This window comes from Pseudopodoces humilis, chromosome 6 (genome assembly GCF_049639895.1).
Source record: "Pseudopodoces humilis isolate 2021_Gansu_Grassland_sample_001 chromosome 6, ASM4963989v1, whole genome shotgun sequence".
In the NCBI taxonomy this organism is placed as follows: domain Eukaryota; kingdom Metazoa; phylum Chordata; class Aves; order Passeriformes; family Paridae; genus Pseudopodoces; species Pseudopodoces humilis.
The window spans coordinates 10,348,120-10,420,208 of NC_142205.1; the positions used below are offsets into that span (position 1 = coordinate 10,348,120).

Consider the following 72,089-nt stretch of genomic DNA (forward strand, 5'->3'; position numbering starts at 1 on the left):
TTTAGACCTTCTGAAATGACAGATTCATAAGTGCCCAAAGGCCTTTATACATTAACCAGTTAATATGAGATGTCATCATGATTAATGAATGAGGGTTCTTTATAAAAAGCAATACTTTCAGTACTGGTTTTAATGGTATGAGCATGAAATGACTGCATTTTGTTGCATAAGTGGAAGAAAAAAGCTTCAAAATTTTTCAGGTAAACCTGAAAAAAACCAACAAGGATAAAAATGCCAACTTAAGTGGATGAGAGTGAGATATGCTTGGGTTTATGCTAAAGAGTAATAATTTGTATTAGATAAAAAAAATTATGGAGAAAGTTGATGGGTATTTTGTGAACAGGTGAACTGAGTACAAGGCAAAAATGCACTTTTAGTTATAATTATCAGCCATTCATATTTAAAGATGAATAGAGAGAACAAGAAAGCAAGTGTCCATGGAGGATGCTGTACTGGAAGGTATTAATGGCTGACATCAGAAGGGACTAAAATCTTTGTCTCAGATGAAAAAACAGGCTACAGGCTAACTGTTTCTAAGCTCAGAACGAGCATTCAGCCCACTCTGCTGTTAGAAGCAGATGTGGACAGGAGAGCTGGCTGAGGAAGAAAACATAGCTGCAAAAAGAGGAAGTTAATTCAGGGCTAGTAATAAGGACTTCAGTTTGGAGAACAGGAGCAGGGGATTTTATCATTTGAGGCAGTAGGTGGGTAAAAGGAGAGCTATCACTGTGGGCAGAGGTGGATTTAATGGAGGAGAACAGTCAGACATGCCTGGTGTCCCCCCACACCCAGAGAGGTTGTGCAGCAGCTCTGCTTTGCATGACAGGTGGAAGCTGAGCTGCTGTACAGTTTCTTCCATTCACCTGCCACAATCCTTTTTACACACACAGCCCACATCAAATATAGAGACAACACAAAGGAAATGCCAAATTCTAATTTCTGCCTTCTCAACATCCATCTTAAATTGCTTAACAGAACCTTTTTGTTTCAGTGCAACCACTGGGGCTGTATAGGGGGACAGAGGATGGGACTGTCTGACAGTCTTTTCTTGTACTGTTCACCGAAAGACTCTTTGCCCTGCATGGCTTTGTATCATTCTGAAGCAAAGGTAATGTGCAAAGCCATCCTGCTGACGAAGAACAAGACAAGAGAATGAGGAGTTACATGAGAATTTATAGGAGTAAACTCGACCCTATTACCCCAGTTCTCTCCCCTCTGGCTACTCACTTCTACAAAAGTTGCTGGAATTCTGTTTCATTTCAGATACCAAATCAGGATGAAATCAGCCACTGGTTTTAACATGTTCTTGAGAAGAGGACAGATTGTTTCTGTAGAAGACTACAAGAGCAAGCTCAACGGTGGTCACTTTTGGGTGTGAAAATAATTCTGTATAATTCAGCTTCTTCCCCCACAGTAACAGAAAAATGGAAATGTTCAGGTTCCCTAAAAGGAAGGAAACTATTACTTCTAAGAAATGTCCTCAAACTAACATCAACCAAAACCCTTTTCCCCTTTTCTTTCTTTTTTTTTTATTTTTTATTTTCTTTTTTAATTTTCTTTTCTTTTTTTTTTTTTCTTTTTATTTGTGACAAGATCTTCTTTTTCTTGCTTTCTTTGGGGTGTCATCACTATGTGCTACACTGGTTCTCCATTTCTTACTGTCATCTTCCCTGTTTGGGATCTGTTACCACAGATTGTGCTTTCCCTCCCTCCACAAGTGCCCTCTCCTGCTCCTCAAGACATTTGAACCCATGTGACACCTACTTCAGTGTCACAGCATCACTTTGCTAGTGGCAGAGAATAAAAAAGTGTCCTATTAGCACTCTGTGCTAAAATATTTTGTGGGATGGAAAAGCAGCCATTTCTGCAACGCTCACTTTTCCCTGGACCACCACAGCTCCCCTCTGGTACCACAAGAAAAGAAAGTTAAAGAAAAGACATTCAGCCTGACTGGGACATAGTTGCATAGAAAAAGCATTACCAAAAAGATAATTACACTGATGTCAAAATTACTTTATTTTAACTATGCAATACAAGATTTCCTAGAAATGGGGAATGAGGCTTTTTAAAATGGCCCTGACCTTTTCATGATTTCCAAAGGCATAGCAAATCATTCTGGTCAGAATGAGAACAAGTTTCCAAATGTCAGAACTTCCTACAAAACAGAAATTTGGTTAAATTGAGCTATTATTAACATCCTCACTCGTAACACCTTAGAAAATCTAGTTGTTTTGGTGTCACTGGTCCAGGAAAATGACAAGGAGATTTCCCCATTTGATGGTCTTGTCCACAAAGAATGCCCTAACTTTACAAGGAAAAGTTAAAGTCTTAAAAAGGCTTCCAGAACACTAGTTAATAGCAATATTGTACATGCTGCTTAGTCACCTAAATCAGAAAAAGATCAAAAAGAAATCTGATTATAATGATTACTGAAATTAAAGACCAACAGAGATTGAGGTGAATGAATTGCCACCTTTCTGCAGAAATGACTCCTTGGAAAGCATAATAAGCAATCATGGCTCTGTAAGAGTGCTTATTCATACACCTGCATAATGTATTTATGGCAATTTTTAAAATACAAAGTTCCAGTTTGTACCTATACTGCCTGAGCTGCATGATTAAGTTTTTTCCCTGGATTTCAAAAATGCATGCATGAGTGGGAAGGCAGAAAAGAACTTGTAAAGGCTACTTGCATGCCACTTTCAAATTCAGATATTTGTAGACATGACTCAAAGAAGTCAGCTTAAATCCCACGTGATGTGGGTTTTAACTTGGGCCCTTGAAAGAGGTGCTTTAACTCCTTTTTAGACAGGCAACAGCGGAAGTTATAGTTCAATAGTTCATCCATGCTGCCTGCTGTGATCTCAGGCTCCTGGCCTTGGCCAGGTCAGGTGCTCTTTCTGCTTTTTAATGCCCGTAGGGGTGGGTGCCAGGCCATGGCATGGCTGAGGCAGCAGGAAGAGCCACTTTCCTTCTCTGGGCTCATCAGTAGCCACATGGGCTTGGCTTAGCCCAGCAGGGCAGGGCTGGGCTGTGTGTGCACAGGTAAGGTGACACACCTGCCTCCTGGGGGCACAGCAGGTGTGTCAGATCCAGAGCTCTCCCTAGGGCCTCTCCTCTGGTTAATAGGGAGGACTGGAAAATAAATTGAGAAAATTACTGATTTGTTTTCCTTGATGGTAAATGACTGAAAAAGCAGCTTTATGGAGACACTTGGGGAGACATAGCCTGATTTAATTTTGGACATCAATCACCAAATTCTGTGGTCTGCAAACCAAGATGCTGTGTTGTTGAAGAAATCTCTGCTTGCCAAGAGCTGCACCCCCGGGAACCTGCAGCCATGAGCCCTATTAAGTTTGACTATTTGTCCTTGTGGCCTTGACTTAAAGCAGGAATAGAACTCCTGTTTTAAAGCTGGTTATACTGCCTTGCCATTAGGATGATGGTGTGCCCCTGCATCGTATGGAAAGATGCTGTGGAGGCCCAGAGGGCACCCATCCCTTGCTGGGGTTTGGCTGCTGGGGGCTGGGGCCAGCCTGGGGCCACTGCAGCCTGAAAACAGGGATCTGTGCTGGTTCCCAGCCCAGCCAACCCCTCACAGTGTAAAGAGGGCCTGTACATTTATGTAAATATATATACTTATACTGCTGCCTTGCTCTGCAGCAGAGCAGTAACCACACTGCCCATTACATTGTGTTTACCCTCAGAGAGCTCCAAGGCTTAGACAACACAAAATAACACAAAAGATAATCAAGGCAGGCTCAGAGCAATAGCCAGACTTAAAATGAACAACACAATGCTGCATGACAAAAGAGAATTGTATTTCTACCTTCACCTCTGTGAACAGTCTTGTCCCAGTGAAGGACAAGCCAGGGACCACAGAAATAGCTCTGGCAATTTGCCATGGTCTAGTTCTCAAGAAAACTTGTGTAGAAAATTGTCTCACCTAAGGAGTAGCCTGTGGTGTTGCCTCTACTGCAGATCTATTTTGTTCACTGTTGATATTTTCATACACTGAGAGGAAAAATCCTGACTAAAGTCAATCCTGTTGTGCAGCCATAAGTTCCCTAACACACATGTCCATCCTAATGAGTAGTTTACTGGTAGACATCAATTATTTCTGCTTCTTTCCCATGAGAGAGCACCCAGTGTTTGAAATCATGTTTCTTTTCCCAGTGCTTGTCATTCTCATTTAGTCTAGAGGAGATGAAAAATAAGTAGTCAATTCCCACTTCCTTCCTTTGCAGAATTACAGTAATAACCTAGAATTACTGTTCAACATCCAATCTTTTTCAGCAGATGGCTTTCAGCAAATAAATACACTCAACTTGCCAAGCTTTGTCCTGAAGTACAAAAGCTATCCACATTAAATCAGGATTTTAAGAGTTTTCATTTTCGTATTGTGATCTATATTTTGTTCATGAACTATAATATGAGATAAGAAGTGAACTCATATTTATTGAAATTTACATTATGTATCTCATATCAGGTGCAGATTTTAGGAGGCAAAAGAGAATGAGCGTGAATGGGCTAAACTCAGCCACACGTTTTACAACACCTGCTCTCAATTGTTATAATTAGTTAAGAAACAATAATCAGCTTCCCTTTACCTCAGCCAACTAAAGATCTGTCAACCTTTGAGAAACATAAAAGTGTTTTAGGAGCTTTTCTAGGAGTAAAAGATAATCCAAATGCCTCCCAAAACACAAAGAAATGAACTGAGGAAGGAATTACTTTTTTATGTCCACCACATGAGCCTAATATATCAAAACCAAACACCAACCAAACAAAAAGAATATCACTCAAGACCCATGTAATGGTACTTGTAAGATCTGTAAGGCATCAGATAAAAAGCACAGTACAATTCAGTGGCTGTCAGCTGAAAGTTAAGTTTGGAAAACTCATGGCAGAAATGAGGATTTAAGATTTTTAAGTAAGGTTTAAAAAAAACAAATTAAAAATTTATATTAAATTAATTAAAACAATTAAAAATTAATTCACACAGGACAGGAAATTCTCCATCCCTCAACTGGCTTTCATTTCTGGTCTCTTCACATTGCTAACACATCCAGGTATTTCCTGCCTTACAAATGAATCCCCATAGACTTTTCTATCATGTTGCCTACCACCACAGTAACCCTAAGACTTATCCTTAAGAAGTCTGAGCTGATTCCTGTTCAGATTTCTGCTTTTTTACCCAGACTGCAATAAAGTCTCAAACCTCCTGAACATCCACTCCTCTCACCACCATCCCCAGGCTCTCTTTCATTTCCTAGGACCACCTACAAAATCACTCACACTCTCCTTAGTCTGTTGTGAGCACCCACTCATTTGGCAAGACATCAAAACACCTTGACAGTCCTTTATTTTCTCTTTCATATACTCTTCATTCAACCCTGTGCTTGTCCCAGCTGAGCAGATGTATGGTCTTGCTGGTAAGTTTTCTCCCTCTTCCACTGCACTTTTGCCCTTTCTGTCACACGATCTTCTCTGTGGCTTTTTGTGTTTCCTAAGTTCTGCCTCCAGGGAGCCTCTGCAACTGCTTTGAGAACTACAGATGTCCCTTAATTTCCAGCTAAAGGTATTGCTAGGGGACAAAGAAACTGTGAAGATAGGTAGAAAATCCTATTTTTTGATGGTAATGTGAATAACTCTCCAGGGTTTCTCTTAAAATGTCTACCAACACTTGCTAGAGATAAACAAGAATGTGGATACAACATTAGTACAGAAGAAAATACAGTACGTGAAATTCTGCATTGTGTGGGCAAAATTTTTCCCTTTTAAGAAAGAATGGTAATGAGTATTGAAATTTAGTGACAAAAATAACTGCACTCTGTACCTGATTTGACTTCATTTTCAATTGATTATGGAAGTATTTTGGTCCTTGAATATCCCAATACCACAAGAATTTCTCATGCTGCTGTATCTTATAACAATTATACTTTTATTGGATGTACATTTTCAGCATGCTATACATGAATACATGACATACTGTCACCCCAACACACAGAGCCTATGCTGACTCTGCAGAGGTGTAGGTTTGTTGAGCTGGACACAAGCAGAAGCCAAGTCTCAGGCTCCCACAGGGTTCTGAGCTGCAGATAAGTTCTTTTCTTGCTGAAAAACTCCCAGGGTGTCATATTGGCGATTTTGTGCATGCACAGCTCAGACAGACAAAATCACAAGTTCCTTTATTCAAGTAAGGTTTTCCATTTGTTTTTAGCAAGAGTACATCTTCCTGTCAGAGGGAATATATGTAGCTGAGAGACCTTTTTCAATAAAATGTTTTACATACTGAGGTCATAATTTAGAGGGGAGGGAGTAGATTTAAGGCAGCCAGTAACAAACATTTAAGGATATTACTGAATGAAGTTTACAGAGCAATACATTGGGTTTAAATGGTTCTGTACACAGAAGATCCTGTAACCCCAGTAGGGACATACACTGGGGTGCTTTGTGTTCCTGTCGTGGTTTTAAAGCAGTAACTAAAAAATTACTTATTTCTTGCTGTGAGATATGGATTAGAACAAAAGCAAAACAGGCTTAAAACTTAAAAGGAATAAAGAATGTTTATTAACAAAACTACTAGAATAAAAATACCAGAATAAACTTCCAGAATACTCTTCTATCCTCCACTACCTGACCATTCTTTTGTAGACATGACAACATAGAGACAAAAACTTTAGAACTTTGGTGGTTAAAACAGTCTTAATTTCTGCTACAGTCTTTTCATCAGTCTTTGTAGAGAACCAGAAGTCTTCTTCTGCTAATCTATGGAGTTTCTCACGAGAAAACTATTTCTGTTATCGTTTTCTATTGCCCTGATGTCAGCTACCCAGAACTGCTGTTATCAGAGCCCACTCCTCCCATTTCACATCACTCTGAGGTGTGTATGGGCCATGAGTCTAGGGATGGCATTTTAAGAATGAGTTATTCAAAGGCAAGAGTCTTCTTCATCTGTCTCTGTGAGCTTTCCTGGAAAACGTTTTCTCATTGCCCCCAAGGCTTCACATCTTCGCTCAACTCTGTTCCAGCAACTCACTGTATCACAATTACTCTCTCTTTCGCTCAAAATCCACACTTTGAACACTCCATTCCTCCCAATATACTCTGTCATGAATTAAAGGAGTCTTTTCAAGCTACTATTGTCCATTTCCAAAGCTTTAACAGAAAGATATTTTCAGCTTATAAAGTATCTCCTTATTCTCTCCCTCATCTAAAACTTAACTCTTTTCTCACTGTTTTTGGTGGTTCTATGATGTCTTCTTTATGTTGATTGTCTCTTTCTTTCTCTGTCTCTCTGGGAAAAAGGAGTAATCTGTATATTTTATCCAGGTAGTAAAAGAATTAAAGTCTTAGAAAAGCTGCAAGAGTTCATGGTGTCAGGTTGCAGTCCAGCAGCAGAAACTGAAAACTAAACCAGGCTGGCCGGCTCTGCTTTTCTTCCCCCCCCACCCCCGGCCCTCTGCGGCCTTGTCCGGCCTGGAGCGGGGGGAGGAGGCCAAGACAGAGCCTGTTACCTTGTCAGTAGCCGGAAACACAAAGAGAACAAGAGAGCTCTGACTTGACATCTTAAGGAGGTGTTCACAGGTTGAATTCACTTTTTAATGGTCAAAACTGCTGTCAATTCTTAGAAATGACTGATAATTGGTCAGGAGGAAAGACTCCCATCAGCCACCAGCACCTTCAACTTCCTTAGCTCCTAAAACCACCTTAAAGGTAAAGCCACCCCATGACAGTTCCTTATTAGACCTGCTCTCATTTTCAGCTCAGAGCTCTCAAATGCTGCTTTCACCAGCAAGATCAAAGGGCCAAACTGCAACTGAGGGTCAGAATGGCTCAGGGTGACTCTGGGCATATGTCTCACCCTCTCACCTCTCCTGGCACTGAGACAAGAGGAAAGGAACTCCCTGACCTGTGCAAACATCAGATACCTTCTCTCCAGAGCTGGCTTTCCTAGGTGAGACAGTCATCACACTTAGATCTGGTATTAGTTGGGCGGAAGATATCTGAGATTCAAAAATATTGTTACACACAAAGCAGATTGCATGTGAATGATTAACTCAGATCAGTTCAGGTGTAAAGATGGACAACTTTGATGAGTACAGACATGATACAACTCCCTGTGGTCCGAAGCTCACTGGATGGGACCCAGCCCTACTCTGGAAGTAACTGAACTGAGACAGAGCTGAGCCAGTATTATGGTTCTCAGGACAGCAAACACCCACTGTTCACAAGGTGATAAATCACACAGAAGTTGTGGAAACAGCACTGATGGACTGATGCAGTCTTCTCTCAAATTACCTGGAACAAACTCTCTTCTCTGCTCCATGTTCTTCTTCAGAAGTTCAAACAAGCCTTGAGACTACAGCAGGCATCTCTTGAGGTGCAATATCACAGTGAATTCTCAGGGATACATTTTTAAGAGATGTGTGAACTGTTCTCTGAGGAGCTATTAGTGTACAGAACTTCTGTCAGGGTGATAGTCTTGAGAGCAGAAAAGAGACTGTGGATTAATAGAAAAATAGGTTTTAATAGAAAGAAAGCTCACCAACAGAACTGTGAGGACCTGATGGACTCATCTCCACCTCTTTTTCTTCTTCTGAGAAAATAAAAACAATTCTTAAGAATAAAAGGGGGAGGGAGGACTCCACAACCAAGTCATCAGCAGCCAGTATCCTTTTATTCAATGCTGTAATCTTTCTTCCAAAATCCCAAACACAAGAGCACTTACAGTGGCCAATTCCTTCCATTTAACACTCTTCCAACACAGAAGGCGTGTACAGAACCTGGAGTCAATAGGGAAAGTAATCTAGATCAAGTGACTACTAACAGTGATGGGAATTCCAGTGATTTTCCCCACACCTCACAGTCACAGAATGAGCAGCACAGCAGACAGGCTTTGCAGCAGGAGAGAAACATCCCCATGGGAGAGGGACCTTCTCGGGCCAGGGAGCCAAAGAAAAGCTGTGGTGCTGCACTTTGCATTACAGTGCCCTTACAGCAGTGCTGCAGCTGGATGTTGGAGGGGAGGGAGAGCCTGTTTCCAGCCCATTCATCCCCCTAGTGCATCTCTATCTGCTGTCAGCCAGAATCAATGTCTGCAAACACTAAAATGCTATTTAGACTAAAAATGGCTTATTTAGAAACATATAAGAAAAACTGAGGTGAGGGGATAGGTGTGTCCTGAGATAATCAATGAGCATAAAGGAAAATAAAAGCCCAGAGTATCTGAAAGACTTCTAGCAGGTGTTTTACTGTTCAAAGCAGATAATGAGAATTGCATTCTAGTTGGATGGCTTTAAAGCAAAACCTGTCACTGAAAAGGAACTGATAAATCTAATTGATTTTTTTTTTCATAGCTCTTCCTACTTTTGTCTGAAAAAAATGAAATAACCAGCACTGCTCCTCTTCACCTTCTCTGTTTCTAGAGAAAAGGGTCATGTTTCCCAACTTCAAGTTAAGATATTGTGGCAGGAACTCAATCTGCAGAGTGAGGATGGAGAGAGAGAACATGTCTGGGAGGAGAGACCCAAGACCTTCTATCATTTATTCAGGTTCCAGTTCCTGAATGCTCTGTGATCATTTTCTGAGACAGCAGTTCAGTCTCCAGTGTGCTAACTGTAAAAGTTAGGAAGTCATCCTTATTTTGGAGACCACTAAGTTTTGAATTTCAATGTTACACAAAGCCATATTTCTAGTTTTACTTGCTACAGGTCTGCAGACTGGCTTTACAGAAGTTTGCAGAAACAAACATTGATTAATGAGACAAGGCAATAGTCAATGAAAGCAACAAATGGGTGGACTCAGGAGGACTGACTCTCGAGAACCAATTAATGTGTGGACATGCCATCTGGGCTGGCAGCACGCAGGGTAGTTCACTACCTGCTGCCACTGCTGGCACTGCACCAAGAAGAATCAGAGCATCTGTCAGTCCCCAGGATCTGTAACAGAAAACTGCAGAGCAGAGAGCTTCAAAACGATCCTTGAACATCAAAACTCTCTGGTAAATCCCTAGAAGAAAAAGGCTAGAGGTACTGTGGAAATAACAGCATTAAAAATAGAATATAAAATAAAAATATTTTCTCTGTTCCTCTTTGACTGCAGATGCAACTTTTTCCTCAAAATTTCTTTTCATTACCTTAATTGACATAAAAAACGTAAGTTTTCTCTGTGAACATCTTAAAGTAAAACTTCAGACTTTCAGCTACAGGCTTCATTTTTCTCTCCCATTTCCCCCAGTTCATTTTAATAAGGTCAAGATTCTTTCCAAAGAGGTGCTGAATCAGGAGAAATTATAGTATTACCAAGCCATATCTCACTTAACTGCATATCATTGGCCTTCAGGGACTTCTCCATTGAAAAACAAAATTTCTCTAACTTTGCTGATTATTTAGCCAGAGTTCAGGGAGGGATATTAGTGTTCTGCCTCCCTTTTCCTCCTGAAAGCACAGTCTAGATATGAGCTACTGCCAGGTGTTGACACCATCACTCTTAAAAGTGGAAAATTGATTTTGCAATCTCACAGTGAATCACACAGAAACAGCAATCTAACCAGGGTTACCTTGTGGTCTCGTGCCCAGTAGAAACCATTATTGCTTTCAGTGGACAGGTTTTTGTGGGATGGGAAGCGGAATATCAGGAATCATTGTCAAAAATTAGGATTTTAGTGCTTAATCACTATAATTTTCATTTCAGAAGAGATAATTTGACTTTCACTTGAAGACAGCTGTATTTCAGAAAGGCAGACAATTCAGAACTCTGTGAATAAATTAGAAAATAAATGAACCAAATTACATGTTTACTCTTCTTTCTCCAATGCTTCATCACTTTGACCTTACTTTCTAAAATATCAGACTTAACATCAACATATAAACATAAACTTCAACAGAAATCACCTTGGCGCTGCAAGCTGTGCCTACATCTGAGATTAATGAACTAAGTGTTATGAAGGGGTTTTTTGCAGGTCCTGCATTAGACTTTCTCAGGGCCTGATCCAAATTATTGGATCCTTCAAAATTATTAGAAAACATTCTGTTAGCTATAGTAGGTATTTGACTGGGTTATCAATGAAGAAGGATGGCTATATGTTTGGACTAAAGAGATAATCAATCTCTGCAATATTTGCTTCAGAAAATGAATCATAGAAAACACAGCTTTCAGCAGAGGTGTTTATGTCTGTCTTATGCATCAGCAGGCTTGATCATAGTGGAACTTTAATGAGACATTTGTGCAAAGCAGTTGAAGCTGTCTAATTACAGACTTTTCTAGGAGCATCTTTTGTTCCCAGTGGGATCTGGCCTATTTTCAGAGTAGTCTGGCTGGAAAAAAAGGATTAGTTTACCTGTCTCCACTGCTGAAAGCTAACATGACTGAAGGCAATGCCCCTCTGTGCTTGCCAAGAAAATTCTCTCCTTTTAGACGTTAAACTCTGCTTAATGCTTTAGTTGTTGGACATCTAGAATATGTTTGATTGAAGTTCAGCAATAAGAAGAGATGAACCTGATGAAAGTTTGTGTGCTCACTGAAATTTAGAAAAAAACTTGAAAAATTCTGTTATTTTCAAGGAAGAAAATTGCAAGTTTTATCTGAGTAGATTCTGCCATTCCATGTCTTCACAAATAAAGACATCAAAGGGTGAAGACACCATGGTGATGGAATTATCTTTGTTTTGAACAAACTGTCGACTAACTTACAAGCCACTAATTTTGCTGAGATTACTACCATTAGTCAGGAACCCACAGGGGAAATTCCTGAGACGAGAGCTGAGTGTGGCATCAGGTAGTTGAATTCTGAGTTGTATGTGGAAGACATGAGAGGTCCTAAAACAGTATTCAAAATGTTCATCAACCCAAGATAGGTTTAGAAGATGGAATGGCAGACCAAGAGAGGAATGCAAGTTCAAATTTCAATAAATTCTGCTCTCCAGTCAAAACATTTGCCTTACTCTGGCAAGCCTAGAAGACTCTTTTGTGAAGAGGTAGAAGTGAGCTCTTACTGCTTGGTTTGATCTAGCATCCAGGCTTTTCTATCCTTTTTGCCATTGTGCTGGAGTTCTGGAAACAAGTTCTAAACCTATTGTAAACTCCAGTAATTACCAATATGGGGATGGAGATTTTACAGATGACTAAAACCAATCTTCTGGAGACCCTATAAGCAGCTGTCCTAAGTGAGCCCCTTCGAGCTCTCCTGGACCACAGGCTGCACCAACACCTCCCTCGGGGTGGGACAGCTCCTGGAGCTCACAAAGCTGGCATTATTTGAAAGACCACTGCTGGTGACAGGCCTTAGGCTGATACCCCACAGGACATTCCTCAAGGCACAAGCCATGCCTGATGAGAAACACAAAGGGATCTGATTTATTTCAGCAAACCTGAGGTGAGTTTTTGATGGTATCTTTGTGCACAAATAAAGATATATACATCTCTGACTCTTGCACCCTTATCTTTATGTGTCAGTATCCTTTGCACTCTTACCCTTTACCCTGGTCTCAATGTAAATAATCACAAATTTATTCCAATCTGATTTTCCTATCCATGCTTCATCTATATAGAGTAACAGAGTGAACCTTGTCATCAAAGTTTGTTAAGGTTGTATTTTCATAAATTCCTGTTAAAACCTATTTTTTGTCAATCATCTTGGTGGTGATCCTTTAAGTTGCAAAAGCATTCATTTTCAACACAGGTCAAAATACCTTTTTTTGGTCAGTAAAATTTATGTCCAGTTTTGCCACTGTGAGTTAGAAGAGAATCAGTTAAATCACTGAAAACTTTATTATGATCAGTTAACCATCTACTAATTCTCATAACTCTCATTCATCCAAACCACGTAGAATGGCGTGATGGTAAAAAGACATGATAATCCTTGCATTGGCATAGATTGCACAACCATGATAATAAACCTCTAAGCACCAATAACTATTAGAAAAAAACAAACTGAATAGAAAATTGCATTAATGATAATGAAATCAGAAAGCTCAGAGTCCACTACAGTGTTTCAATCAGTCTGCAAAACAATATAGAATTATATAATCAGTACCTTATTTCTGATCCACTGAATGAAAGCTGATATCTGCCTAATTATTAAATTGACAGGCATGTTTTCATAAACAGCAACATACTCTTACAAAAGGCCCCTAGCTGATGTGCAAAAATAGTAATGGTAAATTACTATAAATGGTAAATTACTAGTAATACCCTATTTTGTAGCCAGAAGCTGTAAGTTTTCCTTTGGTAAGGAAGGAAATTCCTTATGTGTTGGCTTTTAATATTCCTCTGAGAAGACCCTGGAACATCCATCTCTTCTTGACAAGTGATAGTATTATCTCTTGATAATATTAAGGAGAAAAATTATCTCTAAGCACATTTTGATTGCCACAGAAGTCAGAAAACATTCTCTGCTAGACTTGATAGAGAACCAAATCCTAAAAGCAAGAGATTTCATGTGAAAATTCTCTATCCCCAGCAGGACTCTACCATAAAATCAGCAGTTGTAATGCCCCAAGAAGTTATTTTCAGATCATACAGAGTACTAAGTGATCTCAGAGATAACCAGGAACAACATATGCACTGATTTAATATGAAATATTTTAATTGTTCTGAGAAAAGGAGTAGGATGCCGATGTCACAGGCTAATTAAATATAGCCTTTACATTGAACAGGAGCACATTCATGCTTAGATAAAGTAAGAGCTGCGTGGCAGATTACCAAACTGGGGAAAGCAGCTGAGCTCATATCTCCCTCTACATTGCCATGTCCTGCACATTCACATCCAGCTCTCCCTGTAGCCAGCACCTCCTCCAACATTCATTAGGTCTTGTAACGCGTTCGTCACTTGTCTGCTCACTTAGTCAGTCCCAGCAGGGGAAATATTTGCAGTAGGGTGTCTTCTGTAATAATCCAGCTAGTATTTAGAGTCTGCAGACCACTTCTTCCCTCCGCTGCAGAAGTTCACTTGTGTGTGGGTGGAATTCATCTTACCCAAATATAGTCCACAGAAAGAAAAAAGCACTGCTGGGCAAAATTTTCCTGCTCTATTTTAGGCACTGACCTCAGGATGAGATTTCTGTCACCAAGCACCTATTTCTCTTCTCTGACAGTACAGTGAGCCTGTGATGACTCACTGAGATGTAGGAGTCTACAGCTGGTCTGATGAATCCAGCCTGGAGTCCTTTGAAGGTAAGGGCAAGGCCTCGGACTGGAGGTAAACTCTTATGAAAAGCAAATGTAAAAATCAGATGTGAGTATCAGGCCAGGCTGCTGAGGAGATAAACTGCATCAGGACTGAGGCATGCACTTACCTGCTAGTGGTGGATTTTAAAATAGCTCTGGTACAAAATGTTCTGTGATTCAGAAATACCTGAGCTTGCACCTGCTACATTTAAACTTGTTCTGGTGTGCCTTTGTCTGAGTTATTGTTACATCTTAATAAGTGGAAAGTTTGATGTTTCAGTGATTAACAAGGACTTGCTTAAATTTGATAGCTGCAAATAAAGCCGAAATTCATTAATTTAAAAGGCAATAGTTATTCCTAAATAACAACTTACATAGATGAGAGATAGATGGAAGAGCTCATCATTGACCTTCAGCAACACAGGAGATGGACACTTTACCTGCCTGGTAAATTTATCTGATTGGGCCTTCTCCCAGCATCTCATTTGTAATAACCCATATCAATGTACCTAAAAACCCCCTTTTTAAAATGTATATTGTAAAATAAATGACTACATATTTTAGTTTATTTATCAAACTATTATATTAAAATACATTAATGCACTTGTTCCAATATAATTATTTGGGTTTGGGTTGGGTTTTTTTGCAGGGAAGGGCATCTGTTTGTTCATTTTTGTTTTGTTTTGAAATGAAAAGATCTTTTAGCTTCCATTCTATAAAACTACAAAAATGTCTGTCTTCCATGACTGTCAATTTTTCCAAAATGTTTTCATGGAGTCTGTGACATTCTCTGCACTCATCAAGGATGTCACCAGCGCCAGTAACCAGAGCTGACTGTAGACAAGCCATTCAAATGAGAAGTTTCTGCCACAGGTAAATAAAAAGTATCACAACAATCCAACAACAGATTAGAAACTCCAGAAGACTGTTGGCTAGGAAAAGGCTTTAGGACTAATATCCAAATCCAAACAATAATGAAAAGCCTAGTATTCCTGTCATGGAGTTACTTTACCTTTAAGAAAGTTTAAGTTGCTGGGATCTGCCTGGCGTCTTTTCTCCTGACCAATTATCGGTCATTGCTGAGAATTGACAGCAGTTTAGGCCATTGAAAAGTGGGATCAACTTGTGAACCCTACCTTAAAGTGTAAAACCAGAGCTCTCTTGGTTCTCTTTGTTTCCTGGCTGGGAAGGGCGGCAGAGCTTCAGGCTTCCCGCTCCCTGCCCAGGCCATGCGGCCGGGCGGGGACTGGGCTGGGCCCAGCGTCTCCCGGCCGGGGGATGCGGGCCCTGTGGAGGGGGTTTTCTCCGGGCTCCGGCCGGGCCGGGCCGAGCCGATCTCTGGCTCGGCTGCAGGTTTTTTGCTGTGGCTGGATTCACTGGAGACTGCTGAGTGAAGAAAGAGAGGCTCTAGACCTGCAGCGGGCTGGGCGCGGCGACTACACTCTCCAGAGCAGCCATGAGGAGCTTTCCATCGCAGACGGCTCCAGCTCCTGCACCGGCCGAGGCCACAGAACTACCTACAACAGCTTGGGCAAGATTTTAACTCTTTCATTTCCCAGATGAGACTTGCGGATTAATCTTTTTATCCAGACAGAGAAAAGAGAGTGATCAACATGAAAAGAGACTTTATAAACTACTAGTGACAGGAAAGAAAAGAAAAGGTAGAGAATTAAGAAGATGCTTTAATTAAGCTGAAATATCTTTCTGTTAAAACTATGGAAATGGACAATAAGGTCTTGAAAACGCTCCTTTAATTCATGACAGTATATAGGGAGGAATAGAGTGTTCAAAGTGTAAATTTTGAGTAAAAAGTAGAGTAATTATGGTACAGTGAAGTGCTGGAAGATTTGAAGCCTTGAGAGGCAATGAGAAAACTGTTTTCTGGTGAAGCTCACGGAAACAGATGAAGAAGACTTTTTTGCCTTTGAATAACTTATCCTTAAAAATCCCATCCCTAGACTCATGGCCCATATACACTTGAGAGTGATGTGAAAATGGGAGGAGTGGGCTCTAATAACAGCAGCTCTGGGCAGCTAACATTAGAGCAATGGAAAACTATAAGAAAAATAGTTTTTCTTGTGAGAAACTCCATAAATTAACAGGAAGAAACTTCTGTTTCTCTATAAAGACTGGTGAAAAGACTGTAGCAAGAATTGGGACTGTTTTAACCATCAAAGTTCCAAAGGTTTTGTCTCTTTTGTCATGTGAACAAGGGAATAGTGGGTAGACAGGGGATGAAAAGGTTTTTCTGGAAGTTTATTCTGGTGTTCTTATTGTAGTTTGTCAATAAACTTTCTTTCTTTTTCCCTTTTAAGTTTTATGCCTGTTTTGCTCTTGTTCTAATCCATATCTCACAGCAAGAAATAAGTAATTTTCTTAGTTATTGGTTTAAAACCACGACAATTCCCAAGAGGAAAAAGACTCTTGAGCTGTCCATTCTTTCAGAATGAGTGTATACCCAGAATGGTAACACACACAATTACAGCTACATGGAATAAAAAATATTTTACACAAATTCAGAATCATATTCTATCATTAAAACCTCACTTCTGAAAACATGTAAGAGTTTCTTTAGGAAAAAATCGGAAATCTTTGTGTGTGCAGATACTGTGTTCTTTTGCCTTATTCCAAGGCAAAAAACATTTATGTTTTGGAAAGCAGAAGCTGCAATCACAGAGCTGAATTCCTCTTTCTCCAGAACTTCCTTGCACCTCTATGAAACTCGAGGCATGGCACAGCATAAGGTAGAAAGCTGAAGTCTGAAATCAAACACTGTAAAGTATTAAAAGTTATATTGAATAGTCAGCTGAATAGCTTAAAAGTTTGCATCATTGTACACCCACCCATGAGCACACATTGATGTTCCAGTACTATTAGACAAAAAAAAGCCGATCTATTTCTTTTCATTTTGATCATGCCACTTTCTTCTCCAGCTGTACAACATGAGCAGCACTCTAAAATCAGTGAGCATTGCACTTGTTTTGTAGCAGAAGCATTTGGCCTCATTTTTAAAGATCTTTCTAAGGGCTTCTTCAACTGCAGAAATTGACCCCCTTTCCTCATAGTCAAAGGATATGTCATGTCCTCATTTGTCATATGTCTGACAAAGCCATAGCCACAATACAGTTTGTAAGATATTTTTGCAAATACTCAACTTTATTTCTCTAGTTATACATTTGATGGGACCTTGTCACTCCAAATTAATTCCTGAAGCCTTGAGATTTTTACAGCTACAGCTACATTCCAAACTATATTCTCAGAAATTTTGGGGATAACCTACAATCAATTGATATGATTTGCAGAGTTTTGAATCAAACATTGGATTTGTTGGCCTGCACATCTGCATTGAGTGCTCAGTGCACAAGTATGACCATGACAGTGCATTCAGGTGTGTTCACTCAGCTATGGATGTCTGTAACTGAGGTTCCTCCAACACTAATGAATATTGGGGTTTAATGCTTTAAGACTTCTTTCATTCTACTTTATTTGATGCATTTATTAACATTAAAAATTGGAGTAGATGAAGTCCTGTAGTAAAAAAACTTGTCTCTTTTGACTACTAGGAAGCAGTAAGTGAGTAGGGGAAAAAGACAGGTGTGCAGTATAGAGCAAATACATGAAACTTTTACTTGTTTAAATCTGTGCAGTTTTGTGCATTTATTTCACGAAGTGTCATCACTTTAAATCCACGCACTTGCTCTCCTGTCTCTGCATGTGTTTTCCAAAATGAATTGCTCCCTGTTGGTCTTTGACATACATGACCATTTGATAATGACATTTTCTGTGAATTTCCTTCCCTTTACTCCATGTTTTGCTGGCAGTCATAATGTTCATGCTTACATTCTCTTTAAGAAAGAGAGAGGAGAAGGGATAAAAGAGAAGGATGAAGGAAGAAAGAAGAAGGAAAAAGAAGAGAAGAAAAAAGTATTTTCATGGATAATTATTAAGATTTGAACGTAGCTGTATTTTCATCTCTTACAAGAAAAAAATGCAATTCTATACATGACTTGTATAGAATAGCACTTTAAGGATAGCACTCCAAGGCATGGAATTAAATATTGATGTCACAATATTTTCCCCTAGAAAATTGAATTGAATGTATTCGGCACAATGCAATATTGCTACATTCACTTTTAGTCATCTTTCATATTTTTGCTTAGCTGAAAAGAGAAAATTATTCTGTGGAGCTGAATCCAAACAGAAGACAAATGTATTTATTGCACTTGCTTTATAGATGTACAGGTAAATTACTTTGAATGCCCATGTAAGAGAAAGCAATTTCTTTAAATGGAAAAGCTTTTATGTTTATTCTGTGAGACATAAAAATGTATCACTGAACACATGATTATGCTGAAGTAAGAGGTATTTGAAGCACACAAACATGCCACATCCCCTGAACAGCCAGGGTTCTTTCATACGTTTGCAAACACTCAGTATTTTAGAGGTGTGTCGAGTCCTGATTCATGTTCTTTTTTGGTAACATTGCCCAAGAAGCAGCACTTTTAAAAAAGCTTTTAGCTACAAGTGAAGCCTCACTGACAAAAAGCAGAAAGCAACTCTGTGTTTTAATCAAGAGCTATGTTGAAAGTCCCCAGCTTTCATAAACTGAAATATCTGGAATCATGATCTGACCCCACAGACTCCATGAGATCACAGTGGGCAGTAGAGCAGAGCAGGGAGCTCAGCCCTGCTCTCAGCCATCTCCAGCTCCAGCAGCCACAACCCTGTCAGCAAAGACAAGGAAACCTGCCTTGTAGAGAAACAGCATTATTTAGTCCAGTATAGTGCAACTCAAACACAGCTGTATTACTTCACTACTCAAAATCCTATCTTTGCGTGCTAGTTTATTTAAAGCCATTTGCATATCGCAGTGATTAGTCTAGACACTTTCTCTGGGTTTTAGAAACCACAACCAAGAAAATATCAACATTTGCACATACACTTAGACACATAAATGCACTTTAAAATCCATCTCTGAGACTTTTGCCTGTGGCTCATGTCAGCTGGTTCAGCTCCATACCAGCAGAAGTGTTAACCAGCTCCTCTCGGTGTGTGCATCAGCTGCCAACAGGTCAGAGTGGTGCCATTCCCAGGAGACACCCAGAGCAGTGCAGATTGTGTGCCAGCTCCTCTCCCAGGCAGAAATCAATGCGAGTGATAATATGTTCCATTAACAAAGATAATGCCAGAGATTTCATTCAAAACCAAATCGTTAGAAATTATATTGATTTCTTTCTGAAAGGGAATAAACCTGAGAAGGAGGTTCCAAACCCTACACTGTACTCTTTTCCACCATATTCAAAAAGTTAATAAAAATAAGATTTGCTATTATAGTGTCTGTGTCAGAAGGTGATAGATTGGGAAATAACTCTTTTCTGATGAAAGGGAGAAACAGGTTTTTTTTGGTTTTAGTAATTCTGGGAAAATGACCTCTATGTTGTAGATTTAAACAGTTTAAGAGCTAGCAGTGCAGTAAGACCAAATATAGATAAATATTGAAAGGAATTTCTAATTTTAAAGCTACCCCAGTTAAAAATTACTTCAGTTTTATGGCCAGACTTTTTTTGAGATGCATGTTCTTGACACATTTTTGGGGACTGCATTTAGTAACAATGTAGAAAGGGAAAAATTAGCAAGAAGAAGCAGTAAGGTTCCTAATGAAGTATGTAAGGGAAGTGGCAGCTGTCTTTGCTTTGAAGAGAATGTGAATTGTTCAATATTTTTTCCTTCAAGAAATAAATATGGAGTGAAATAGAAATGACCACTATTAAAAATAGTTTAGCTGCATTTCTAAATGCTTTTAATCTGTGAATGTCATAAAAAGATTATTTTGCTAGTTGAAGTGAGGCAGGAGGAAGGTCAGATAGTTACTGGATTATGTAGATGTGTGGTGGGTTAGCCCTGGCTGCATTGGAGTGACACCAAAGTCACTCTGTCCCTCCCCTCTACAACCCTTTGAGGGAGAGAAAATACGATGAAAGGTTCATGGGCTGAGATAAGGACTGGGAGAGATCACTCACCAAATACCATCACAGGCAGAGCAGGCTTGAATTAGTGATATTAATTGAATTTATTACAACAAAATCAGAGCATGATAATGAGAAATAAAACCATAAAAAAACTTCCCCTCAGCCGCCCCTCATTCCCAGCTCTACCTTCTCCCCCCAGAAGTGCATGGAGACAGGGAATGGGGCTTCTGGTCAGTCCATCAGACATTGTTCCTGCTGCTAAGGGAGAGGAGAGCTTCCCCTGCTCCACTGTGGGGAAAGAGTCCTCCATGAACATCTCCAGCATGAGTCCATCACCCAGGAAACAGTTCTCCTCAAACTGTGCCATGTGGCTCACTCTTCCATCTTGGAGCTGGTTGCTGGGCATGGGGCAATCTTCTGGCAGCTTCTCACAAAAGCCACCCCTGTATCTCCCCTGCTACCAAAACCTGGCCATAGAAACCCAAAACAAACCCAAAACCTACTTGATTCCCTTCTTTGATAAACAAGAGACAGAAACAGTTCAATCATTCAATGAACCCAATCTTCAAAAGAAGATGAAAGCACCTGGTTCATCACTCTGAGACTGGAAATCTATTGTACAACTTTCTGGTATTCTGTCTTGCTTAGTCTTCCCTGTAATCAGGTGACTACAACTATTAACCTTAGTAATAGAAAGGAGAATGTGAAGCTTGAGTAAGATACTAAAAAAGAAAAAAGAAACAAAAACCAACCAAAAAAACCAGAAAATACTTAGTTAAGTTCAAGTTGTCCCTGTGAACTGGATTTGCAATAGATGAATTTAAATTATACTACATTTCTCTACACAGAATTGCCTGGCTCAGACTGATCCCGTGGAACTCACTCTGACATGCATCAAGAACTGAGTGGTGCAACCTCAAGCAGCTCACATGTACTGCTTTTGAGAATTATGGGGAACAGGTGAAAACAGAAACCTTGGAAAGAAGATGTTGCATATCCATTTTTTAAAAAAGTGGTTGGAGTACGAAGGCAGAAATGGCAGAACATTAACTTTGTCAGGCTAGCTCTAACACTCGAAATGATGCAACAAAAAACTATTTTACAAGCCCCTAAAAAGCCAGCAACAGCAGCATGAATTTCTCAAGGCCAACTGATGTCAAACAATTCATTTTATGCTAAAATGGATCCAAAACACTCAAAAGAAATAGATGTGATATGATGCATTTTTACCTTAAAGACCAAGAGAACCTATTAATTTGACTTTTTGTTTAAATCACGTTGAGGAGTGTCCTGTAGATGAGGGGTCCCAGGCTCAGTTTCCTAAGCTAGTGCTACTACTAACAGCAAAAGTCCCTGACTGCTCTCCTGAGAAGCTTTTGGGTAAATAAGAAGCATTTTGCTGTCTAAGAGTAAGGGTCTTGAAGTAACTTGAAGTAACTCCTAGAGGTTTTTTTTCCTAAATGACTCCTCTAGCTGAAATTGTTAGAAGCTATATACTATTGCCTGAAAACCTAATGCCAAGAGCTATCAGTGTTCACTTCTATTGTCAAACTAGAAGGATATCCTGTGGCTTCCTGCAAAAATCTGTCCCATTTCTGGAATTTCTCAGTATTTCCATTACTGACTCATACAAGAGCTGGGAGCCCCCCTATGAAATTTGCATACAATCTGAAGTTTAATGTGAGTTTCAAGCCCTAAAGGTGTAGAATTAAAATTCATCAGATGGAGGAGCAGTCTGAAATAAATAGGATGCACTTTGGCAAGGGCAGGTGAAAAGGTAGGAAAAGTCAGCTGCACAAATAGAAGATTGAAAACCACTGGATGAAATTAAGTTTTGAAGAAATGGTTCAGATCTGCAAATTGAAAGGTTTGCAGTGTCACACACCTGCACTGTTTCTGCCAACCTCCTTCTGACATTTAGAAGCAGGTGTATTTTATGCAAGACATGAATCAATCCTCACCTTCACTCCAGCTTCAGCATGGTCTCAGCAGTAATCCTGCCTCTCATGCAGAATATGATAATTAAAGAAAGATGGAAGCACTGGAATACAAATCAGACAGTGACAAGGATAATCAGAGCCCAAGGAAAAATGTCTTGTCAGGGGCAGTTGAAAAAAATGTGGTTGTTAAGGCTAGAGAAGACTGAGAGAAAACAATCTCAGGATGCATAAAAGGCTCTTGCAATTACTTTGAGAGCATTTCCCAGTGAGGGACACATCTTCCAGAACTCTATAACACTTTGTTTCTGGTAAGCAAAGCAAGTATTCACCTAATACAGGCCTAATTTTGGGTACTGAGTGGATCCATTCTCCTCATCTTAAGTGTTTCTCATTATGGGTCACACTGAAAGGTGATGCACAGTCAGTTACAAAATACAAGCGTACATGCCCAAGCAACCAAACAGGCCTGTGAAAAGCAAATTTTTCCAGTGGAATGCTGTATATGGAAAACATCTTTGCCTCAAAACATGATTCACAGATTGTAAGCAAAGAGGACATGTAGTCTGCACACTCTTAAAGAGTGGTGATGTAGCAGTGTAGTCAATTCTTCATAGGCCTCCAATCTATTCAAGCTGTGTACTTATTAAAACATATCAAATGGAAACTGAGAAGGGGAAAAGAAAGAGAATGAAACACATGGCAAAAATTCAGCTGCTAGGTGAAGTGGCTTAGACTGTGACCCCATCAGTCTTTTCATGGCAGAAAAGCTCCAGAGCAAAAGCTTTCCCTCAACACCTATGTCTGTCCAGCTGCACAGCCCTCTCACCTCCATTAACTTGAAAAGGCTTTTAAAAACCTCATTCAGACAGGGACACCAACTGGCCAGTGATTTATTTGGCTGGGGTTCTGAAATTTACCCCCAGTGCTTGCAGTCATTTTCGTGGTCCACCCAGAGATGTTCTTGATATTTTCTTGGTCTTACCTTCTCAGTATTTTCTTTAGATCCATTTGGTTCTCTCCCTCTTTCATGGGTACAAGCTTTCATATGAACAGTCAACAACCACCACCCAGGTACTCCTTGCTGGTGCTTTGTGAGATGCTGGAGTAGAGACCCTTGATATCCTCCAGAAAGGAGCAGAATTACTTAAAAGAGATCATAAATAAATGAACACAAACAGACTTCCTTTGCTGAAGAACTGGTGAGTGTATATATTTTAAGGGCATGTTTTCTGTTGCTGGGGATGAAGGCAGTGAGGATGAAGGTGAGCCTGCCCGACGGCTGCATCTCTGTCTCTTTCCACATCTGTGGAGAGAGAACATCTTGAGACAATTGCAGAATAAAGAGAGTCATGTCTCCATCCTGAGTTGTCTGCACTCTGCTAAGATGTCTCCTGCCTTCACATTCAATTCATTTTGTGTAATTGAGCAGCAATTGTGCTTCCTCTTGCCCAAGCACCAGACAGAATAGCTTTGCTTTCCATCTTTTGTAAAGAAAGCTCTTGTGGTTTTGTAGATGATATAGGCTTCTGGGGGGAAGATTAAAATTTTCCAGCAAAACAAAGACAAATCTCTGACTGAAGCATTTAAATTCTAAGTGTTGAGAGAGAGAACAAAGTGTAAGCAGAAAAGAAAGTGCTTTTCCATTCTGGGTGCATTTTTCTGCAAACACGCCTTATAACCCTGGGCTTGAATGGCAGCTGAGTAGCAGTGCTACTTGCAGCAATGTTTATCACCAGAGGCAAAAGCTTTTGCTATAGCTCTCCTTTTAACTTTTGCAAAAAACATTGTCAGTCACTGTGAAGACATTAACAGAAGCATCAGAGAATGTGTAGAATGTAAATATTTGTGTTGTGGCTATAAAACAGACAAACTAAAAACTTCTCTGAAGTTGTTGGGGAGTGAACATGAGAGCTGTGAACCTGCTCGATGAGCTGCTCCCCCAAATGTCTGTGTGTAGGCAGTCTCTTTCTTTGGCAGAACAGTATCAATCATAATGAAAGGTGATTATATTGCAGGCAATAAGGGGTATACTATCACAAAACTGTACACACACACAAAGATCAGTACTTTACCCCATTTCTTATATCACTTCCTAAGAAATCCACCTGCAGAAAGGCTCTTGTGTGGCAATCTTTCAGATGGGAGTCTGTCCACACAGAGGCTGCTACAAGGAAACGCAAACAGAAATGCTCTTGACAAATGACCTAAAAGAATCTGGCATCTATGCTGTGACCCAGCTAATCCATGCAAAAGCACCTGTCAGACTGTTTGAGGGGAAAGGATTAGCATATCTGATAGACACATGGTAGGAGGGTGGTTTCCTCAAAGGCTGGTTAGCAATTTTTAATAGGCCTATTCTCCTCTACACAAAGCTTGGGCTTGATGATCTTGGAAGTCTTTTCCGACATTAATGAGTCTATGATTCTATGAATATGCATTCAATAATTTGCATTTTAGCAGGAATACTCTGGTTTGATTCAGCCTTGCAAGGTAAATGCCCCTGCCCTCGTGACAGAGCCTAGAAGATGCATTTCACAGGACTGACAGGTTCCCCACCATGCAGACAGATGTCTAACAATCCTGGAAGGCTGGTCTTGAGTGGTATTTACAGAAATTCACCTTCCATAAGTTTGCCTAGCAAGTATTTTGCCTCAGAGTCACTGGGGTACCCTCTTCATATTGCTGTCAAATTCAGGGATTGTGCTTGACATTTGAATCCAGACCCATATATGTTCCAAAAAGAATACTCCAGTGCAGACAAAAACTGTCTTCATGGCAAGAGGAATCACACTGGGGATCCTATGGGTTCAGACCTGTCCAATTTCTCAGGGCTGTTACCTGTCAGAAGGCAACTGAGAACAACAAGTGCACACAAGAGCTGTTTGCTTCAGGAGTTAGAATCTCCCCCTCAGGAGATTTTTTTAAGAATAGGGTAGACTGACATTTGTCAGAAATGTTATTGGAATAGCTGAGCTTTCTGCAAGGCAGGGCAGAGACTACCTGACCTCTGCAAGCTCCTCTGAGCCATGCTGATTTTTTTCCAGGTCACTGGGCAGAGCACTGTCTAGTTCCATTTCTGTCTTAGTTTAGGGCAAATTAGGAAGGAAAACTCCAAATGGGGATTTCCCCAGGGAAATGCCCCTCCCCACTAACTGGTCCGGGAAAAGAAAAAATTCCTTAGAGAGAAGTGGAAAAAGCTGTTTATTTAACAGAAATTGAGTAATATTAAATAATAAAACCTCTTGCTGTTCGATGGGATGGCAAATCTAGGAGGAAAAAAAGTCCTTTTCATGTGGTGTAGCTCGGCTCGCTCAGGTTCTTATCAGTCCCTCTGGCGCTGGAAAGTGCCGAGGCCCAGGCCCCGGTGGGCCACAGGCGTGAGCTCGCGGGGTTTGGCTGGGTGTTCAGTCCAGAGCAGGCTTGCACAGATCCAAGAAAATTGGGAAAAAACAAACAAAGGTCCAGGGAACTCCTCTGCCTCAGCTAGCTAGAACTAACTAAAAGCCAGAGAGAAGCTCTGTCCCGCTGTCTGTCCGTGCTGCAGACACCACAGTCCAGGAGCGGGATGTGGGGGAGTGATGTTTTTCCTTAACACAAACTGCGCGCTTCTTCTTCCCCCTCTCTTGCTCTCAAAGCCAGTCTTAAAGGTGCAGAACTTAATATATAACATAAACCAGACGATTGGGGATACCAGTATCATAAAGTCACCCCAGAACAATTTCAGACTTCTGGATGCTGGTTGTATCCTCTGCATCCGAAGCTCTTGAGATCCAGGGAGGCTTTAAGCACGTTCTTTCCAAAGCAAACTTGCAGAAGAGAGTGGACAGGTTAAATAAGCAGTTGGCAGAGGAAAAGCTGTGTGCAATTCCTCAGGAAATCCTTGCATTAGCAGTGCAGTAAACCTGTTCTACTTGCCAGGTAGTGACAAATGGCAAAAATGAAAACAATTTAAATAGAAAGGTAGAGATGAGAAGGGAGAGAGGCCACAGTGTCAGCTTCCCCAGAAATGCATTAACATGTGTCCTGCCACTTAGAGCAGATCTGTAGAGGCTGAAGTACTCAGGTCTTTCACCCTAAATATTTGTGTCTGAGAAACAGCTCAACAGATCTCGTTTAAATGATGCAAAACTGAAAAATGAATGCCTCCTGAAGATGCAGCCTGCAGTGTACTCACAGAGCTGACAAATGGGGAAAATGCCAAAGGTGCTCTTACAAGGCCAATATGGCCCCCCAAGAACAGCTCCCCAGTGTCACTTCAGTCCTTTCTGGAGTCCCTCAGAAGCAAGTTGAGAGTAGGACATTTGCTGGATAAAACAACTTAGCCACCTTTCCTGTCTGCCGCCTCTTCCTCGTACTAACAAGAAGTGAGCAGAAGTAAAAGACCTCATCCCAAGCCGTGGGCATGGATTTATGTGATGGGAAGATGCACAGGCTCATGTCTGCCAGTGAAATGCTTGCAGTTTGGTCAGACAAGAGGCCCAGTGAACTCTGTGGAGAAGTAGGAACCTCTCCAATAAAGGCCTTAAATAATTAGTTGAAATTGGACCACTTTATTTATCACTTTATTGTAACAAATTTCCTCATTTGGTGTTAGAAGTGGTTGTTTCTTTACAAGCCATACTTCCACCCTCAGCTAATTTTTATTAGCACACCAATTTTTCACCTTTAGGGCCCAGTTCTGATTACCTGCACACTGGTGATACACATTTGTGTAACAACACTGGCTCTAACAGCAATAGCTCTCTATTCACGGCTGTATAAGCAAGATAGGAATCTGGCTCTCAAAGCTCTATTTAAACTTGACCTGGATGATTCATGCCTTTGAGATCTCAAAATGAGATTACTGCAAAGTGCTTTATACTGGGCTGCCAAAAGGGCTAATCCATTCCCTGAAGCTAATGCACAGTACAGCACCTTGATTGTTATCAGAGGTGGACAGAGAGGGATCTGCCTACTCACTACTTGTCTGTCAGCATTTTCTGCTTTTTAGTGCCTAGAAAAGGTTTACAGTTTTGCTTTTAGCTTTTAAAGCTATTAACAGGTTGGAAATTGATGTTGCCAAGGACATCTGTAAATGTGCCTTGGGGATGTATAAATACTTTATAGTATTGAATTGTTCCCCTTTTTGTTAGCCACAGGAATCCTATCAGACTGATGAGGGTAATTTCCAGTGATGCCTTTCAAAACTGAACATGAAAACAAGATGGTGACTCTGCCATGCCTTTCTCCTGGACCACTGCTGTGAGATGAGATGTTCTGCATGAGTCTTTCATGATCAGTTTTAAATTAATTTGAATTTGGATATTCCCTTGTGAACTTTCTTCTTTCGCTACAAAAATTGAAACCATTTCTATCATAGTAAAGTTCTCTCTTGTAACTTTTTTTTCTGATACATGAGGATCAAAAGCTCACACAACTTTGCATTGTACCTACAGGCTTTGCAGTGTGCTCCACAGGAGCAGCAAGTGCAGCAGAGATGTATTTCTGCCTGCCATACGATTTTCTCAGAAATCCTTTTCTGTGAGTCCTGGTGTGAAGCGTTCAGCCTTTGTGTGCCTGTGCAATGGCATAAGGCTTGATGTGGCTGTAAAAACACTGGGAAACATACAGCAAAAAAAGATAAATGTGTGCTACAATGCAGAAGACCAGAAAACAGGGCTGAAGGTAGGTAGAGATTTGCAGACTATTGCAGTGCACTGAATTTCCCCCCAGCATGCATGATGACTCTCTGGGAAGCTTAAATTAGTATGCATTTTATCAGTCCATATTCTTTAATAATGTCTTTTTTAATAGGGACAGCTGGATCCAAGGCAATCCCATCAATCAACACTGACAGCTGTGGCTATGATATTTACTCTGCTGACTCTTTCCTGTGCTTGCAGACCTCATGCCTTTGGAATTACACACCTAGTTTTAGGCTTCCAAATTTGAAATGTTTGATAACAGGAGTTTGGTGAGATTTGCCATCATTGAAGAATCTAGGAACAGTCACAGGTGGCAAGTCTTCAATATCTTCTGACAATATCTTCCTTTTTACCTCACTGAAGGCAGGCAATAAACTGACAGCCCTTAAAAAGTGGCTCTGATCCTTACACTGTTGAGTAGTTTGCTCATAAAAGCCGATAATTTCAGGAGTTATTGGTTACATTAGGCCTTGGTGAAAAATACTAGTGAACTGTAATATTCCCATGATTAAGTCAGGAAAAAAAAAATCTGCTTTTATCTCCATTTCATAAATAAAGAAGGGAAGCAAGGTCTTCTTTAGGGAAGACCATGCTGTCATATCAGTGATAATGCCAAGCATGCAAACTTACCTTTCTTCCACGTCCATTGCTATGCTTCCTACTTCAGTGTTCAATTTGTTGCATTTTGTTGGCAAAGTACAAATCCTAAATTATTTTGATCATAATCTCCACTTCTAAGAAGTTTTTAATCACAGAGTACCTTGTTCCTGTTATGAAAGAAGGATATTATAGCACATTTTGGAAGCCAGTAAATAAACCCACACAATTTTCTCCCTTAGAAATCTTCCATGTGTATGTTTTGTTCAAAAAGTAATTAAAAAAATTCTATTTTTTTTATTTGTTTATGGAATCATGTTTTGGATCACGCAACAATCTTAAAAGAAACTATTTGTTACTGCTGCCTTTTTAGCATTGATCAGGCCACATCTGGCAGTCTGTGTCCAACTCTGGGCTCCCAGTACATAAGGAGGCTCCAGAAACCTGAGCAGCCTCTACTGCAGGCAGCCTGGGGCTGGGGTGCAGTGTGTGCCACAAGGCTGAGACAGCTCCCCCTCCTCAGCATGGCCAGGAGCAGCCCTGCTATCCAGAAAGGGAGGTAAGGAGAAGACAGAGCCAGGCTCTTCCCGAGATGCAAAACAGCAGGACAGGAGGCAACTATGACAAGGTGCAAAAGAAAAAAAAAAATAAAAGGGAAACTCCAGCTAGATCCTCGGAGAGAAAACTTACAAGGAAGGAGATAAAGTGTGAAAACAAACCCTGAGACTGGAATATCCAGCCTTGGAAATACTCAGAACTCAGCTTTATGAAAACATTAGCTCACTGACCTCTGAAGCCAGCCTTCTACTCTGAGCAGGGTGTTGGAGTAGGCAGCTACATGGGTCCCTCTGACCTAAATTATTGTGTGATTTGTGTGATTCTGTGTATCTGACCTTTTTGCTTTAAGTGCTCTTTGAGATCACTGTTTTGGAAAAAAAAAAGCAAGGAGAAACATAAGTATTCCTTGTAGAAAGCAATCTTTGCTAATGAAGCCAACACCCTTGACGTAAGGAGCATGAAGGAGAACCCAAAGTTACATACATATGTATGCATCCACCAAACTTTACTGAAAATAGAAACAGGGGAAAAAACCCAACAGATCTTTAAAAACAAACCTAAAAGTCCTGTGATTTCATCAAGTCCAAGCAAAAATGAAGAAGAACTTGATCATAGTTTTGGTATCATAATTTTGCATTGTCAAATCCTCAAGTCTTAAGACTAAGGAGGAGTCATGTGTGAAAAGTAAAGGTTAAGACAAAGAGCTATCAACTCTGAATATGTCTAAGGGATTGCTGGAAGGCTGAGATTTTCTCCAAAATGTTATTTCTAAGTGTTTCAAAACTTTTTGGCCATATCATTTTGTTAACCTGCTCTTCCCTTCCTCTCCCACCCCTTATTGTGCATTTATCTGTGGAAGCTGTTTCGCAGTTGTGCCAGTGTCAGTGTCTGCAAACCAGTGAATGCACAGCTCCCCAGGGAATGAATAACCTGCAGTAAGCTTTGACTGGAATAGCAGTGAGTTCAGGAGTCACAGAAATAGCCAAGGTCTTCCTAAGAAATGAGAGACAAAAAAAATACAACATAGAAAAAATATAGGCAAAATATAGGGTTGTGAAAAGTTTCACAGCATCTAAGACTGATACTTTTATTTTCTACAGATGCTTCTTTTGGCATTCCTCCAAGAGACTTTTGAGCATTCACTACATAATAACTATTTCCAAGGCCTGGATGGCATTTAGAAGTTTTAAAATAACACAATGGTTTGCAGTTTCTCTCTCTTTATGTTTTAAATTTTGTCCAACGGAGTCTCAAACTCCACAGAATGGAATGACCTGAGACACCCTTGCATAAGCCCTTCATATGGATGACTTTTTTCTCTGTTAACTTTCACATAAGTCACCATGAAAGGAGTTAAAAAATACTTGAATATGCAAAAAACCTTGGTCTGAAACAAAGACAGCACCAATTTTTAGCTAGACTAATAGAAACCACTTCTCAGTTTTTCCCCTAATTTATCTAATGAGGGTTTTAAAAACAAGTGACCATTCAAAGACAACTTCTGCAACTCTTTCATGGCCTCTATTGATGAAGAGCGCAGTGATGGACTCAGCTCTGCTCTGCAATTCAACAGCAACACACAACACATAAGATTTTTCAGAGAATGCCATGTGTTCCAGGTACTGAGAAAATCAAACTGCTGCATTTTGTGATGACTCTAAACCACTTGGACTTTCTCCTGTTCTTTCCCAACAGCTCTTGAAAGGATTTCTCCAGGTTTCTAGATGTCTTTTTGCATCCCAGGCACACTTCTTATATGTCCTCCCACTCTGAAGCTATTTATTGTACCAGGCTCTGTGCTTTTCTGCCTGAAATTCCTTCACTTTCTGAAAACAGATTTTCCTATTTAACACTCTTTCATGCCAACAAAAGGTTAAAGATTTACCATGCATCAGCTGGGCTGTGGTAGCTTTACATGTGCATGTTTTTAGTTTGTTTTAAACAGAGTACAATCTCAACAGAGCTCATTGCCAGTTCATATAACCCTTCTGTAATCATGGGTTAAGCACATGCATCCAATTACTGGTAACTCATCATCTGCCATCCTCAGAGGAAATATTGCTCACCTGCACATGGATTTATAACTAATGATTTGGACCAGGTTATGCACTTACCTCGCACTGGGGAGAAAGCCTGTACACTGAAATCGTTGCAGCTGTTTAGGTGAGCAGCTGCCTGCCAGCTTAAGCAAAGAGTTCCACACAGAGACTCCTACAGCCGTCATAGTCCATCCTTCAAGAGCAGTTTGGGAACAAACAGTGGTGATGAAGGTCTGACTTGTTCTGAAATTCAATGTGTTTCTATCTGCTAGCCAAATTTTTACAGTTATGCAAACACATTTGGTAGCTAAAGAGCATTCATTGCTTGTACATCACTGTCCTTGCACTTCAATGTCCTAGACATGACTTAGGGACACCTGCCATTTTTCCTCAATTTAGGAAAGGTTTTGAGAAGATTTAGCAAAGACTTTAGCATGTGGGCTTAAAACTCCTTAGAAAACCCCAATTTTTGTGTGCCTTGTATTTAATCCAACATCCTTGCAGAGCAGATATTTACATCAATAGAGGCGAAGGTACCTTTTGTTTAATGATTACAGAAAGAGGTTTAGGCTGTATTTTTCTTTTATGTCCAGGGGACCATATCTTCAGCATAGCTAGGAAGAGATACCTGAAGCTGTGCTGAAATATTTTTGAACTTTTTAGCCTGCTGCTTCTCCACTCCCACATTTCCATCAACAAGAACTGGAGGAGCATGAGATAAATGCAAACACACAGAATCCAACTTCAGAGCCTTCAGATTTCCTTCTGCCTGTGGAGAAGATACAATTATGCCTCTCTGATTAAAAGAAAGTCTGCAGCAGCCAAACGCTGATCAAGTTTGAACAGCCTAATGACTTTGCTAGCCATGATGTTTGATAGCAATCTCCAACAGACCACTGATGATACAGATCCCTCTTTTTGGAAGGGAGTGATAAACCCCGTTCTAGCTGATTAACTTGTACACATCAGGCCATGATCCAACTGTTTCTCAGCCACCTGTGCAAAGTGAAATGAGGCTCTGATCTTGCAGCAATTTAGCTCCTAATATTTTCAGGCTGATAGAAAACAGACCACCTCAACTAATGGAAATTTTTACATAATCCTTTTTATTTTCAAACCAGCCCACCCACCTTATATTGCATATAAGTCAGGGCCGTGTTTACTACCACAATGAACAACTGCATCTCCTCCAGTGTTAAGATCTAATGACACATAAACAAAATCATGCCCTGATATTCCTACAGGTAAAACTTATATCTATATTTTAATTAGGAAAAAACTGTGTCTTTATCTAGAGAACAAGTTCTAATAGATCTTAAGTTCATGTAAACTCTGGTTAATTTGAGTTTGTTCTGTTATAAATGTTTACATTTATCATATATATGATAGAAGTGGTTGGGATTCACACCTGTGCAAGTAGCTACCAACACAAGAGTTCTCACCTTTCCAAACATCAGTAACTATTCCTGTTTACATTTGCATGGTTGTCTGAGCAAAAAGCCATGAAAAAGAAATCCCACCGTGACCATGAACTGACTCATTCAGTCCCTGCATGGTCCAAACATACCCAGAATATGGATTATGACAGCAGTCCCCTTGCTGGTTTTGCTTCATAAAGTTTATGTTCTGGAAATGTACTCTCTCTCCATCATATGAAAAAATCTGGAAAAAGTAAGAAGTGCTAGTTTCATCCTTCATTTCTATATCCATTAATATTGCAATAAAATGAAAACAGTTCCATGCTGACAACCCAAAGGCTATGGGGCACTAAAGGCAATTAAATGACAATCAAGCCTACAAGTCACAAAGCAGATATGTCAAAGGCCTTGAGCTGCTTCTAAAGAAAATCATTCAGTAACCCTCTATTTAAACAACTTGGAACATCATAAGCATTTTCTCTGAGGAATTCACACAAACAAAACCTTAGCAATTAACTAAATATTCAAACAAGGTGATTTCAAAAATCAGACAAAACCTAAATATTTATTATTATGCTGTTGAACCTCAAGTGCTGACAGCACGTGTTAGCTCCCTAAAGCAAATTCTGAAGTTAGTTAATCAATACGCAAGCAAACTACTAATTTTTCCATAAATAGGAATTCATTCACATGCTTTTGCAGAATATAAGGTAAAAATGACATTCCCAGAAAATGAGCAAGTTCAAATACTGTATCTCCTGGCAAGAAAAAATTTGAAATTCTGCCAGCTGTATGCAGAAGATAACCTAGAATGACTTGATTTTTAGAGGTAGTAACAGACTGATTTCTTTCCCGGCAACAGATTTATCCAAACACATTTTTTTTGCCAATACTTCTGCTCAACTAACTGGGGGGGATGGGGGAGGGGAGGATTGAAAGGCCAAGAAAAAATAAAAAGCCAAAAATATTCTCATTTTGGGGAAAAGAGAGGAAGTTTGCAAGAAATATGATTAAAGAGAAAGTGAAAAATTTTAGATACAGATAAAATTATGACTGTATTGCCTCAGGGGATTTTTTTTTTTAAATTTTATTTCAATAAGAGATAAGTATTAGAAGTTTCATTCTGGACCTGGGTTTGCTGCCTAATACCATAAACGTTTACATTTGGACAAAATAAATGCAAAATGCCACCATTTAAATTTGATGTTATTTGAAAGCCTCACAGATGGAAGTAATTCCACAAAATATAAAGCAATTTGGAAACAAAAGCTGCTGTTTTACATCCCCAAATGAGCATTCTGGCAGACTCACCCAAACAATGATGCTCAGTTTAACCAAACTACCTGATGGGGAGAGATGCCCTTTCCACCTGAGAAAACCCAGCTGCACAAACTATTTTAATCAGTTTTTAAAAGAGCAAAAACCACAAAGCAGGGCTTCCTTTGTCAGAAAGAACCTGCCCCTGGTTGGGGAAGGAAAGCCAGGAGGGAGGGCCAGAGGAGGGAATTCACTTTCGGACCCTCCACAAAGTGGAGAGCTTTGAAATGCCTTCAGGTGTGGTCACCCAGAGCAGAAGGAAACCACTGTTTGCTGCCTATCCCTGAGTGCATGCACAGAGTGAAGCCTTTTGTAGCAGCTGGTGAATGCAGCACCTCCTGAGCGCCGCTTTGAGACCCTGCTAAGTTCTTTGCAAGGAAAAGCACTGAGGTTCACGTCACCACGTCTGCACTTTCTACTTGCCTGGCAATTTTCCAGCTCACTTCCCACCCTGCTTGGAAATCTGCCCAGAGAGTAGGATGCTAGCAAGCATCATTTGGTTTATACTGTTTGGCTTGGTTGTCGACAGTTGGGTTTAAACTCTGCCGTACATCTGGCACGGTTTTGCATGCTTATGCTGCTGCTCACATTTTCTGAGTATTCTGAATGTTAAAGGTGGGAAGGGAAAGAGAGTACTCTCCTAGACTGTCCATGCTTGAGAATATTTCATTCTTCTCAAGATGGACATCCTGACAGAAATCATTGTTTATCTTTTTCACTGTGGTATTTCCCCTCCCAGAACAACAGAGGCTATAACCAGCAGAGACCTCCACAGACAGGATCCATCCTCTGGCACTTTCATGGTTCCTCCTTTCCTTCATGTGCACATTTTTCTCTTTTTCACATATCTCAAACCTTTCTCAATGTTCAGTGATAAAGTGTACCCAGGGGAAAGGTGCAGGAGAGCTGCCCACCATTACTTGCCATATGCTGGCAACTTGCTGGTCCCAGCACCAAGCTACAGCCTCCATCCAGTCACTGCAGACACCTGCTACGAGCAAGGGGGACTTAACATGCTCTGGTACCAAGACATGTGGGCAAAAAAGGTAAAAAGTGACCAACACAAATGCTAACTGAGAGCAGTAGCTGGTTTTGTGGTTTTTTTTTCTTATCAGCTGCACAAGACCCTTATCTGCATTGACTGGATCTTCAAGGAAATATAATTTACCTATGGCTTGGTACCTGAGAGAGGTAGAAAAGACATGAAGAGCTCACCAAGCCCTCTCGCAGCCCTCCAAGCTGTCTCACTTCTAGGAGAGAAGGAGCTGATGATTCTCCTGGCAAGCTCAATCTTTTCATGCCCATCTTGAGCATTCTGCCTCAGCCATGCTCAAGAACTCTTGTACCAGTCACAGGAGTCTTGGGGAAGCTGTTTGTTTTGTTTGTTGGAAAACAACAAAATTGTTTTCACCCCAGGACTTCCAAACTATACCTCTGTTGTCCTTCTTCTGACCTCCTGAGTCAAGGAGAGGTTCCTTCCTTGCTGGTCTGGTCTAACAGATACTCAAGGGCAACCAAATTCCACATCCTGGCGGCATGACCTTACATCCATCTCATGGCTGCCTGACTTTCTGCTGTACACAGACACACTTTTCCTCCACTCCTTTCTGACATTTTATCAACAACTTCCCCAGCCTTCAGTGGCTTATGACATCACTTCTGGAAAAAATAAAAATTGCTTTGTTCAACTGAAGCAAGATTTCTGTAAACTATTTATAAATCTGTCTTTGAGTTTAAGTGGCTGCAAATAGCCAGTGCCACAAACACAGCTGGGCCACATCTCAGGCTGAAAACAAGGGCTTTTCTCTAACCAGGCAATGCTTTCAGTTTTCTAAGTGCCTTTATTTATGGTAGACATATAACAAACCCACTGCCCCCAAATACTTTTGCCTTGTTGGTATGCTAAACCATACCTGATTTGCAGCACACCTCAAATTTCAGTGCAATATGGAAGGATGAGTCAGTAAAATTCATTAACACAAATAATTAATTAGCCCAAGTAAATGTCTTTTTTTTCATTTGAGTTAAAGTGGAGAACAAAGAGAAGTCTATCAAAACTTCTTTAGGAAAGGCAAAGTGCATTCAATTAGTCTTTACAGGAATCAGGTGTAACACAAGTCACACAGCTTTGAAGATTCTTCTTTTTTGTGAGAAACAAAAATTATCACGAGGAAACCACTGTGACTGTTCAGCAAAGCAGTAACTCACCTCTCCCATGCAAACACTCATTTTGGCTTTTACTGATTAAGTAGTCCCACTTCATCTCTGAGGTTTTTCACCAACAAACATTGGACATAGTCCAGGCCAACCTGATTTTATCTGTCACAGATCCAGATGGCAGAGGGGCATGAAACAAGTCCCAGGCAGCAAAAAGACACTTCCCAAACTGAAGGTGAGTCTTGTAATAAAGCCATATGTCATGCAGCAGAAACACATGGAGCACACCCAAAGGGAATCAAGTAGAGCACGAAGATTTAGTCTTTTCCTTTTTTTATCCCACAAAAGGCACAAGGCATCCCTGCCAGATGCCTTAAGGAGAAATCAGCAGAGAGGAGGCATCCTGCCAGCAGCCTGAAGTATCATGGCCATCACTGAGTTTCTCAAGGCCAGAATTAGGTGACAGCTTCTCCTTTCCCACCACAGATGTACAGATTGCTTATTTATCCCTGCAGTATTTATTGGGAGCTTCCTACCTTGCAGCTCACGTCTGTCTTCCAAATGCACATTACACTATGACCTCACAACTGTGCTGAATTCTGCAATGCTGTTCTCTGTCAGCACAGGGATTTAACAGAAAATTTAATGTGGATAGGCAGAGATATGCAATGTCTGACAGATGAAAAGGGTGCCAAGTGCTGCAATACCCACATTGGGCTGGTGGTGCAGAAGAAGAGAAATTTGTTTTCCATGGAGTGTCCACAGGGACCATCAAGCAAAAGCCACCACAAACCTTTTGAGAATTACCAAACTCTACAACAGGCCCAGACATAAAGCAAGCCCTTCTCAACCCAGCAATGCTGGAGTTATTTTATCAAGACAAGATTAAGTAGTTAATAGAGGCAGATAAAGTGTGAGAAATAGTGTGCTATTCCACAGCCCTGCAGCAGGTTCTGCCCACATCTCTAGCAAACCCTGAAAGTTTGGAGATAATTCCCCACATGATGATAGCTGCCCCTCTTTCACAGCCCCACATGCACAGTTTATTCTTTAATATTTTTGAAAATACCACAGCCTCCATTAGAAGTCTTAGCCAGGAAGCCTTGGTTCAGCTGTCCTCCTTTCTGCATTTGGTATCATTTTGAGACACAAGGCAGAGTACATTTGTATTTATCTGAGAGAAAGCTGATAGACCAGATCTTTATTAACCAAAGGCAATGAAACTGCACATTTGAGAATGTGATTCAGTGTTTACAAACATACATTTTGCAGCCAGACTATTTTGGTGCAGTTTCTCTTCCAGAAAGGGTATTCCCATACATCTTCATTTATTATCCTAACGAACTTAACGAGGTATTTAGTTGCACAATTTATAGAAAGAAAAATTAATGGCATTGCATTCTCAGCTTATGTGAAAAGGAGCTGTCGTACTTCAGCAAAACAAATAGAATTCATCCGCCCACGTACAGTAGAGTCCTAAACTAATTAAATAGGCTGCTTATCTCAGATATAAAATTCAGGCTTCATCTTTCAAAATGAGAGGTTTGAGGAAGGAAACATATTATGATATGTTCTATCAGCTAAATATATATATAAGTGTCTGAATTAATCTTTGGATGTCTCCCAGAGAAAACGAGAAGGTTCTTGTGTTGTCTATAGAATACAGAGGGTAACCAGAAATGGTTATAAATTGACTTCTTTAACAGGACCTTGCTCAAGTTCTCTCTAAGAGATAAGACTTTTTTAACGTCACACCGGTTTAATTTACATTATCACTCCTAACCCTGCAAACTGCAGGATTAAATTCAAACAGGTTTTGAATTTAAATATCAGACTTTTTTTAGATGGAAAATTCCTGATTGTCTTTCTTCTACTATGAGAACCTGGAGAAGCATGGTGAGAGTAAATTCAGCCCAGAGGAATGCATCCCAATAATGTGTACTTAACCAGTGTCAGGCAGAACAAAGACCAAGTTCAAAAGCATGCAGAAAACATGTTAGTAATGAAGTGAGAACTTAATAATTATAAAAGGAAAAATTCCTATGGGAGTTGGGAAGAAACTAAACTGTAATCAATCCACAAATAATCTTTTTGTCTTTTATTTCCTGAGTCCTCTCTGTGATGCCTGATACTGTGTCCTGACAGGAATAAGTTGCTATAGGCCATAGATTCCAGAATTTAATGTGCTGCTGAAATTCTTGTGCTATTTGAGAGCAACAGAGTGACCCTTTAAAACTGCCTAAGATCTGAGAAATTCTTAATAACTTTTGCTGTTCCTCAGAGCTTTCATCACTTCTTCAGCACCAAACTGCTCTGCTGTTGCAGGGATTGGCACGAAATTCCTGACTGCTGTGAGCATGCCTTGTTTGTTTGAGCTCCAGGTTCACATCTTCCCTTGGAAGCTGACAAGAAAACTGGCCAGAAACATAGAGGTCATCCAGGGTAGTCTTGGAAACATGAATCAGGAAAGGAAACTGGAAAGCTGCTTCTCAATCACCTAGGACAAATTATTGTCATTTGTATCTGATCTCCCCAACATCTTGATGACCTGCAATCAAAATGTAACAGTTAAATGTAATGATTTCACAACATTTTCTAGATACACGAAACACAGGCAGGTGTTATTTAAATCCATTGATTCAGCCACCTTGAGAGTTAAATTGACAAGAAACAGGATGAAGTAACATAAGGAAAATAACAAAACCTGAAATTTCTTACTGATGTGAAAACAAATCATAAATAAGAAAGCAACTGCTTAGACTAGACCTTACCCAAAAGGCTACGCTAAATAAATATATTTAAAGCTGTTAAAGCTTTAACAATCAGACTGATATGGGACTTCAGCATATTTTTAAGTTTTATGTGGCATCCTCAGAAGAGAACTACTCTTCTACATTTGGTTCCTGAGTTAGCACACAGAGCAAACTGAGGTATCAGAGCTCAAGTGATAGCTTCAGTAACACTATAGATATTAAAAAATCTGTATTCAGACAGTTAAATACATTCAGAACCAGACAGTACCACCACTGGCATGAAATACTCATGGACAGAGACTTCCATCCTCCTTTATATACAGTGAGATTCCAGTGGGTATCAGGGCATGCAAAATAAAAGCTCTCAAAGATAAAAGTGCAGACACACAAATGTCCACAAGTGGAGGAGAAGAACAAAAGGCAACACACTACAGCAAAACAAATATCGTCCTGAGAGATATCCTGGGGGAAGATCCATTAAGATGCAAAAATACTCACGAATAATGTTTAAGTGCCAATTAGAGGTACCCACTCCTGCAGCAGCATGCATCTACTTCTAGGTAGCTTGTGCAAAATCATCATAGAGTTATGCCCACTGGGAGCAGGTGCTTCAATTAGAGGTTACATTTATAATGTAATTAAATACCTAATTTATGAAAGGAATGCAAATCACCTCAGTTTCTAAGTGGCAACAATGACATTTAGTGCATACTACGCAACACCTTTGTTTTAGGAATTAAGCAATGTATGCCCTCGATGATAGCAGCTCCAAAATGGCCTGCTGCTGACTGGTCTCTTGAGAACCCCAGCAAGCACAAAAAATGAGAAATGGGATCATAACATTTATGAGAGACAACTGGGACAGTCGCAATCTTTCACTGTATTTCAAGGAGGTTTTTTAATTTTTCCTTTTTATATCAAGAACTCAACAAAATTATGTAATGTTTTTTAAAATCTTTTTTATACAAAAGATTTTAATTGCTTGTATGTTTGTTTTTAGTATTTCAATGGTTTGCAACCATAGTGGTTTGCCTTAGCTCTGAGTGTAGAGTCACCTCTTCGAGCTGTTGTGCCTTTTGTGCTGTTCCTCAGTAACTCTCTGGTGTGCAATTGAGCATCTGGTTGATGGCTACCATTCCCATTGCAAGATCAGTTCAGATGATTTGTAGTAACAGAAAGTCCCATTATGTAATGGGGAAAGATTAGAAACAAGCAGCCCTGCGGAACTGCTAAAATACATAATCATTTGTACTGGTGTTTAACTCATATTCCGTATGATCCATTGTTTGCAAGACTGCTGCTTCACCATGGGAAGTTATTTATGCATTGGCTAGACATGCTGGGAAAAAAGAGGCCAACACCAAAATATCCAATGTTAAAATTCGATTTACATAAAATAAAAGGGTGCCACGTATCTTCTAAGAGCATTATTTAAAAATATTGCTCATTTACTTAAGCCCTTTTATAGGTGAGAAATGGGACAATCTCTCACTGGAAAAATTCGGAAACAAAAAAGAAAAACAAGGATCAAGCATTGCAACAGCACCTCTCTACCCCCAGCCCAGGAGCAAAATATGGCAATATCTCCGTGCAGTGACAATCCTTCAACCCAGAGCTCCTAGAATCCCTGGTGAAGCAGTTCTCACCTTGGATTTTCACCTTTTTTCTTCTTGTCTGGGAGTGAATCCTTCCAGGATTGAAGGAGTGTGTCTCAATGGCTTCCCACACAGACTCCAGTGAAGTCAGCTGGACTCTGATTTTGTATAGGCAACTATCTCCCAACCTGCTGCAATGCTAAAGCAAATCTGCAGCCTGCAAAACACAATAAGAACATCTTTCTTAATGCTTTCTGGTTTAATTTTCAGCTTGTTTACCCTCCTGTCTTTCCTCACTTGATTGCTATTAGATGATTTAATAAGAACACAAATAACCCTCACCAAATCAAAAGTAGATGGAAGGATGTCCTGGTTAAAATGTTTTCTTCTTTGAACTCAGGTAATCACATCTACTCAAATTCTCATCTCCTGATAAAACATAAATTGTCTATTGAGGCCATAAGAAGAAATAATTTACAGCAGCCTTTTTTAAATGCTTTATTAGCTATATGCAATGTCTATTGAAATAAATTGCTTTTCTCCAAATGTGTAAAGACACAGAGGCCTGATACAGCACATTGGGGATTTTGGACTATTATTGTTTGATTATTTGGGATTTTAAGAACATATGTGATAAAGGTCATGTCACTTATGTGTATACATTTGTCTTCTTACACATAAGATTATTTTCTTTGCCTATTTTGGTGTATTTCCAATACAATATTATTCAGTGAGATAATATTTTCACCACTTTTTTATATGTGGTATTTCATTCTGCTACATATAAGTATCCCACTCTCCACCATATTGTTGAGATCTAAGCAGAGAACCAGAAAACCAGTTTGGAAAAAGTAGGGAACCTTCATACCTAACACCCATCTGCACATTGAGGTCAGAGTAAGTAACTTTTTATACTTGTTCATTTCAAATGCATTTTTCTTCTCCTCTTACCTCAGCCCAGGAAAAGCCCTAGATGTCATGCAAATCAAAATGATGATGATGAAAAGCAGTTTTCTTTGGAAAATGAGCAAACGTAGAGCGCTGTCAGACTTGTGGCTGTGCCACACTATTCCCACAGAGTAGTGCCCATGAACATCTCTAATCTCTTTTTACCTTAGTTAGGATGTTGCTACCACAACATACAATTTTACTGCTTTGAGAACTGCCTGATTTCTACATGGCAAGGTTCTCTTTTTTCCCACCCATAAAATACTTAGATAGTCTCATACCATCTGTGCAGAAAAACCTAGGCAGGTCACCTGTTGTCTTCCAGATGGAACATAAATATTTGGCTTGGGATATTGCAGTTTAAAATAAAACCTCCAGTGGCATACTACAAGAGCACTGAACTTTTCCTCTTTATTTACTGGCCTAGCATCAACCTTGGAAAACAAATCCTCTCCTGTTCTGATAAAACCCAAGCAAGTTACAAATTGTTTCATATGTTCTCGTACCTTGCACAGCTATGGCTTTTCATTTGTCCAAATTTAATTGAGTTTGTATTGAATAAACAAAAGAAATATGTGAGGAATTTATGAACAAGATGGAAACAAAGAATTGGTAGTCCTTAATGACCACTTTCTCACTTCAAACCTTAGATTTCTGTCAAAGGCATAAAAAAAAAAAATCTGTTTTAAGGCAAATTTTCAAGTCTATGCTAATCACATATACCAGCCTAAACAACTTCTTAAGCAAATAAAATCTGCTAAACATTTCAGACAGTCATTATGGGGCCTTTACCTGGATCCACAAACATGAAGGCATCATCTGCTTGAACAAGATAAAACTAGGTTGTCCCCATGGCATAACCAGGTCTGAAAATGGACTGATAGCAATACAGGAGACTGCATACTATGGCACTGGGAATTTTCAAAGAAGTGGATTTTTCCATAAGGAAGGGAAAAGTCAGCACATATGAGAGCTATTAGTAATGTCTAAGTATCTGCATATTCTCCAGTAGCATTTACCAGTTAGTTAAAGGCACAGTAACTTCTGCAGCAAAAGAGGAGTTAGACAGCAAACAGAACACTAAATGCCACTCCTAAAAAAAGCCCCAAAAGAAACAATACAAGGCTTGCCACAAATTTGTTTAATTCTTTGCTGGCATGTACCTCACTCCAATTAGAAACATGCCACACTTAGGGGAACAATATCATTTGGTTAGCCAAGCCTCTGGTGCAAGGATTGAGTGTTCTGCCTCCCAGCAAACTGCAGCCACCAGCCTCTGCCTTGTCTTGTCTTTCAGTCAGGAGAATGGACTCCCCTTCCAGCCATGGGGTCTTATAAGGTTACATTGCCTCCATAATTAATAACCCTGTGACTGCTTTAGCTCCTAGAAGTACGAATTACACCTTTACCATAACGTCCCTAATGAAATGGAAAATTATCTGTCTGAAAAGTAGGACACAGAGCCAGGAAATTAAGAGAATGAGATAGCAATTTATTTCCAAGACCTGCTGGAGACTCTCCCAGGAGCAAAAGTTACTCTCCCTAAGAGATTGCTACCCACCCTGATTAGTGGTTGATGGTCACCTAGGAATGGTCACTTCCTAGAGGGTTAAAACCCTCTTAGGTTTTAACCCCGTAAATTAATTCTTCATCTCATTCCCTAAACAGGACCTGCAAATTTTCTTACTTCCACATGAATAGCATTGGTAATATTTGGAAATCATCTTTGGAAATTAGTCTGGTCAAAGTTTTCCTGAGCTTCACTGGAATAACAACATTAAATAATAATAGCAAAACTCTTGCTGCCAGGAGTCTGTTATCTCTGCTCTGCTCAAACACTGCTGCCTGAAGCAGATACCATCAGCTGTTATGATGCTGGTAATATACCAGAAACTGTCATTCCACATTTAAGAGATCCAAAAGAACAGGAATTGCCCTCATTTGTACTCTGAAATTTAAAGAATGCTTCCTTTTTCTGTTTCAGTGGTATTTTGGACTTAACGTCAGTCAAGAAACTGACTCCAAAGAGAAAATGACTGAGATGGAGTATTTCTCCACTACCCTCTAATTTTAAATGACAGGTACAGATATGTCTCAAGAGACTGACAGTTTTTGTATTGTGCTTTGCATTTGAAAGCAAAAAGGGGTTTTATTTCAGAATGGTTTTATTTCTCTTGCTATGTCAGTGGCCAACTTTGGAAGTCAGGCCTTGTAAATCACACAATTCCTGGAAATGAGTTTCAGACCTCTGAATGCTGACTCACTGGCATTTAAGTGTGTTTTCATAAGTAGTCAGTAACTTTTAGAGCCAGGATTTTCAGAAACAACCTTCTGTACTGCAGATTGTTGACAGGTAAAATTGTGTGCCAGTTTGAGGTTGACTAGAGGACTTTTTATTACCTGTCTCAATTGCATTCATTGCAGGGATCAATTAAATGGCTGGAAGCATGAGCAGTGTGTACCCTACTTGTAAAGGCTGGCTGCATACTTAATAGAAAGCACTCTAAAGCAGCTCATACAATATTCCCATTACCAGCCCAGATTAAGAGCATTATAAAAACCCTCAAACTGCTCACCTGGCCTCTTCTGCTGTGGTTCCAAACTACCAAAAAGAAAGAAAGAGCTGTCAAGACTGCTCATGCACACAAGTGGTGGCTGGGGTATCCTAGTGGAGGGTGACCTTCATGTGAGAGCCATCTGGGAGGCAAGCTGTGTAACTTGTGGCTTTGGCTGCTTGTGATTCCATTCCCTTGGCTTACAGGTGTAAGTTACACCTTAGGGTGAAAGCCCTGCAATGAAGGGGAGGAGCTTATCCCACAACACCTGAATTACTCAGGGAGTTCAAGGAGATGCTCTAGAAGCCACAGCAACAGAGCTCTTCTGGTTATCTGCTGATCCCAAGTCCCGCTGTTTTCTCTGCAACCCTCAGCCGTGGGAAGGTGGGTGTCATTTGACATTGCTACAGTGAATTGTCTGTTTCTGAGAGATTCTGGTGTCGCAGCAGTTTCTAGAAGCTGCCAAGGACCCCAGTGCTGGACATTCCACTACTGAAAGGCTTAGTGCTGCTAGATGTTAGAATGGGTTTTCATGCTTGCACTTGTCTTTCTCTTCTTTAAGCATTTCTGCAGTGAGGAAGAAGGTTTTTCTGAGGCTGCACTGGACAATGATCATGCTCATGACTGAGAGTGATAACCTCTTCCACCTCTCCAAGCCCCTGTTGGGCTTTCACCCCGAGGACCACGATCAGTGAAAAGAAGGGGCTCCTGCAGGATGCTGGCTATTCAGACAAAATACAGCCCAAACTTCTGTCTGCTAAGCTGACCATATTTTTTGCTTTTGTCTCCTCTCTTCCCACCTTTCACTTCATGAAAACCTATCCCTGCCCATGCTAAGACACTTGTTTTGTCCATTTAGGAAGAATATTATTCAAGAAACTTCTGATCAAACTGGTAGCTCACATAATGGTTTTGCTTTATTCAGTCTGAGGTTTGGAAAAGACAGTGACTCACATAGACAAAAACCCGAAGAGCTGAACATGCAGAAGGGTACAGGTGACCTTTAGCTTTGCTCTTTCTGGCTGGATCACGTTGCTGTGCCTGAGCTGAGCTGACTCAGATGTTGCAATCTCTCACACTCTCTTTATACTCCTTGCAAATCACAGTACTGACAGGGAAGAAAAAGAGATGATGACAAGCGACCAGAGGTGTGGAAATAATTATTTCATTATCCTGCAATCCATAGCCTCATATTCCCCAGGCTGGAAGTATCCTGATATCAGATAGCCTATATTATAGGAATAATCTTGTTATTATTGGATTTTTTATTATATATCCTATCCTATAATATAGTGTTACAAGAACCACATTATATAGAATATCCTATAATGTTGGATCTTTTGACTTCAAGAAAATACCTCCCTTCTGATTTCTTCTCCCAGACTCCCTGTGCCATAGGACCTTCATACTTTGCCATATTCAGGGGATATACAGGGTCCTCCCTGGCAGCCTCCAGGTGGGCATTGCCTCTGAAAATTCCCATTTTCTTGGGATTCAGGAAGGCTTTTCCCAATCAGCTCCTTCTGTTAGAAATCCTGACTCAAGAGGAATGAAGCAGTTTGGGCATTTGGATTTGATTAAATAATTAAGTTCAAAGGGAAATCCAGGAGAAACCCCAAATATATTTTCAACATTTAGTTTTGAAATTATTCTATCATGCATCTATATTAAGAAATAATAACAAGAATTTCCCCAAAATAAATCAAAACTCTTTTTCAGTGGAATTAAGCATTTACTTGGTCTCTTTACTTGACACTTTTCCCCATTTTGAATACAAGAAAAAAAAAACAAACCTCCAATTTTCAATGTTAAACTGAAGGGAATTATTCTCTCAATTCTCTTTTAATTTGCCACAGAAATTAAAACAATTTCTTTCCGATTGTCTTCTAAGAATGACCTAAAAGACCTAGATTTTCTCCCTTACAACAAAATTTACACAACATTCACATATTGATAGGCAAAACTTATCTAAATCTAAAACTAGCTAATCTGGGTCAAGCAGAACAGAATTTTCTGGATTTTTTAGATGAAGTAGGTGCAGAAATAAGGCTACCCTAAAACCTTAGAGAAAATTAATGTTCTTTAAAATTAAATATTTTCTAAGATTTTGTTTAATTACTTAAAAGAAAGCAGGCTAAAACAAAAATACCAGCCTATAACAGAGCTGTCTCATGTTTTTCCTTTTGCAAAGTACCTGAATTCTCCTATCAAAGGTAATTGAAATAAAAGTACACTGTTAGATGGCAGGTTTGTAAACACAGAAGGTATGTTAACACCTCAGCAAATCACACAAAAATGTACTCAGAAGCCAAATTACCCACTGGTTCCTCAGACTGTGTTTTTCAAATATGTAGAAGAAAATGCATAGAAGTACTACAGCTTTGCAGATGCAGAGAGGCAAGCAGCCCTTTCTGTGCCTCCAAGGACTCTTTCTGGATGGGTCAGAGGGACATAATCCAACAAAACCTCTGCTGTCCATCCTCAGCCTGTGCCACTTGCAAGGACCTCACAGCATGGAACCCCCCCAGTGCCTCCACCAGGTAGGAAAGAGCTCCTGTGTCCTCTTTGTGGAGAAATAGAGAATTGGCTGGAGATGGATATATGGAGATAAGGCATCAGCTATTGTAAAAAGGTAGCTGGACTCCGCCAATGGCAAAAAAAATGAATTTCAGGAAATATTTTTTACCCTGCTCTGACATGGGGTAACTCTGGCTGGGGTAAGTCCTGTGGGAATGTTTCTCCTGCCTTAACACTTTGGAGTGGACTTTGAAAAGTGCAAAAGGAAATTAGCATCCAAAAGACAGCCAGCAACTTTTAGTTGCATTTGCATCTTTACCTTTTTGAGGGGGGATTGGAAATCTGAAGAAATAACAGAGAGGACTCACTCATATCAAAGTACGTTCTTAAAACTTATATTGTTTAAGGACTCGTACTTCTAGATTCTTACCAGTAACTGCAAGGTAGGAGTTGCTAAATTCATTCCCGCTTGAGAAATCCTTCAGGAAGCCAAAGCAGCTTATCAGTGTCATTAAAGGATTTCACAGATCCGTGGGTTAAAATGAGAGGGTTTTTTGCTATGAGTATTGCATTTTAAAAGTGCATTATCATCTAAAACATCTCTTTGCTCCACTTTCATGGGGAATTATTGCTATAGCAATGAATGGAGTCAGGCTGCATGAGCCTTCTCAGCTCACTTTCCATTTCACTGGCTGACAAGTTTCCCAGTCTTTGCTGGATCCCCATGGGCTGCCAAGGAGCAGAGTGAGAAGACATTTCACTGACCAAAACCTTCTCCTCTGCGAAGGGCAAGGGCCATTCCCCACCCCCTGAGATTCCTGCTCAACATTCACACTTCTTTTGCTGCATTTTACTGCAAGCATCCATTTGCCAAAGGAACACACAGTAACTGCCGTGGGTTTTTGGCAGGGACCAGGAATGTTTTATAGTTAGACAACTCAGCTGGACTGACTTCTCAAAGTTCTGTGAAAGGTGAGATCCAGCATGTCGGGCAGAAGCATGACTCTCCCCAAATGACCACTTCTGGAAGTTTGGGCATCAATGTTTATCTGCCAGCTAAAGCAAATACTAGTTCTTTTGGGGATTTCAGCCTAAAAAGAAATGTAACCACTGCACTGTCATGAATGATTTCCTATAATAGTTCTGGGTTTCATTTCTAACTGCAAAAATGAGCAGAAATGTGGGCTTGCACTCCTCCAAAACAAGTTTCATGGCTGAAGTTTTCCCTGCACACATTATCCCCACATTTATTTCCTGATGATCCATTATTTTCAACTACCAGCTTCCCTGGATTTCTCACTGAGATAAAGCAGACTCCTCCAGCACCATTTATAATGGGATTAAAACAAACTGCAAATTAGACCAAGCACAGCAGGAGCTGAGCATCTAAAAGCTACTTCAGCTCTCCTTATTGATTCCCTAACCTTCCATCCCTGGTCTGCACGCTTCTGCATGGAGACGCATAAACACAAACATCAGGCAATCATGGCTTTCCACTTTATGTTTTGAATTTAAAATAATTATTGGTGAATCCAGATTTTTTTTTTTTTTGCTATTATTCTAGGCCACTGCATTTCTAGGCTTCCCAAATAGATTCTTTCTCTTGAAAGCAAGATATGATTAGGGAAAAATCTATTAAAAGTCAAACTTCCCTGCAGACTCACTTATTTGTCGTTCACTAGAGTTTGGTCAGGTATCTCTGCAGAGCATTGCATGGGGGGTGCAGTGTTACATTATATTTAATCTCATCCAACCTCAGGGTATTAGGAAAAAAATTGAAAAATTATACCATTTTCTTTCTCATACCTTGATTGACAATCTGGTGGAAGAAAGGAAATTAATTTGATTTCTCCACATGAATCTCTCAATTCCTAAGACTAACTGAGGTAATGAATTCCCAGATAAAGCTGAATTTTAATCAAATAAGTACCTAACCGAAGAGAAATATCAGGTGCTTTTACCCAGTGGCTCCTTGGCAATGTGTGGAATGGGGAACAAAGCCCATCGGTGCAGGATCCCAAGGATCCAGGCAGAGCAGTGCAGGATGGATAATCCCTACTTGGCTCAAATGGGAAGTGAAGAAACTGGGATCACCCACATTTACCTGCAGCTGCACCTCTCCTGCCCACTGCCTTTCCAGCACAGCCCTGGCTGCTGCAGCAGTGCTGTGCTCCTGCTGCACCCTTTGCAACCAGTCTTGGATTTTCCTGGCAGTAAGCAATATTCCATCTGCACATTTGCAGTGCTGGGGGGCTCCTGGTCAGGACAGCCCTGACTGTCCCTGCTGTCCAGGGCACTGCCAGCTTGCTGCCACCTCCTCACCGTGGTTCACCACTCCAGGCTTTGGAGCCAGCCAAAGCATTCTTCAGATCTACTCTGATTGTTCTGAACCCTGAAAGCTTAAAATGCCTCTACAAACAAATGTGGTTTCTCCTATTTACCTAAATAAAAATATTTAGGTAATACTGTGGCTTAAAAAATTATCCAACAAAACAACAACAAAAAACCTCACCTCAAACCCACAAAGAATTTAAATGAAGACAATGCTGTATTGAGCATTTCACATGTAGGTGTGCTTGTTTCAAGGACCATCCTGCATTTCTCAATTATTTATTTTCACTCTCAGCAGCCTTCATTTCCAATCTTTCTCTGTTATTTTCTTCCCAAAATTTTATTGTCTCAAAAAATCAGAAATATCATTCCCTATTTGTGAACAGAGTGGCCTCAACTCTAACTCCCTATTTGCAATCTGCCCACTGATAAAACTGAGCTTGTCCCTCACAAGGTCACCATAGAAATATATTTAATTTGCCCAAAGAAATCTTCCTAAATTGTCTCTCTGAAAAAAGCCAAGGATAAAATTTTACATGCTGAAAAGCATATTTTTGTCTCGTTTCACATTTGCTTGAAAATTGAGGACCTCTCTCAGCTGTCACTGAGTTTCAGCTCCTGTTAAACTGAAGGCACAGCATTTAGTGTGGTACACGATTTTCCAGCAGCGTGATGCTGCTTAGACCAAACAAATGTGCATTTTTCAACCTTGTAGGTTTTTTTTTCACTAATGGAAGGCTGCATTAAAATATTTGTTCGGTTAGATTTGCTTTTACTCTTCATTAGTTTGGGGATGTAGGAGGGAAATCTGCGGAATGGCACCGCTAGAGGGACTCGGTAGGTGGATGAGGATCTGCCGGGCAGGTTCTTCCCATCCCGGGGGGAGAGAAGGGCTGGCCGGGAATCCACCACACACTCACCTGCACTCCTTTTTCTAGGGGTTTAAAACAAACAAAGAACCCACAACAAAACCCCTGGCTTTCAGTTCTTTGTAGCACATCAAAGAAGCGAATGAAATCGGCATTAAAGGAGGTGCAACACTGAAGAGAGCATCCCTCGAGCAGCGCTCTGGGAGCAGCTTCTTCTTCGGAGCCTTGCAGAGCACGTTATGTCATTCCAAGAAAACACCTTGTCTTATTTTTCCAGGTGTTCAGGTAATGGGATATCTTAAAAATTTCAGTTCTCAGCCACAATTTCAAGGATGTTTTTGCTAATTTACTGTCTTTACAACCTGACTTTAAAAATATTGGTTTGTTGGAGCCTCCCACTGATTTCCCTGGGCCTTGATTCATGCCCTTAAAAATCCTCAGATCTTTGATCTGAAAAACACTCTTGCTTATGCTTCAACTTCTTGCCTGTCAGTTGTTTCAGTTAAATTAGTGAGAAAATGTGTGTTTAGTTAACAGGAAATTTGCTATACAAGGCCTTTGAATTATACTAGAGGCTTTGTTTTGAAGCTTTGTATAGTGCTTAGTGTGTATTCGGCAGTGAATAAATAGTACTGACTATATAGTACTAATATAAAATACCAAAATACTAATATTAGCCTGCATATCTATTGCTTAAGCATAAGAGGAACTATTTTCAGAAATCACTTTGGTGGTTTAACTGAAAACAAAAGAGAAAGGCAGTCTTCTCTTTCCTTGAGAGACTTGGATGAAGTTTCCCATGGAAGGAAACAGACTTGCCTCAGGCATGGCCCATCTCTTTTCAGAGGCCGTACCTCAGTTATTCCCCTTAATGCTGACTTGAGACAGCCAGCTGTGCAGACCAGACTGCAACTGGAGAGTAAAACCAATGCAGAGTTTGTGGAAGCAGACACTGAGAAATCTTGAACTCCATGAACAGGAGTATTTCAGATTTTATGCAGTGAAATATGGAACCAATTAGGGCACTAAATGTGACAACCTCAAGCTGTTCAATTTTTTGAAATCATACTGAAAAGCAGTAATAACAATTACATGGCAAGTATTTGCCTTTGCCTGAGGTCAAATGCCTTTTTCTTTTGAGATATGTTCCTTTAGTCTACTGAGGGCTGCATGGGCTTTGCCAGCCTCTGTGGTGCTCTGTGCTGGCGGTGCCAAAGCAGAAGAATTTGCCTTTTGGTTTCCCTAGTGCACTATCTAAGCATGTACTTGGACTGACACACTGAACCAACACACAGCTGGAACAGAGCACCCTGCTAAAGAAAACCAAAGCCCTTGGCAGTGCAGCTACAAGAGTCAGGGATGCATTTCATGGTTTCCCATCCAATCTTCTTGTCTCCAACATGCAACCAAAAATGTGTAGAGAGGATGGGGAGAGGACTCTTACATTTGTCATGAAGTCACAACAGATTTTAGGTTTCAAGATTTAGACACTAAAAGGTGATAGATTCTTAATATGTTATTCAGATAGGATCATGGCGACACACACCACACCAAGACGTGACATGGGAATTACAGATTTGTCTGCATAATCCTTCAAATGCTTTTGTTAAGTCAGAAGTGACTGTCCTGCTACCCAACATTGCAGCTAGGCTTCCCCTGCTGCTCCCTGCTGCATTCCCAAGGGCAGGTACCAGGACTGGTATCAGAGGCTGAAGGGGAATGTTGTCAGTGCACAAATCCAGCCTACAGCCTGGTGGTCAGGCACAGATGTAATCCTACCCCTCCTGCAATGGATTTTGAGCTCCAGATTTATCAAGCAAAAAGTGACCAGCCCCAACTCCACCACCAGAAATGACACAGACTAAGGAGGCATCTCTTATTTTTGTATTATTGTATTCTGATGAAAAAATACAACATTAAGTCCAAATACCAGAGAATAGCGATGGTTAGGTATAATTTGTAGCTAGTGCTTTCTGTTAGCTAGCTGTAGGCAGGTAAGAACCTATGAGAACAAACAAATTGGGTTAGACCAAGGAATCATCCATTGGAGAGTAACAAGCAGCATTTATCAAGGACTGCATGTGCCTGTAGAAGGGCTCACATCACCATGGGGACATTTTGGGTCACTCTGGTCCCCTGTGTCTCTGTACTGATTGTCAAAGAGGTCTGTACCACCCTGTTAAACCACATGCCAGCAATAGATGCACTCATATGTCTCTGCAGATCTTCAGTTTGTCCTTGAGATACATAAATCATATCATGGTATATTTTGCTTGCTGCTCCAATAGCAAACAAAATAGCAAAGCTCGGAGTAGCACTAAGGCAATACATCCCTGTTCCAAATAGGAAATCTGGTAGAAAAAAAGCATTTGTGTCATTGAAGGGAAGTGTTCAGCCTGGGACCTGTGGGTTGCAGGAACAATTTTAAATGAATTGGTTCTCATCCTCTCTAAAAATACATAAAATTGTTCCTGCTGTTAAATTACCATTTTCTGGTACCTGGCAGACTCCTAATTGATTAGAAAAAACTAATTTAGTTCTATGAATTATTTGCAAGAGAAGTATCTGAAATATCTGCTTTATTAATATTTTGATGTGAAATTATTATTTTATTCAGATGTCTCAGCTTGTTAGAGTTCAGAAAAGTAACTTAAAGGAAAGCTGATTAAAACCAATCCCTGGTGCAAAAGCAGCTCAATGAGCAGTCATGCCAAGGATGAACTTGTCCCAGGGTAACTGCTCATTTTGTTGGCATTGCACCATTTTAAACTTATCCAGATAGTTCAGAGTTATTCCCACATTGGAAAAAATAAGAAACTCATTAGAATTTTGCAGCAGCTTTTTTTCCTGCTAAATTATCTTGACCTTTCCTGTGAAAGTTCAGAATTTTCCAGCTAGCAAAAATTCAGCCAGAATTCCACTGATTTCTGCATGAATTCAGATTTAGAGTCCTCCCCTCCCGAGCCCTGACTTTCTTCTGTAGCAGAGGTCATATCATGCCCTCCTTCACACCTTTCACTTTTTCATCCAGCTGAGGACACCCTATAGAAGTGGAAAGTATTTTTTGGGGGGAATATCTTTTGTTCAATACCCAAAGTTTCTTCTATTTGCAGTCCATACGGAAGGCAACATGCAAGACTGCTTGATTTGTGAAACAACATAATTAAAAACAGCTCAGTGTTTGTGGCTTTTTGTAAGAAGTCATTTCAAAATACTGAAGTTTCACTGAATTCTGAGTCTACTCAGCTTCTCCATCAACACTTCCATCTAACCAGGCACTGTCACATTTAGAGTGGCATTAAGGGTTTCCAGCACAACACATCAGATGCAAGAATCTTCAAAAGATTCTTGAAACTTTACAAATATCATCTCAGTTTTCAGAGGAAATGGACATTTGAGGTAAGGTTTCCTGTCAGATATCTAGCAAAATTCAAAGCTAGGCATTTGAATAAAGCAAAGAACTACAGAGACCGACTCCTGCCCCCAAAACAAAGTATCCAAACAAAACAACAACCATCAAAAAACCCCAACCAAACCAACAAAAAAACCCTCAAAAAGAAACAAACAAACAAACAAAAAAAACCACCCAAAGATCGAACTACTGAATGTTCAACTTCATCCTGCTCAATGACTGACACCATGCAGCTCTGCTGCAGGACGAGTCCCAGCACACTCTTCACTTCCCTGGGCTTTCCTGTACAAGACTCTCTCTTCATATCCATCACCACTCACTGGCTGTATCCCAGCTTGCTCGAGAAGCAAACATCCTGAATTCTGCTGTTCCTTTGTCTCTTCCTTCTAGATATCACTGATTAAAGATCCACAGCTGCAAACATGAGAATGAGATGCATTTCACTCTCCTTTTCTTCCCTACTCAAGAATTCTGGTTTCACTTAAAACCTTGAGGTATTTGTAAAACAAACATTCCCCAGCCCTCCCCTCACCCCTTTTTCTCTCTTGCCATCTTACTTTTACATGTTTTTATCACGTTTTTCTACCAGCCAGTTCAGTCAGATCTTTTCCCACTTTGTGTTATAAATAATATGTCTTGAGAAACAGGAACACCTCAACAAAGCATCAGACCCTGCCTTGTCCCCAGTGTTTCAGAGCTCAAACATTATACAGTGATAAAAGAAATTATAAAACTGGGGAAGGGGAGACTGGACTGAGTCATACCATTCCCACACTTTGTGGTTTGTAAGAGTCATACATATACTTTATATTATTTCCTATTTATAACCTTTAGTAGTGAGTCACAAAGCATGAGCCTTAAGCTGCCTGAAGCCCTTACTACCAACAGTCTGAGCACCCTCCTGTCTAACCTGAGGCAAGTGCGACATCCAGCCCTGCATGGCAGGAGTTGAAAGTAGCAAACTTCAGCTACAAAAAGCAGTGTGACTTTTTCACTTGAACATCTGCATGTAGGAGGAGTGAGACAAGCAATGAATATGCTGCAGTCTTGGCGTGGTTTCTTTCCTGTCTTTTTATGGTCTCAATGGTCTTGGAGGTCGCTTTTCAACCCTAATGATTCTAAGGACAAGACAGATTTTGCCATAAGTGTCTAATGACAGCAGATCCCAGCTGAACTGCTGGAAATAGGATAACACTAAGAAGTTTCAGTCAGTGTGGGATACAGCCCCAGCACGGTCCTCTACCACTGCTTTTGGTCATCAACCTCCACAGAAAACACAGACATAAACCACCATCCTTCAGACTCAGTAGGATTTTGCACTTCCATCCTACGTGTGCTGCAATCTACTCCTGAAGATGTGTTATTGTCTTGCCAATGACACTGTGTTGTGTCTATCCAAAGGCAGCTTCACAGGACATTGGTTTCAGACACAAAGTTGATGTGAATATCTCCCACTGGGGTTTTCCCTCAGGACTCTGCATTCAAACTGCAGTATCTCATTTGGGATTGACACACAGAAAAATTGCACCATAAGCCAGACCACTTTAACTACTTATCCTGACCGAGCCAACACTGGAAATCTAACAGAGTTTCTCCATGTAACTTCAACCAGATGATTCACAATAGCCAGTATTGAAAATATACTGACATGCAACCACATTAAGATAGAATAATGTGTTTTAGCAGGAAATGCCCAAACTGGAAGTGACCTTAGCCTTCAGATATGATTTGCACTAACCAGTGTAGTAGCCTAGAAATTATTGCATGGGCAGGATGCTATTTCTCTAAGAAAGACTGAAGCCTAGTGATGTGGTGAAAGGAGAGACCATGCAGAGCAAAATGCTGTTTTTATATCCTGGAGCAAATCTAAGATAGATAAACTAGTTTCAATAGAAAATATTCAGTCTTCCCTAATCTTTCATTTCATTTATATAAGAGAAAACAGGGCTTATGGCTTTAGGCTTTTTTTAAGAGACAGAGATTTGCTTTGTGAAGATTTTTAATATAAGGAAATACCCCAAGCAAAACTATGTTTTCAGATAGCTTAAATACTCAGTACCAAAGCAGTATTTCCAGTGCTTAAAAGGGCCCCAGGTCATCACAGTTCTCTGTGAATATAACATGAACTTTCCTATCAATGCCTAGGTGTTCCCATTAAGCTTTTATCCAATGAATACAAGATTTCTTCAATTTCTTCTTCATTATTAACACATTTGGGGTATTTTTTAAAAATAAACTTCTTCACTGACAAGAAAGTTGGACAATTTTAAGCAGTCTCTAGCTCCTGACCTATGTTTGTCCTAGGTATACAGGCAGCATAAAACCCACCAGTTATAGAAACACCAGGTCTTGTTCTATCACAATTTAGTGAACAGGGAAACCTCTTGCAGAACACCAACAAGCCAGCTGTAGTGATGCACCTCCCCAGAAATATCAGCTGCTCAGTGGGGTCCCAGGGTAAAGTCTCAGCTACTCAGACAATCATATATTTACTTAAAAAGATCTGAAGAGAAACAGATCAATAAATTAATCAGTACTAGCTCAACACAAATGACACCTTTTAGCTCTGTATCAAAATTTGTTTCACTGTATAACTAAGCTATAAGTGGAGATTCAATTATAGTACCTCCACCAGGATGCTGGGGATGAAATCCAGCCGAGCTGCTCATTTGAATAATAATGTGCAGGCATAGAAAAAAACCCAAATCATTTCATGGAACTGAAACAGGTGAACACACTAATAGACTACAATATAATTGTTTGTTGTACATTTGTAAGTGTTGTTACATTTATGTGTGGCACAAGGTAGCAGGCTGTGAGGCCTGAGCAGTGAAATTTGCACTGTTCTTACCACTTTATCATTTTCCTCCATGTTTTTGTTTCATGCCCCCAAATACAAGTGTAGCACTAAATGTTAAACTGCAGACTTTCAGCTAACACTGCTCATTCTGCAGGTCACAGCACTCATCTGACTCAGGCTGCAGGTCCCTCTATCCCTGTGTTTCACTGTGAAGTGCTGTAAAAGCTGATGTCACAGAAATAGGAGAGCAGGACTTGGAGCTGTTTAAGACAGACATGAAGGGAAATCACATGGCATCAAAATCGAGCTGCTAAACTGCAGTTCTTGAGGTAAGGTTTTCCCATCAAATCAGTGCGTGTAGAAGGCACACTGTGGCTAGGACGAGCAGGTAACTGTGGGAAGGCTGAACATTCTGTGAGAAGGAGATCATAAAGGTGCAGGAACAGGCTGTTCCCATGTCCTAAACAATGAACCAGCAGGGAGGATGACCAGCCTGGCTGAACAGAGAGCTTTGGTTGGAACTCAGGGAAAAAGTTTTACCACTTTTGAAAGCAGGAGAAACCTAGGAGGACAGCAAAGATGCCATAAGGTTATGAGGTACAACATCAACAATGTGAAGTACTGGGTCCTACCCTTGGGTCACAACAAGCCCAGGCACTGCTGCAGGCTGGGGCAGAGTGGCTGAAAGCTGCCCAGCAGAAAGGACCTGGGGGTGCTGGTTGAGAGTGGCTGAACATGAGCCAGGTGTGCCAGGAAGGCCAATGGAATCCTGGCCTGTATCAGCAGGGCAGTGATACTGGACACTGCCGAGTCCACACCTCAAATACAGTGTTCAGTTTTGGGCCCTTCTCACAGGTAACTAGCAATAGGATAAAAGGAAATGGCCCCAAGCTGTGCCAGGAGAGGTTTAGATTGTATATTAGGAAAAATTTTTTCATGAAAAGGATTGCCAAGAATTGGAAAAAGCTGCCCAGGAAAGTGGTTGAGTCACCATTCCTGGAGGGATTTACATATGTAGATGTGGCACCTGTGTTCAAGGTTTAGTCTTGGATTTGGCAGTGCTGGGTTAATGACTGGGCTGAATGACCTTAAAGATTCTTTCTAACCTAAATAGTTCTATGATTCTAAGATCTACCTGGACAGGGGACTGTTAAATGAAGACAATCATGAAAGCTTTATATTCAAAATGGAATAGGAAATAAGGGTATAAACTTAAGGTTTGCCTTTGATCTTTTTAGGATTATCTCAATATGACAATTTGGAAAGAGACAAAAGCATACCTTAGATCATGGAGCAGAAGCCATCAAAGTTTTAAAACCCATCAGTAATCAAATACTTTCCACACACATGACATTTCAAAACAACGAGAAATATGCACATGGTTTGTCCATCCAGAGATTCACATCCCAACAGACTATGCAATTCAGAAGACCAGGAAATTCACTCCTCTGGTCAAATGCTGAGGCGGCACTAAGCATGATACAGGAAACCTGTGACCAATTTGCAGTGCTCGTCAGGGGTAAGGCAATTACTTTGTATTAGGTGTGAGTTAAAGATTGTCATTGAAAGGGGAACTTCCCCCTCCAATTTCAATGCACTTTGCAGCCCCCCTCTGGACTCTCTCCAGCAGGCCCATGTCCTTCCTGTGCCCCAGAGCTGGGTGGGGTGCCACAACAGTGGAGTGGAGGGGCAGAAATACCCTTGTCCTGCTGGCCACATTGGATGCAGCCCAGGAGATGTTTGCTTTTTCTGGCTGCAAGCACACATTGTCAGCTCACGTGGAATTTCTTGTCCACCAACACCCCCAGGTCCTTCTCCTCAGGGCTTCTACTTTCTCTGCCCAGCCTGTGTTTGTGCTTGGGGTTGTCCTGACCCCAGTGCAGAGCCTTGCCCTGGGCCTTGCTGAACTCCATGAGGTTCACCCAGTCCCACCTCCCAGCCTGCCCAGGTCCCCCAGGGCAGCATCCCTTCCCTCCTGCACCACACAGCTCGGTGTCGTCGGCACACACGATGGGCTCAGCAGGGGTAGGACAGAGAGCTGAGGAGGGAGAGCATTTCTGAGAGAAAATGGACTTCTGGAAATCAATTAATGGAGCAGATCAAGTTTTTCATCAGACTTTCAACCTGGCAACATTTTGAGAGACTTTTAAAGAATTTTCCCCTCTGGTCAAACAAAAACCTGTTCTTGCAATCTGCAGAGAAATCTATATTCCTGCAAATTGGCACAAACTGAGAAGAACAGAGATGTTGAAATACAGAGTAATTTTCACCAGTGTGGATTGCTGAACTTTTCCAGGTTTCCCAAAACTCTCCCTGTCCCACCATGGATGCCAGAGGCTGATTTTTGCTGACTCCTGACAGCTGGGTAGGTGGAAGAGGTTGCTCCCATTTTTTTCAAATCACTATTTCAGATATATCTGAGAAATTAATGTAAAGAGGGAGGAAGTAAAATTTTGATCCAAGAGAAATTTTCCAGATAATTTCCTTTAAGGAAACATAACCACTCATCTGTCTGGGACAAAACAGTCCTTGCAGGGGAGAGCCAAACCATAAGCAGGCAAAAATTTATTTTTACCAGAAAGAACTGGATGTGTGTATTTATAATAACACTTCTCAGAATTATCCCAAGTGAATTGAGTAACTCAAATGTCATATGTAAACCTGTAGACCAATCTCTGTTAGATACAAGGATCTAAAATGACATATTTTTACCTGTTGTCTACAAATGGCTGAGTATTGCACCTTCTGCTGAAATAGCTGATACTGCCTCCATCTGACTGCTAGATTACCAGTCCCTTGGATACAATCAGTTCTGCAATTCCTGTGCAATGAATGTTAGTTAACAAATCCAAGCTAGAATTAAAGTCAGGGAATAATGATTAAAAGTCAGAAAATGTTGATATGTATTGACCACCTGTACTAGTAAACCCTCCCTCCAAATTTAGTTCCAGCTGATACCATGACTCCTCTTTCCATATAAAGATTTTATTTTATTGTCTATTACTTGGTTGACATTCACAGTTAAGGGTGGATAAAAAAATGCAAACCCCACCTTTCTGAATACTATAAAATATCTTTATCTCATCACTATGGGATTACTGTGGACTGAGGTCCAGAGTCCCAGGGAGGAGATAGGCAGTACAGGGGGAGAGCAGGGCCCTGATTCTGGTCTGGCACTTTCTCTAACTGCCTGCTCTGAAGGGTGGAAAGTAGAGGGTTTCATTAGCCATTGTTGAAATACACTTTTATTAGTCATTAATAGACAAGATACAGAATTTTTTTTTTACCACATTGTTTATAAGAGGAGCAACTACAGCTGCAACAGGAAAATGGCCAAAAGGGGGCAGTTTTTCAAAGCTGAGAATGTCATTGAGGAGCACATCTGCAAGCAGAAAAGGGCTACAGATGACAGCTCCAAAGGTGACAAACTGATGTGCCACCCCTCAAAAAAAGATGACAAACTGAAGTGCCAGCCCTCAATACCAGGTGGTGCATGCATCTTCTCAGGCATCACAGCACTGTTCTGAAGACAGTCAGGAACCTCAGTGAGCACAGTCAAGCTCCTCACCGTTTTCTCTGCTGCATCCCACACCACCTAGATGGCATTTGTGAGGGCAGTGCTACAAATCTGGATGCAGCACCAACAGCACCACTGTCTTCTCTTGTACTCCCAAAGATGTAGTGGTTAATCAAGTTCCCAGGAAGGTGTTTGGACAGCAAATGCAGATGGAAGATTTTGTATCTCTTTAAAGAACAACTGCTTTTAAGTGCTAAAAGGTAGTTCATAGACCTCGGGAAAGATAAAGTAAGATCCTTTTAAGGGAAAGGAATGACAGCAATTTAAAAAACTTTTTTTTTTTTTGTACTCCTACAATCTTCAGACACAGAGTTTAAAACAAAGCCTTAACACCCAGACAAGGAAAGGGAAAGGGAAAGGGAAAGGGAAAGGGAAAGGGAAAGGGAAAGGGAAAGGGAAAGGGAAAGGGAAAGGGAAAGGGAAAGGGAAAGGGAAAGGGAAAGGGAAAGGGAAAGAAAGGAAAATACCAACACCACCAACCAAAAAAAACACCACACCTAAACTAAATAAATGTTCTATATTTCAGACACCAGGATTTCAGGAGAAGCTGTTGAGTGCTTTTCAAAGTGCTAAGTACTTGTGCTTCTTAAAACTGTTTATTACTGTAAACTGTCACCATTAACCAAGGAAATTTTGACTCACAGCTGACCCAAAAGCTGCAGCTTTGTGCACTTAACAAGACAGCAAGGTCTGTCCTTAATCAAAATGCAGAAGAGACAATTTACTCTGTGTTGCATCCATGTTTTTTGTCAATTGTAGAAGATGCTGCTGAGTGCGCAGCACTCTTACAAAGTCAGAACATTTTTTTTGTTCATAAATATTAATTCAAGGCACTCAACCTCAAACACTTGAAAGCCTTGGCTCTTTTCTATTATTATTCATTGCACAATGATTTTTTAATTGGAAATAGATAATTACCAGAATATTAATTCTATTTTACTGTCTTGGAATTAATGTGAATTTATCTGCAAACAAAGAAATACTGCAAATGTTTATTTGTCTGTATCTTAAACTAGACAAATGTCTCACTATATTGTATGTAAACATTACGCAAAATACATATTTTATATCGAGATGCCTACTATCATAACAGAGATGTTTTTATAGGGCAAGAGCTGTGAGAGTGACTGAATTTACCCGCTGCAGCCTTTTAGAAAATCAAAGTAAGGCAGAGGATCTAATTAATTTCAAGTAAGAATGAAAAGTCTGTTGGGCTTGACAACAGCATTTTGCAGAAATCTGGTGAAATCTGGATTTGATTGATAATATATTAACAACATACTGTTTCAGTGAGATCCCTTGATTTTTGAAGGATCAAATTATCCCTGTAAGAAAGCCTGGTTTTGACAAAACTAAAAGAGAAAAATCAACAGAAATTTGAGCAGTTTTTAGCAGGAATGCCTTGCTGAGCCATTCTTCCAAGATTTGCAGTGCTAGAGAAATTAGCAATGCCTGGGGTGCTCCTCAGAGTACCCAAATGTTTGCCCAAGCAATGGGTCTAGTTCAGCTGTCCTTCAACACTGATCCAAAATATCCCCTGGGTATGACTTTTTCCCTGGGTGGAAGATAAAAGATTATTTTTCTAACTTTTTTTCTTTCCTGAATTCACTTACCTTCCTGCCAACTTTATTTTAAAAGCATGCAACTTGTAACATAAAAGCAGAGACAGCAACATCTTCATGGAGAGCGATTTTTCAAGAAGAAGGACTTTTTACAAGGGCATGTAGTGATAGGACAAGGAGTAATACCCTGAAAGGAGGTAGATTGAGATTAGATAGTAGGAAGATATTCTTTACTGTGAGGTTGATGAGGCACTGAAGAAGTTGATGTGGATGCTCCATCCCTGGAAGTGTTCAAAGCCAGGCTGGATGTGGCTGGAGCAACCTGTTCTAGTGGAAGGTGCCCCTGTCCATGGCAGAGGGGTTGGAACAAGATGATCATTAAGGTCCATTTAAACCCAAACCCTTCAGTGATTCTATTACAAGTTGTTCACCACCAGTGCTGAGCTGTTATCCTTTAAGAAGTGCCTCCTTCTTTTTGAAAGTAGATATAAAATAATTCAGTATTCAGTGGGCCAAAGATCACGGCAGCTATGGATGGTGCATCCTCCTAATATTCTCCAGCAAGTCCCTGGTGTTTCTGTACTGATTAGTGGATAACCCAGTGAAAAGGAACAGCCTCTGGAGGGGCAGTCAGGAGAAAGACACCAAGCACCTCTGTCCCAGATGATTGTCTCCTGAGAGATAGAGAAGAATCACTCCAAGTCTTTGCAGCAGGACTAATGAAGACTGATTTCTTGAAGCTGCAGCACAATTCCTCAGCTCCATACCCACCCCTCCTTCCTCCCCTGCAGTAACCTCAGCTCCCCTCCATGTCCTCAGCTGCCTCTGCAGGAAGGCTCGGGCACACGCCTGTGCCACTGGAGCCAGAGGTGTGCTCTGGGCCAGCTGGCTGCTGCTGGCATCCCTGGCGAGCATGGAGCCAACAGCCTCAAGTCTGCACAGGCAGGGGACATCAGGCAGACCTGAAAAGAAATATTTGACTATCCTGCCCTCCTATCAGATTTGAGTGGAGCTAATCAATGAGCTGGGAGTGTTATTGCTAAAAGAGAGAGAATTTTCTGAGATAGTATGTGAGTATCTTCTCTTTATAAAAATCAAGAGAATTGGGGGGAGAAACTGGCACATTATGCACAACCTTAATAAATGCCAGGCTTTTGGAAGCTAGAGGTGGGATGTCTGTCTGTACAACATTTCTGAGCAGAAGTTTAGGCATTAACCTGCTAGTGCTGCTGCTCTGTTCCTCGACCTTATTCTCCCTCTGCAGTAGTCATTTCAAGTAAAGGGCTTACAGATCTTAATGCTGCAGAGTTTTGAACTTCAAATGGTGGACTCCTGCTTAGATGTGAAAAACATGTATTTCAACTGGTCATTCACATATGGCAAAGACACATCAAAAATCTATGCTGGCACTGAATTAATCATGTACTGAAGTATTCTTGAGCAGAGGCAGCCACTGCTTTATTTCATGACAAGTCAGGTTTGATGCAAGAAAATGCATGGACCAAATATATCTCCAGCTGCTCTTTTAATTCCAAGTTCTCCTCTGTTTTTACAAGGAAATAAAAGAGAATAACATAAGAAAAAAACAAACCCTAGCAAGCCTGAAAGCAGAGCAGCACCATAACTTCACATGTGGAAAGAAAAGCAGTTGGCTGCATTCAAAAATTCTGACATATGGTCTCTAACTTTAAAATTCAAATAATGATGATAAAAACTGTACTTTAGGCAGAGCAACTACCATTACTAAAGGTATAAAAGAACTATTCCAGAGCAGCACTGTGAGAAATGACAGCTTAGGACATCTATTTTGTTCCAGTTTTGGTACACTGGAGATGCACTGTAAGAGGGGAGCTTTGAGAATTCCAGGACCTTCGTTTGTAAGTGGGGAGCTGCCAAAATTCCCCGTGCAGTTCATAGTGCCAGGAAAGGATCCTGAAGGGAAATAGGGATGAGACCAACAGGACCCTGAGGCCAGAGACAGTATCTGGCTGATAAAACTGGGTTTCAAGGCTTTCCTGCCAAGTTACCCAGCACTCCTCCTAGCCATGGGCAAACCCCATGTTGTAATGAACATGCTTTAAAGCATGCCTCATGCCACATGGATGAAAATCATGTGGATTTCCTGCTGTGGAGTTCAGCTCCCAGTAGCAGGTCATATTTTTGGTCCTGAAAATTCTTGATCTAGTAAGTATTCCTTTGGTCGATGGGTCATCAGTCACAGATCCACTAATCAAAGTGTGAATTAATTACATTGCACGTTAATCTCAGGAGCTCTGGAGTCAGTCCTGTGTTTCACCATGAAAAAGAGTTTTCAAATCCTGCTCCAGGTAGAAGTGCTGTGCAGGTGAGGTGAAGCAGAGCTGCAGTTAAGCATTACCAGAGTATAGAGAAACAGGTATGAAATTACTTGCATATAACTAACAAGTAAATTAAGGAGATTTATTTATTGTTATTTTATGGATCATCTCAACAAAGAATCTTAACTTATAATAGTAGTCCGGAAATACACATTCAACAAAAAGTGTATTGAAGTCATGACAAATGCTCAGGAACATAAGAGTTTGGAAAACTGGCCATGTTTCTGCAGTAGGATTTCTTTATCATTTCTCTAGACTAGCTTAAAAAATTCCTCTAAAATACTGAAACTCATTTTTAAATTAATGAGCACATACTTCCCAAAACATTATAAATTCACTAAAGTATTAAACACAACTTCTTTACAGATTACCAAGCTATTCAAGTTCCCATTTATGAATATTATTTTAAAAATCTCATTTTCTATTTGGTTTTAGAAAAAATAGATTTAATATTTCCAATTAAATAATTCTCATGTGAATTCTTGTGAAGAAAAAGAGTCTCTTAATACTTATTTTCAGATGAGGGAAAAAATAAGCTATTTTATATGCAAATATAACTGATTTAATTTAATTGTTCCTAAGGGAAGAAGAAGATTTATATGCAAACCTCTTGCCAACTGGTAGACTTCAACCTCCTAATTCCTTTTCCTCTCAAATCATTAATTAATAACGGCACCTTCCTAATGGGAGAGAGTGCAGTTCCTGCAGGGCACTGTATTCAAGACCTCTATGTCCCAAAAAAGTCCCAAAAAAAGCTGAGGGTGGTAGGACTCAACAGTGGAAGCTGCTCCAGTGCAGAGACGAGTGCCCAACATAACACAAGTCCAGCAAAGCAGAAGCAAATTTCCCCCCAAAAATAGTGCTGCAGGAAGTATTTATTAGCCACCACGAGAGAATTCACTTCAACAAGGCATGCAGTGATCAAAATGATAATTCCAGTGTATCTATATGAAACATCCCTTGCTGATCCTTATGTTTCGTGCTGTTCCCATGGCAAGTGGCAGAAACACTGAACTCACTGGCACAGCCAGGCGCTCAGGCGAGACAAATAATCCATCACCAGGCCACTTAAATTTCATCTCTATCTTTTACCCTGTGGGAAAAGTCTACAGGGTGTTTGCAGGGGGAAGCATTTTAAAAGGACACTGTCACAAGCACAGAAACCATGCCACCTCTTTGCAGAGAGGCTGGTCTCACGCTAGCACAGCTGGGTTTCAGGCTGCGTCAGGGAGATCTTTTTCTGTGCTTTTCTGTGCTCTCTCATCCTGATGAACATCCCTGAATCTTTCCCAGAACAAGGCATTCTTGACCCTGCTTAGTTAATTTATCCACTTTACATCCAGTTTATATTAATAAAATCGCATTTCCCATTATCTAGCTAATCACTTCATGCAGTCTAAACACTTCACTAACCAGTCAAAAGGCAGATTTACAGTATACTCACACATAAACCTTAACCACTAGTTTAGAAAAGAGAGACACCCAAGCAGCTGAGCTTAGACAAAGCTAGGGACACCCACTCATCATTGTGGCCTTTTTGCCAAAGAGCTTTGCAGTTTTCTGTGCCACACCTCTCTGTGTCAGTAGATGTGCAGAAAAACAACAAATGGTTGGGCTTTTGTTCTTTTGCTCTTGAATTCGCACTGTGGTTTCTTGATCTCCACACAGAGAATTTGAGGAGCATGTTGTGCTCACCAGTTCTGTGCTTTAATGACCTGTCCCTCTTCAGGTGGAAATTATGGTCTTTGGAAGAGGTGATTTCAATTGTCTCCAGCTGCTCTCATGCCCACTCCAGGCACATCCAGGCCCTTGCCTGTTCCCACGCATCCCTCAACCATGTTGTCTGGCAAGGCAAATGGGGCTCAAGCGTGACTCACAGCCTAATGGAGTAATTCTAGCCTCCAGAAAACCCTGATGTGTGTTTGGGGGTGTAGTGAATTTATCACCAGAGAAACCAAAGTAGTATTCCAGGTGCCAAGTCCACCACTCCAACTGCCTTCAGAAGGCAGTCACATAAACATATATTTTTGGTGCCTTCTGAATACTAGTACATGTACCAATGTGTACAAAACATTATTCCACACCTTATGAGTAACTCAAAATGTTTTAAAATAAAGTTTTCCCTAAAGAGACAACAAGAACAGCTAATTAGGAGACAATTTTTCTTTTGTGTTGTTACTCATAGTAGCCTGAAAGAATAGTGCTTTATAGACACGTAAGAGTTATAGTGCAAATAATTATTTTCCAAACAATAGATAACATCAATCACTTCCCAAAGCACTGTTTGAACTTGACTGTAGGACTCAGAGTTTGTTTCCCCAGATGACTTAGAGCTTTCATTCCTTGATTTTACTTTCTCTACTCAGAAATAGAGCAGCTTTGTAAATTGTTTAGATGAAGTGTCAGTATTTTTTCTTCACTCATTACACCAGGATCTGTGCAGATGCTGTGCATTCAGCATTAGCTCCAAGTAGAGATGGAACATTAGCTGCACCTATAGTCAAACTGAAGAACCATGTTATATTATTTATTGTTCAAAATTATATAAAGATATGGTTCACAATTCAAATTTTTGTAGCTATTAAAAAGTCTGCTACATTAGATTCACAATGATTATCTTAAGCTCCTTAATTATGACTTGAAGAGCATAACTGCCAAAACCTGCCAGCCAAGAGCAAAAAACAGTTATACTCTAAATAGGGACTTATGGATTAAAGCCTTTGTCAACAAAAGCCAATATCATATCATTAAAAGTGTTGCTGAATTAGAGATGGAAGTTACTATTCAGATGGAAGTCCTAGCAACAAAACACATACGTGTCTTTCTCTGGCTTCATCATTGATTTCAGGAGTGAATTTTGCACGGTTTGTTTGCTTCTCTGTCTGTATGCAGTGGTTTTGGAAATTAGCTGAAGCTGTTAAAGTTCCTGTTAATGGAACTCAGCATACAAGAAATACTGATTTAATGAAGTGATAAAATTTATGTTCAGTATTTTTCAGCAAAATCGATTAAGGAACAAAAGTGTAGCAATTGAGTAGTTTAAATTGAAAGAAAGGATTGAATCCTATATCTAAGAAAAAAATTATGTGTCACATCACCCTTCTGCTTTAAGCCTCTTTCCTGACTCCTTGACCTTCTTCTAAAATGGTAGCTGTCAGGACATCATCACTTGAGGAACGTTCCTGTTAATCTGACAGTCATTATAACCTGTTCACATTCCAGAGCTGCACAGTTTATTGTGCCAGATTACATTTTAATTCCTATATGCTCACTCATAACAACAGGTCCCTAAAAATGGCTACATATGCTTCTAATTTTTCACAAAGTTGGCAGTATTTTGTCACAGGCTAGTTAAAACCAAGGATACAACCTAAAAATTCACATGACCCAATTACTGACCCAAAGCAGAAAAAACTTGAAGCTGACAAGCCAACCTGATCTGAAAACTGACAACCATGCAGACCAGCTCAGGTAGTTTTGTGGCAATTATAGAAATGAATTTTCTCTAGGGCTAAATATTAATTGATTGTAAAGTGGTTTGGAAGTCAATCACCCATTCATCAACCCATTAAATCTGGGGTCTTTAGACTATTCTTTCAGGACTATCTTATAGTGAAACACTACAACTCTTGTAAGTCTAAGCACTTTGATACTGCTAGATTAATATCAAATAAATCCCTGTTAGTCTGAGCTCAATACATACAAAAAAAATATTTTGTTCTAACAATATGAAAAAGTCATGGAATTTTATAATGGATTTCACTATAAGGAATTGAAATATGATTTAATACTTGACTTGCGTGTGGATTCAGCTTTTAGCAGCTGCAAAAGCTCATTTCTGCCATTTGGTTGTAACACATTCACTATACTCCCTCATTTATTTGACTTCCCACAGTTTCTAAGTCATCACTGCTGAGGCATAAATGCAACAAGGACAAGAATTTGTCCAGAGTATTAGAGCTTTTGTGGGATATTGGGAGCAGCAGGGTTGGAACTGGACCAAAATCTTCAGCACAGGTTGATGTGCCATCCTGGAGACAGGGCCAAACCTAGGACTAAAGACAGATACACCTACAGCATAACTCAGGTCAGGGCCAGGTCTAAGCCTAAATGAGATTCCTGGTCAGGGCAGGGGAGAGGTTCTAGGTGACGCTGGTCAGGGCCATTAAGGGCCGTTTGTATTCTTGGGGCTTTAGCAGCAAGAAACCAAAGGATGAGGTTGCAGAGTGACTGTGGAGCTCAGAGGTTTTTGAAGAACTTTATGTGTCTGGGTAGTAAACCTAGGCAAAAAGGTAAGTCATACCTTGTGGAAATCCCAATGAGTAAGTAGGACTTGAACTCAGAGGGGATGTCAAAATCCACAAAGGAAAGATGACATGTAATGTCACCAAGTAAAAAAAAATAAAAGTAAAAGGTTAAAAAAACCCAATACTACAGCTAAAGACTAAAGAATGGAGTTTGGTATGCAAACTGCTCTCAGGGAGGGAAGACTAATGGTGCAATGCAGATCTAAGGCTGAAACACACAAGAGAAGCTCAGACATGAGTAAAATTGGGCTGTGAAACCATGCTCTCTCTCTCTCTCTCAAAGTCTGCAGGCTTCTTGTCTCTTCTCCCTTTGTTGTCCGGAGGCTAGTTGTGTGTCATATTGTCTCTCCAGAGATGCTCCCCAGATAAGCTACCAAATCACCACTCTCATGTGACAAAGAGCAGTGCAGTAATTGTATAGACTGCAATTTGTGATGACTGATGAGAAGGTCAATTTCATATTTTTTAAATTTTCACTTTTTTTTTGTTCTTATTTATTTTTTAAGAATGGAAATCAGCCTCTATTAAAACAGAATGATGCAAAGTATTCAATGGTTATGAAAATCCAACACTGAATTTGCTGTGACACTTATTCTGGTTTTCTTCATCCCATGAGTCCATGGTTTATGATACATGGATAATTACATGATGAAAGAAATCATCCTTTTACCCACATCATGCTCCATCAAGCGCATACCTGGGTCATTTCTGCTGACTCTTCTCTACTGCTCTGCACATTTCTTAGATGGCAAAAGGCATGAGAAGAATTTTATTCTTTTGACCAAAACACAGCTAAGTAAAAGCCAGGAAAGTAAACTTGCCCACGGCAGTTGCTCTTAGATATGCTGAGCAAGTCAGTCCTGCCTTTTGCATTATGCTTGCCTTTACATCTGGGGCCTATGCTCTCTATCAGTAAACTGGGAAATAAGGATGATGTTACTTCAGGAGATGTACAAGTAAATATGGTTTGGGGTTTTTGCTGGGGTTTGGGTTTTTTTTCCAAAATTCTTTTACTTCTCAATGCAGATTCAGTCAGAGAATCACAGATGATGCTGAGTTGGAAGGGACCCACTAGAAGAACTGAAGCTTACTGATGAGTACTAACTGTCTTCTGTCCAAATTCAAGAAGGAATCTGGGGGAAAAGCATCTTTATGTGTTTTATCTGACTAACACTCATTACAGAAAAGCTATTCACCAAGAAGTGAACTGAGAATGCACAGGCAATTTTGTTCTGCTGAGTGTTTGACTCTGTTATCTACATAATGTTACTCTGACCATTTCTTTGAGTATATGATGTACGTGATGTACTCTTCTAGACACTTATAACAGGATTAATGTACCTCCAACTGAAGCTGGTGAGCCCTTCAAATATACTTATAAAGGTTAACAAGATGGCTTATTTGAATTAAACTTTGATGAACAAAGGAATGCTATTCAGACCTCACATTATAAAACAGTTATCTTCTTCAAAATACTTTTAGAAATGTATCTAACTGTGGAACATTTTCAGAGTATCTTGCTGCTTCTAAGAACATTAAGAAGTTTTTAAAGTTTGTAAATGGAATTTGAGTTCAACAAGCCTTCTCATTTTAAAAGGTTCAGTAAAAAATATAAGGCTGCAGGATTGAGAGCTACATTTTTGTCTTGCAAAGACTACCTTCCCATTGGCTTGTGATGAGTCTGAGTAGCCTGTCAAATTAATATACACTTCCTTCGTGGACTTCATTAATCTACACAGACTACATAGTCCATCAATATTAAAAGTACCTTAAGAAGGAGAGGGGATGGACAGGGAGCGGGGCTGTGTCTCACCAATTGCTGTGCAGTAGGTCAACATCAATAACTGATTATGGCAAGGAACAGACCATTTGTACAGCAAGGCTGTTTCTAAAGCCATTAATTTAGGGAATAAGAATGAAATGCAATTTTTATATTACTTAGCCTTATCTCTACTTGGTTTAATTTTACTTTCCTCTCTCCATCTATTTTCCTCTGCTCTCCTCAGCAGTTGTCATTTCTGTCTGGAAAATATATGTGCTGGAGATTCAACTTTTGTCATTCTCTTTTCTCTTTCTTTCCCCCCTTTTCCTTTTCCTTCACAATACTTTTTATCTTTTCTTTGTTATACATTTCAGCTTCACCTTTACTTTGTTTTTTTACCCCCTCCTTTGCAGCTTTTTCCCTCCCTCCTTTCAGATTTTTTCCTCCCTCTTTTGCAGTTTCCTCCCTCCCTTATGTATTTTCTTCAGATTTAGCTTCTGATTAAATAACCACTTTACTTTTATAAAATACAGGTGGTTTACCTATTTTTTGAAAGATCTGACTAATGTATAATTTTGGTCTGGTTTTTAAGTTGTAGTAAAGCTGCAAAATTTTTTCGTCATGTTTGAATTCTCTACATTTTTTTTTCTTTTTCTTTTCCTTTTTCCTGGGTCTATCTAGATCTGCCCATAAAAAAAAATAACTCAATTTTAGTACAAATTTCCCATTCTTTGGCCAACATTCCTCTTGGCTGAACATTTTCTGAAGAGGAAAAGATATTTCTCATTGAGCAATAACTGTGGAGATGACATTGTCACAGCCCAGGGTACGCTGGAATGGAAAGGGAACATGATAAACCTTGCATCAAAAGCAGTTTGTCTGTAGAAAGAGTTGTTGTGAATTCCCAAAGACTTAGAAAGGGGAGAAGAAAGTGGCAGCATTTTACAACCACCTGAATGCTGATTCATTCGGCTTAATTAAAAGCGAATGCTTTAATACTGAGAGCTGTCATCAGAAGGGAAAGAAAAAAGAAACCCCATGGGTATTCTCACTTCTTCTTTTCAGTAATTCCCCTGAAACTTTCACAGGGCAAAACTGAGCTTGATGAAACCAAATAATAAAGGCATCTCCACAGTTAGTGTATGTGGAAGGGGAGGAGCGTGACTCCTGCCTTTCTGGATTAAAAATGCCTGAGATAACAAAAGAGGACGGGAGGTGGGAAGGAAAGTGCAGTTTCTAAGGACAGGCTGCTCTTAAAAATTCAAGATTTTTATTATTTTCATAATAAGATTGTTCCTTCTGTCCGAACTAGGGAAGTAAGGACTATCTCTCCTAGCAGAACAGCAACCAAGCTGTCCAACAAGTGATACTTCTGAAAAGAAGCATTTTTCACTGTGTTTTTTCACTTAATTTCTGGCATAAAGGAGAATCAGTTTCAGGGGGAGGCTGAGTTCACAGAGTGTACACAGTATTTTCTGTGTATCTGAACTTGAAATATACACTCCAAAGAGCTTCAGCTCTAAGCTCACTACAGCAGCAAACAATGATACCACTGTGTGTGCGTGCGTGTGGAGAACAGCTTCTCATGGTGGTGGTTACTAGAAGATACAGGATGTGCTCTTCAAACCAAACAATCCCAAAATCTTTCCAAGCTATATTCCATTACTTAAATAAAACCAGAATTTTTTTTTTTTTTTTCATTTTTTTTTTGATGCTAACAAATTTAGGCTCTACTAATGCTACTTCCTGAGACCCATTTTTAAAAAAGCCTTTTGTATATCCCATTTCTACACAAAATGAGTTGCACTGCGCTTGGTCTCCCTGGTTTCCACAGCCACTATCACAACAGATGGATGGATGACAGGATCTTCCCAGGGCAGATCATGTCCTCCCTTTCATCATAGCTGTTGTAGCCACCCTGATTTGAGGGGGCAGCCAGTGTTTGGGACCTTCCGAGGGTGTTCCTGTCATAAAATGATACTGACGGCACATGGCTCATATCTCTGATATAATCTTAGGTGACACAGCATGCTTGTGTGTATACTTCTGGTTCCCTGCATACAAGAGAAGAACCCAAGTTTGCCTCCCACACAGTTTTTTTTTTTCTGATCATTATGAGATAAGGACATACAGGAAAGGAGCAGAGGAGAGGGAGAGGAGAGGAAGTCTTTTGGTTATTCTCTGGGCAAGAATCTTCAGTAAGAGCAGCAACCTATGGCTCATCATAACTGCAAATCTAACAGACCCCAGGGCAGTTTGGACTCCTGCTCTGACAGCAGCAAATGGCCAGAGTGCACGGAATAACTCACAGCTACACATAAAAAACTCACTGCTACAAATGAATAACTCACTGCTACACATGAATAACTCACGGCTACACATGAATAACTCACAGCTACACATAAGCTCTGGTTTGTGCCCCCTTCACCTTTAGCAAATAGCAGGTTCAGCATGCTCATGGAAAAAGGTGAGTGGTGCCTCTGCCAACCATCATCATCTGAGAGTGTTCAGCTGGACATTGCTCTTTGATAAAGGCACCATTTAAATGTAGCAATTAATGACAGTCTAGGCTAGAATAAGCTCTCACATGGAACATTAGGGCAAGGCACAAACTTAAAGAAATTGTCCTCCACACCTGCAACTAAAGCAGAAAATACCTTGGAAAGATCATGTAATCACTTAAGTTGCTACTTCATGGATCTTTAATAAAAGGCACTTAAAACTCTGTGTAAAAAAAGTTTTGCGATATTGCAGCTAACAATCTACTGCTAATATGTAAAATACTTCCAACACACCCAAGTCTCCTGACTTTCTAGGAAATATTTTTTAACAAATATTCTATCTGATGTTACATTTTCAGGCTAGACTACAGAGGGATTATCCACTTGTTTCTT

At 40.2% G+C, this 72,089-nt stretch overlaps 1 long non-coding RNA gene across 1 annotated transcript; it reads right to left on the reverse strand.

Moving 5' to 3' along the window:
- Positions 1 to 37,172: 37,172 nt before the first annotated feature.
- LOC148184107 (uncharacterized) lies at positions 37,173 to 57,038 on the reverse strand. The gene is made up of 3 exons (XR_015772777.1): positions 56,911 to 57,038; positions 40,250 to 40,415; positions 37,173 to 38,398 (listed from the first exon to the last, which is right to left on the reverse strand). It is a non-coding gene; the product is annotated as an uncharacterized LOC148184107 (long non-coding RNA).
- Between the last annotated feature and the right edge of the window lie 15,051 nt (positions 57,039 to 72,089).